The sequence below is a fragment of the Parasteatoda tepidariorum genome, chromosome 9 (assembly GCF_982258835.1).
Source record: "Parasteatoda tepidariorum strain Cologne lab strain chromosome 9, Ptep-v5.0, whole genome shotgun sequence".
NCBI lineage: Eukaryota > Metazoa > Arthropoda > Arachnida > Araneae > Theridiidae > Parasteatoda > Parasteatoda tepidariorum.
Window position 1 is genome coordinate 49,197,416 of NC_141763.1, and position 60,948 is coordinate 49,258,363.

The 60,948-nt window shown below is 29.0% G+C and overlaps 3 protein-coding genes across 9 annotated transcripts; 1 reads left to right on the plus strand and 2 right to left on the minus strand.

The window, feature by feature from the left end:
• Positions 1 to 7,605: 7,605 nt before the first annotated feature.
• On the plus strand, positions 7,606 to 9,752 carry Noc2 (Nucleolar complex protein 2). The gene has a single exon (XM_016062016.5). The coding sequence runs from the start codon at positions 7,820 to 7,822 to the stop codon at positions 9,653 to 9,655; it is 1,836 nt and encodes a 611-aa protein (XP_015917502.1). The 5' UTR covers positions 7,606 to 7,819; the 3' UTR covers positions 9,656 to 9,752.
• Positions 9,753 to 15,542: 5,790 nt separating this feature from the next.
• Positions 15,543 to 41,203, minus strand: LOC107447141 (uncharacterized). 2 transcript variants are annotated; one of them, XM_016061979.5, is made up of 8 exons: positions 40,166 to 41,203; positions 35,726 to 35,788; positions 32,676 to 32,774; positions 32,532 to 32,579; positions 29,602 to 30,366; positions 21,989 to 22,030; positions 18,142 to 18,398; positions 15,543 to 15,839 (listed from the first exon to the last, which is right to left on the minus strand). In XM_016061979.5, exons 1-8 carry the CDS (start codon positions 40,710 to 40,712, stop codon positions 15,756 to 15,758), a joined length of 1,905 nt encoding a protein of 634 aa, XP_015917465.2. In that variant the 5' UTR covers positions 40,713 to 41,203; the 3' UTR covers positions 15,543 to 15,755. The 2 variants fall into 2 exon arrangements, with proteins under 2 accessions (XP_015917465.2, XP_042906871.1); XM_043050937.3 differs by lacking the exon at positions 21,989 to 22,030.
• Positions 41,204 to 45,120: 3,917 nt separating this feature from the next.
• LOC107447126 (U1-lycotoxin-Ls1b) lies at positions 45,121 to 59,920 on the minus strand. Of its 6 annotated transcripts, none has more exons than XM_016061970.5 (4): positions 59,644 to 59,890; positions 56,180 to 56,315; positions 53,225 to 53,279; positions 45,121 to 45,374 (listed from the first exon to the last, which is right to left on the minus strand). In XM_016061970.5, the coding sequence occupies exons 2-4, from the start codon at positions 56,250 to 56,252 to the stop codon at positions 45,161 to 45,163; spliced, it is 342 nt and encodes a 113-aa protein (XP_015917456.3). In that variant the 5' UTR covers positions 56,253 to 56,315; positions 59,644 to 59,890; the 3' UTR covers positions 45,121 to 45,160. The 6 variants fall into 6 exon arrangements, with proteins under 6 accessions (XP_015917456.3, XP_087007877.1, XP_087007878.1 ...); XM_087151751.1 differs by having other exon boundaries at positions 59,684 to 59,812; XM_087151752.1 differs by having other exon boundaries at positions 59,538 to 59,684.
• Between the last annotated feature and the right edge of the window lie 1,028 nt (positions 59,921 to 60,948).

The window sequence follows — 60,948 nt, forward strand, 5'->3', positions numbered from 1 at the left end:
AATTTAAAAGTCACTCTTGTTTGTACATAGTATATTTCCTTAATCTTATAATATACGCCAAGGTCTTTATAGACTGTAAAAAAAATACGGTCAAAATAGTGTAAAATTTAACGTGTTTCTGGATCTATGGGAACACCAAAAAGATCAGTAATTTTCACCAAAGTGCTTTGGTAATGGCTTTGATATAATAAACGAAAAATATGGTTTTTTAATCTATGATAAAATTTGGTAAATGTGGCAATATTGGATAATTTTAACATGATACCTTAGAGCATGGTATAAAAACCACTTAATAGGTTAAATTAACTTTTTTTTCAGTTTTATATGTTTTCGAAATGTTGGGTAGTAAGAGCTGTAACTTTAAAAATCAGAATTTCCATAAACCGTTATCAATTGAATGGAAAAAAAGTAATAAGTAAATGAATTGAATACCATGTAGTGTAATTTTATTAGTTAAAATTATGTTTTTTATCTTCTTTTTCTTACCAGAATTGTCAATTCCTTACAAGTTGTCCTGATAAAATATAAAATTTTAAAAAAAAATCGCTATTGTTTATATTTAGTACATTTAATTAACACCATATTATGTATACATAATACCTCCAAGGTCATTAAATTGCAAAATTTTTTAAAAAAATCTAGCTTCTTTGTATTTAGTGCATTTGTTTAATTCCATCAAAAATACTTCAAATTTTTTATATCCTGTAAAACTGAAAAATTTTAGAAAAATAAATAAATAATTTATTTCTTGTCGGTTTAACATTTCATTAATATTTTAGTTCCTGATTATGATAATATAGCCAAAGAAACACATTCTAAACTTACTTACTTACTTCAGAAAATTTAAGTTTTCATGTGGACTTGGTCAGCACTAACCATATATCAAATAGATTTTAACTGCCCTCTATCTAATGTTCGATAAAGAGTTTCTTTGTCTTCCTAAAGTTAAATTTCAAACTTAACCCTTCTTTCAAAATATGAAAGTCAAGGTTAGTGCATCAAATTTCTTAACTTGGTCACAAAAGATTTATTTTCACTGAATATATATTATGTTATTAACAATAATGTTATTATAATGTAATATATAAAATAATGTAATATATTATGTAATTTGAAGAAAATAAACACTGATAATAAGGTATTCAAAAATTTTAAGGTACTTTAACTTGTGCATTTAACTTTCCTTCAAAAAGTTTAATGTTCAACTAAGAGTTTCTATGTCTTCCCAAAGTTAAATTTCAGATTTAAACGTTCTTTCAAAATTTGAAAGTCAATGTTAATGTTATTGCATAATTTGTTTTTAAATATGGTCTTAAAAAATTTAGTTTCACTGAATATATGCACTCTGTTATGATTGTGAATAAAATGAACACTGATAACAAGACGTTTTAAATATTTTCATGTACATTAACTTGCACATTTAACTAGTACTGTATATTTAACTTCCTTTCAAAAAGTTTATCTAATGTCCGATTAAGAGTTTCTTTGTCTTCCTGAAATTAAATTTCAAATTTAAACGTTCTTTCAAAATATGAAAGTCAATGCTGCTTCATCAAATTGTTTAACATGGTCGTAAAAAATATAGTTTCACTGAATATACATTCTCTTATTAATGTGAAGAAGATAAACACTGATATAATAAGATGTTTAAATATTTTCATATACTTTAACCTGTACATTTAACTTCCCTTCAAAAAGTTTACCTAATGTTCGATCAAGAGTTTATTTGTCTTCCTGGAGTTAAATTTCAAATTTAAACATTCTTTCAAAATATGAAAGTCAATGTTGTTGTATCAAATTTTTTATCATGGTCGTAAAAAATAGAGTTTCACTGAATATACATTCTCTTATTAATGTGAAGAAGATAAACACTGATATAATAAGATGTTTAAATATTTTCATATACTTTAACCTGTACATTTAACTTCCCTTCAAAAAGTTTACCTAATGTCCGATCAAGAGTTTATTCGTCTTCCTGGAGTTAAATTTCAAATTTAAACATTCTTTCAAAATATGAAAGTCAATGTTGCTTCATCAAATTGTTTAACATGGTCGTAAAAAATATAGTTTCACTGAATATACATTCTCTTATTAATGTGAAGAAGATAAACACTGATATAATAAGATGTTTAAATATTTTCATATACTTTAACCTGTACATTTAACTTCCCTTCAAAAAGTATATCTAATGTTCGATTAAGAATTTCTTTGTCTTCCTGGAGTTAAATTTCAAATTTAAACATTCTTTCAAAATATGAAAGTCAATGTTGTTGTATCAAATTTTTTAACATGGTCGTAAAAAATTAAATTTCACTGAATATACATTCTGTTATTGATGTGAAGAAAATAAACACCAATAAAACGGTTAAAAGTTTTCATGTGCTGTAACACTCAACTCATAATTAAGTAAAGAGGCTAAACGTCAAAAATTTTTAGAAAATGGAGGAAAAACGGATGTCTCTCGATGCTCGAATGACTTTTTCTTCTGAAAAAGAATTTCTGGTTCCGTGCTTATTTAGCCATAGATCAACTCTTCAAGAAATGATTGAGGTTAATCTCCTAAATAATTAGTTACGCAACCAAAACATTCTAGTATAGATCTCAAGAAGAAATGGGAAAAAAATTCATTAAGTATAAAAAGATAAATAATTTTTCCCAACTGATGGGAGAAAAACGCTCCCATTATAAAAACTAAAAATAGGTAATGAAAAAAAGAATAGCGTAAGTGATTTTCAAATTATTTCTTTTTATAAAACGTTTTCTAATACGAATTGGTTAATACTAGGGGGCTGTAGCCCCTCTTCGGTTTCGCTCATCTACCCTCCGATCGCTTCGCAATCACTTTTGATATTTGAATGATAAACAGATTGTTTAATGAAGGTAATAAAAATTATTCTATTAAAAGAACCCCAAATTTTTCGTTGCAAGAAAGCAGATTTTGTTCCATTGATTTGGGATTCGATTTTATTAGGTATCATTTTGCTCGATTACCGTTTCAACTTTTGCACAAACTTATTATTTTAAATCCTTATTAAAATTTTTAGTTGCTGAACTAGCAATAATTTTTTTTTTATTTCTAATAGATATTTAGTAAATATGCTTCGTCTAAGAGCGCATTTAGCTATGATGTAATAAGCATAATATGCAAGTAATTTTCTTAAAATTGAGTGGGATTTCAGATGATTATTTTGCATTCATTACTTTAAATGGCAATTGCGTATTTATTATTTTCAATACAATTCAATTCTATTAAACTACAGTTTTACATTTAAAAAAATTAAAATAAATATAAAATTTATTAAAATAAATGTGTACATGGGTATTTATTGCAGTACATTGTTGGAAACTTGGATAAAAAATAAACTTTGATGACTCCAAAATTTTTCCACGCCCTAGGTACATAAGCTCATCCGGATTATCTGGAATCTTGTTTCATTCATAGGAATGCTAATTCCTGAGTTAACGAGATGAGTTCCTTTCCAGTTCTCTATAACTCCTGGAAATGCATTCTGCCCTTATTTGTCTCTCGGCTGCAGTGATTGTTTTAGTTTAATTTTTCACCTTCATTTTATTTCCATTTTTTTTTTTTTTTTTTTTTTTTTGGAAATTTTGCATTTTTTTTTTTTCCTCCATTATCTTAATTTCGTCATTTAAGTCCGGTGCGTCTTAAGAATTATCGAGTGGCCGATACCAGCATTTTACATGTCTATAATATTTGATGTTGTTGTTGTAGTTCATTTACGTCGCACTAGAGCTGCACAATGGGCCATTGGCGACGGTCTGGGAAACATCACAATTTTGATCCTCTGCAGAGGGGATGGCACCCCCGCTTCGGTAGCCCAACGACCTGCACGCGAAGTCGAGCACTTTACGGTAGCACAGTTTAACGAGGACCAATACCACACACCCTCGGTCCCTGCGCAGACTGATCCAAGTGGGTCACCCACCCGCAGACTGACCGCAGCCAGTGATGCTTGACTTCGGTGATTTGCTGGGAACCGTGTCTTAACGATCAGTCCACTGCGGGACCTATAATATTTGAAGAAAATGAAGTTTTCTCATTATTAAATAGGAATAACTTATTTACAGTTTAATAATTGTTACACTGTGAGATCTTTACCATAGAATATTACCGTTCGATTATTTAATAATATCATGAAAAGGAGCACCAATTTTAGTTTTAAGTCTTAAATTTTGAATAATAATGAAAATCAAAAACATAATACTGACAAAGAATAATATTAAGAAGGGATGATAAATAATTATTACAGAAAAATACCTTGGAGGATAAATCAACAAAATACAGGTAAATGCCGTCATTACTTATAGTAATGTTATGCTGGAGCTGGGGACAACTAAATATGTTTGGTTCTTTTTCATATTTAAGACCATATAGATAGATTTTCCAACCCAATGAAAATGCGCGAAATAGCAATGTAACCCCGTCATAACACCTACTTGATTTTCTAAACACTATATCACAGCGAGAGTTTTCTAATGTTATGCGTATATGAGCCTCTAAACCAGAGGTTCCCAATTTTTTTTCTATGGAACCCTAAATAATCAACCTTCTTTTAGCGGAACCCCAACTTTACAAAATGAAGTTAGTAAGTTAATTGTAAACGTTATAATCCATCAGAAACTGTTTTCAAAATAGTATTTAATTAGAGGATTTAATTCAATTTTTCATTTTCATTACTAATCTTAAATTAGGTTTTATTTCCGACTTTTAAATTTGCAGTGCTTGTAACTTATTGGCAAAATGGGTGTTGTTTTGGATTTGATGGCATGCGCACCTTATTTGGACGTCCTCACACTTTTCAACTGTGTTCAAAAGTAATGATAAACAGTGCGCATGCGTCGTCATTGCATGCGTTGCTATGGAGACAGCTGCTCTGTTTGATAATTTTTTTAGAATTCTTTTTTTCACTTTTAATTTTGTTGTGCATTAAGTTGGTGAGCTTATTTTTTATTTTTTATTTTATAATATGAAATGTCAACACCTTAAAATCAGAAGAGCCTGAAATGTGCTATTTAATATTTGATGAGATTAAACTAAAACTATTCCTAAATGATGTTACTAAACTATAACTTTTTTATATTCTTTTTATTATTAACTTATAATTACTGTCTTGACGGGGATTTTAATAGTTGTAAGCGTCAAAAAATCAGGCTAACATAAAAAAAAAATTTTTAAAAAAAAGCAGTACAACAAGATCAAATAAATAAAAAAAAGAAGCAGACTAAAATTTTGGAACTTCTTTAATTGATTTTTTTCCAGAGGAAGTTTCTTATTTATTTTTATTTTCACCAGCAGGCATTTTTAATGTATTTACATGATAATAATTTAAAGTATTCTTATATTCGTTTTATTATCAACTTATAATTACTCTCTTGACAGTGATTTTAACATAAATAGGAATACTGACGAAGGAAAAGTATTTTATGACGACTTGAAACACGTATATAGGCAGGATTTGAAAACTAATCCGACGACAAGAGGCCAAACATCAATTGAAACAATTTTTGCAACCCATGATTTGAAATGTTTTGGCGTTTATCGGAATCATCCAGGAAAGAAAAAAAAAAAGCATTTGACCAGTGGGTAACCAGTGATCGTAATAAAGCAATCACAATTTTGTCTATGAATTTGTTTTTATTTATTTATTTTATTTTTAAATTTTGTTTTAAAAAGTGTGATAGGAAATACTTATGCAATATTTTATAAGGACTTGTTTTTTTCATAATTTGTTCAATATAATATTATTAAAAATATATTTAATGCTATTCAATTTTCTAATATTTCTCAATTCAATTTCTTCATATTTCTAATATAATATTATAAGAAATATATTGAATGGCATTATATATGATAAAATGCCATTCAAATTTCATTGGCCTTTTAACTGCAATAATTTCATAAAATAACCCAAAGAATAAATTATAAATATTATTAAATAAATTATAAATATTATAGGTTGTATCTATATATAATCAAACGTTTCTAAACTCATTAAAAGTATTGACTCGCAAAACCCATTTCACTCTTCCGCAGAACAATAGGGATCCTCGGAACACCATTTGGAAACCGCTGCTGCATTTTAAAACTTTTTTTGGGGAACATTTGCAAAAGCAACTGGCACGCTTATAGGGAACGTGCTTCGTCAAAGAAATTGTAAATTACAATTACAATTATTGTTTTATGTAAAAACAGTCTGTTAACATGCTAATCAACAAAATGGATGTTTTCCTGGATTTGAAAAAAATTCATCCTGACTTTCACTTATATATATAAATTGCTTAAAACAATTAAAGTTATTAAGATTGTGGGTTTGCTATTGCACCTGAAGAATTGCTTGAATGATTGATACATTATCAATAGACGTAGTAGGTTATATAAGGGCATGGGAGAAAAACAAATAAAAAAAAGTTGTTTCCTTAAATGAAAGCCGTTTTTAGTAGGGGGTATGGTTTCCCCGGACGGCCAGCAACGTTAAGCACCATTGATGCTTAGAATCAATGAGGTCATTAATGAGAGGCTGGGGTATTCTGTTCCACTCCTCCAGAAGAGCTCTTTCCCGTTTTGGAGAGTTTGTGGAGTGGTAGGCTGACAGCAATTCGTCTACATAGTCTTAAACATGCTCAATAGGGTTCATGTCCGGAAAACACGATAGCCAATCCATTCGTATAATTCATTCCTCCAAAAGGAAATCGTCCCGCAGTGGACTGATCGCTAAGACACGGTTTCCAGCAGATCACCGAAGTCAAGCATCACTGACTACGGTCAGTGTGCGGGCGGGTGACCAATTGGATCAGCCTGCGTAGGGACCGAGGGTGTGCGGTATTGGTCCTAGTTAAACTGTTCTACCGTAAAGTGCTCGACTTCGCGTGCAGGTCGTCGGGCTACCGAAGCGGAGGTGCCATCCCCTCTGCAGAGGATCAAAATTGTGATGGCATGTCTTCGGATCATCCTCAGGGATGTTTCCCAGACCGTCGCCAATAGCCCATTGTGCAGCTCTAGTGCGACGTAAATGAGCAACAACAACAATAAAAGGAAATCATTCACCAAGTTAGTACGATGTGGCCTGCAATTGCTGTCCATTAACATGAAGTCATCTCTAATTGCTGCATCGTAAGGAACTACAATAGGTCTCATGATCCCATCCTATTTCGGCTAGCTGTCATAGTTCCATTTCGAATGATATGGAGAACCGAATGATTGAATCATTTTGAATGATTCACGTGTTCGAATTCGGAGATGCGAACTAGAGCAAGACTTGTGCGAAATAGGTGATGATATATCTATCCACGGATTTAAGTTTAACCACAAAAAACTCGCCTATCAGGTTCTTGCTCAAATCTCTGAATTCGCACATGCTATTTTTCGCATACAGGGCAAATGATCCTTAAATGCATTTCACCAATCACTTTCTAGTTCAGATCATCAAATTCGCTTGTGTAAATAAAGTGTGAATGCTTCTTCAGCCTTGATTCTTAAAGAGGCTGTTCCTGCTTTTTACAATTCACGCACTTTTGATCACTATCGATAAAAATGGAGAATCTGATAGGTGAGTTTTTTGCCAGAGAGTATTTCTCACCAATCAGGCGGCTACTCACTCCCTCAGCGGTGAACTGCATGCAACGAGAAGCCTTCAAAAATTAATTCAATTAAATAAAGTTTATCTGACTTGAATATTTTAACTGTGACTGAATCGTTATTAGCTTGTTTGCACGTTTTTCGCAATGTAAACAAAAAAAGTATTTTCTTGCTGGTTGATTTTTATATTTATCCGTAATTTTCAAATTATTCTAGATTAAGATGTCTGGAAGCGAATCAGAATTAGAGGAGCTATCCGATCATGTTGCTTCGCTGAAAAGACTGAAATCTAAAGACCCAGAATTCTACGAATTTCTCAAAACTAACGACAAGGATCTATTGAATTTCAGAGAATCTGAAAGTGATGATCATGATTCAGAAAATAATGAGGTTAAAGAAGATGACAACGATGAAATCGAAGAAGAAGCTCTGCAGGAATCAATTTCCGTCAATAAATTAGAATACATCAAAGAAAACATTCGAGAAAATCCCTCAGTGAAACTCTGCAAGGCCTTGATTACAGCCTTTAGAACTGCTGTACACCAAGCCGATGGTTCGAATGAAAAAGCTAACATGAAGAATAGTGAACTGTTTAATGAGGTAATTAAATTGTGTCTCATCGAATTATATCCAGCTTTGTGTAGTGTTTTGAAACTTTCTAAGGAGGAATCTAAAAAGAAGAAAGATCCAACTCAATCTAAACTTTGGAAGAAAATGATGATGCCCATAAAGTCTTATCTCATTGATTTGCTGAAATTGTTTTCTATTATGAATAATTCCCATATCACAACTTTGCTATTAAAACACACTGTTCATTTAATTCCATTTTATGCTGTGTTTATTAAGTTGGCGAGAAACCTCGTGAAAAAAATGATTGTGTTATGGAGTGGCGAAGAAGAAACCGTGAGAGTTTTATCGCTGATTATAATTGTTCGATTGACAAGAACATTTTCAAAAGAGTACCTTAACCAAGTCTTAAAGGAAATGTATTTTGCTTACATTAAAAATACCAAATTTACTTCCCCAACAACTTGGCCAATGATAAATTTCATGAAGCGTTCTTTGACAGAAGTTTACAGTTTGAATGCAGAAATAGCTTATGAACATTCATTTATCTATATTCGTCAGTTATGTATACATTTACGTAATGCTATTACAACGAAGAAGAAGGAAGCTTTCCAAACTGTGTACAATTGGCAATATGTACATTGTCTTATGCATTGGTCACATTTGCTATGCAGACTCTATGAACTTGATGCTATTAAAACTCTAATTTATCCTCTTGTGCAAACCATCGTTGGCACATTAAATTTAATCCCAACCGCAAGATATATTCCATTGCGGATTCATCTTGTTAAAATTTTGATGTTTATCTCTGAATCGACTGGTACTTTTATTCCAACTTTACCGTTTATTCTTGAAATCTTGACGATAATTGACTTTAACAAGAAGTCTAATTTCAGCATTAAACCTTTAGAGTTTTCTTGCGCATTGAAGGTTACTAAGTCACAGTTAGTAGAAGCAGGTTTCAAAGATGCCAGTTTAAATGAAGTATGCAATTTGCTGATGGAATACTTGAAAATATACTCGCATACTATTGGTTTTCCTGAACTTGCTCTGCCTGCTGTTCTGCAGATTAAGAGTTTCATGAAGCTGTGCAGAGTGCCCAAGTATAACCAACAATTAAAAGCCATACTGATAAAAATTGAAGAGAATAGCTTTTTCATATCTGAAAAGCGAAGATTGGTTCATTTTCAACTTAATGATAATCAGGAGATAAAGAGATGGGAGGAGGATGTGTTGAAATCTAGCACGCCTTTGCTACGTGACCTGAAAGATAATAAACCAGCGACTGATGAAGTTCAGTCGAAAAAGAAAACTGTCGCTGATGAGGTTTCTCCAAAAAAGAGAAAAGTAACAGAAGTTTCTCAAAAAAAGAAAAAAGTAACTGATGAAGTTTCTCAAAGAAAGAAAAAATTAGTTAATGGAGTTTCTCAAAAAAAGAGAAAAGTAACTGATGAAGTTTTACATAAAAAGAAAAGAAAACTTTTGAAATAAAGTTAATTTTACTCAATTTCATTTGACAGAATGAAAGAAAAAGTACTAAGTCTTTTAATGTATGATCAAGGCTATATAAAAAATATTAACTGATAAATTTCTTTTTATTTTGGATGTCAAGTTATTATTAAATTAAGGAAAATTCTCAGTCATTTTTTTATACTGATAATTAAAATTATTTTGTTTGATATAAATCCAAATTTAAAAATATTTCCTCATATTATATATTTTCGAAATAAGGTAGTTATTTATTGAAAAAATAGTCGCTAGTAACAGAAGCGATATGATATTGCTTGATTAAAAACTTCATTCACCTCAAAAATAAATATATTTTTTAAGGTGAATGAAGTTTTTAATCAAGTAATAGTCAATTATTAGTTGATACACTCAGAATTGTTTTAACATACTTTATTATATATTGTTTTTCTATACTTTATTATTTATAAAGTTGGGGTTCAGCTGAAACAAATTTTATCATATAAAGTTCTGTATCTGGGACAATTGGTCTATGTAACCTGAAACTAAAAAAATATTTACACTATTCTTTAAAAGTTATTGTTCAAATTTAGCTAAGTAAATGTTTTATTTAGGTTAAGCAAGAAAAATATCTGTACCAATAATTTTTTAAAAGCTTACTTAATCAGTTATCTATATTTAAACTATTTGTTGAAATCTCCTTTAAAAAAGAAATTTTTTAGTCTTATGCATTAAATAATCAGTACTGAACTTTTTTTTAGCCTAAAATGTGCCTAAATTCTTTTTTTTTGGTGAAGAGAGAATTATATAGTTTGTAATTCAATGTTGAATACAATGTTTTGATTATGATTATATATAACTATGCATACAGCTGAATATATTTCCTGCCTGTTTATAACCGTTTACTTAGTTTTATCAAAAATAAATTATTTCGATAATTTAGCATTAAAGTTTTTGTTAAATTTTAATCATATACATTTAAAGTGGTTTGATAATAATTTTTTGTTTTGTGTAAGACTTAAAAGAAAGCTACTAATCTAAGTAAGTCTTATTTTGGTTTAGTCATATAAAAGTGAACCATAATATAAATTAAACAATGGTTGTAATTACATCTGGTTGGATTAAATTTCTAGATTTGAAATATTTTAGTTAAAAACATAGCACTTAGTCTCTTTAATTTTGTATTTAAATTACTTACTGTATTAATAAGAAAATTAAATTTTGGAAATAAAAAATTGCTTTTTTTAAGGCATACTAAAAGAAAATAAAATGTTTAAATAAAAATTTTGAGATCCCCACCTTACTCTAAGAAAATTGTGGCCCTGTCACAATGATATTCAATGCCTTAATCTTCAAGTTCAGTTTTGGTACTTGATTAATAGACTTCCAGTCTCTTAATAGACTGCTATGAAAGCTTCTAAAAAGGCATTAAAAAATTCTCTACTAGGTTTTTTCTTAATCATTCCTCTAAGATAGAAGTGCATAACCTGCGATCTGCTGACTGTTGGTCTGCAATCCAGAGAAGTCTCTGAATACAATGAGAGAGAGAAAATTTCTTTTTGAAAGATAAGAAAATTTTTTATGCACTTAATTTGCGCTGATTCTTAATTTGCGCTCAAATTTGAGTAACCACTTTTTTACTTGCTTTTTTTTGCCGATATCATAAATCTTATCATTTTTTTTTATCATTTCTTCTTATTTTTGTATTAATGACTACTGATTTCATTTGGTTTTTAAAATCCTGATACCATATTATGACGTGCAAGCTATAAATCGCGCATTTAATTATTTTTTTATGCGAGTTTTAAACAGTGCATTTAACTTATCACTTTTTGCTGCGCTTTGTATCAATTTTATCAAGTTATCAACTTCTATTATAGAGTACTAACTATAAACTTCTTTTTAGGCAGTTATTGCTCAACATTCTCATGTGGTTTTAGAAATTAAGATTTTTACCGTAACATGCAAATTTTAAATAATTTCTTATTGACACACTTTATTCATGTTGATTTTATTGTAATTTTAAACAAGATACTCCCCCCCCCCCAATTTTTGCGATACTTTTCACTATGATTTTGACAATCCCGTTTTTTTTTTGTTTTAGCTACGATATTACAACACACGAGTTTCTAGTCGCACATTTAAATAATCACTTTTTCACATAATTTTGTGCCCATTTCATTGTAAATCCAATTTATTTTCCACCATTTTTTTTCTTCAGTTAGCACCATGCATTTTTACAAGGTATTTAGAATCCTGATATTTTTTAATGCAATTTTATTGCAACATGAGAAGTGGAGGAAAACAAGAATTTTTAAGCTGCCCACTGTTTGTAATTTAGTTTTTGATTTTTTGTAGCTGCAATGGTTTTTATAGGAGAAAAAAAAAATTTTTTTTCTTTTTTAAAATTCATAAAACCTCTAATAATTCCAGAAATAAAAATAATATTTGATGTATATTAAATAAGTATTGAATCTTTTTTTTTTTTTACTATAATGGTTTTATTTGGATTTCTGTTTAAACTGTAAATTTTCTTCAAAATATTAAATTGCAATTTATATTACTCATTTAAAAATTTATTTTTTTATACTTTTCATTCTGAAAGCCTTGCAGTTTTTTTTTTTTTTTGCAAGAATTTATTTTAAAATGAACTTCTGTATTAATTGATATGATTAAAAAAAAAAACATTTCTTTTCCCAATATGTATATTGATAAATCAATTTTGGTAAAATAGAGAAAAAATATATATTCTGTAAATATATTACCAATTTTACTGATAAAAAATTTATTCCTTTTAACACTGCAATTTTTAATAAAAATTATCATATTTGCCATCAACAATAACATGTCTGAATGAGCGTGCAGCCCTTCATTAATCAACCTGCTGTGCAAGTGGACCTTCACTCATAAAGGTTGTGCACCCCCTACCTAAGTGATCTCTATTCTGGGAATTTTAAATGAAAAATGTTATGCAATAGGTTTTTAAATGGCTTTTATAGTGTTTTTTTCTTTGGGTGCTAAGTTTAGGTTTTTTTTTTTTTTTTTTAGACCTAAAAAATTCCTGAAGAACTGGAAAATAAAATAATATTCTTAGTTTTAAAAAAATTTACTACTATTCCAATTATTTTTTGTAAAATTTCGACATTTCAGTTTGAATTTTAATATCTTCATTAGGCAATTTTCACATAGAATTAATATTTCGAATTCCACATATCTTGTTTTTCTGATGAAAAATTGCTGTGAATAGACTAAAATTGGCTGGGAATTATGTTAAAATTTTCTGGGAATAACTGGAAAAGTCAAAAAAAAAAATTTTTCTGAAGTTTTAGTTTAAATTGAACCTTGTGATGGTAAATAATTTTATTAAATTAAAATTCTGACATATCCATAACAAAAAGCAAGAAAGATTTATGCTTATATATTAAAGTTTTACATATGTACCACTTTTTAGTCCAATGGGACTGAAATCGGTCTTGAAAAAATTCAGGACTGAATTCTATCCCTCAATTTATATCTCGCTTTCCAAAATAAATTTTCTAAAAAAGAATTTTTAAATTACAAATATTTTCTGTTAAAAATAAATCTATGAAAATTACTTTTTAATTATCCTTAATAAATATGTCATGGTCATATTTGGATGTCAAGGTGTATTTAAAAAGATTCTAATCTTTTTTTGTTATCTAATCTTATTTTGTTATGCTATTAATTGTTAATGATTGGGGCCTCGTACTTCATATACATTCATGTAGGAGTTAGTGGAACAAGGGAGGGAAAAAAAGACAATAGTTTCATAACCTAACTTAACATTTAATAGAAAAAGAGGAAATAAGTTTAACAGCAATATCATGACCGGTGAGAGCTGCCTACACGCAGGGTTGCCGGATCAGGAAAGAAAGCTTAAGTAGATTGTTCTATGGAAAAGAGTTAGTTATTAATTTATTCAGGACTTTTACCGCCTGGACTTGATAGCACCGTGGATACCGGGGCTTTCCTTTCTGGCGTCTTTCAATGAGGAAGTAGATGATGCAATTCGCCCAACATTCTGACAGTACATTCATAATAGATGATGAATATCTAATATAAATTGATTGAAAAAGTTAGTGCCCTATTTGAAACATAATGAAATACAAAATAAAATTTTTGTAACTGTCTTCCAACATTTTTAATTTCCTTTTGTAAAAAAATTGCATGTTGGTTGATCAAATTAAATGGTGAAAATCATTTTCTGCGGAATGACTTTTTTCACATTAAAATTAATCTGTCGAGATATTTTTAATAGTGGAAAAATTATTTCAACAAAATATTTAAGTTACACATTTGCCCATTCAATCCATATTTTACAAAGTCTTGTTAAATATCTATTTTACTTTTGTTTTTGACTTTTAATTTATTTTTTTAAATGATAGAGTTTCATTCGGCATGTTTCAAAAGGTGGAATATAAGTCACATTATTAAATTATAAGAAATATCAGTAGATAATTTTTAAAACCTTTATCGATTTTTTCTGAAACTCGTAAAAAATTTAGCCAGTTCAATTTTAAGTAAGTTAACGTAAGACAGAATATTTCTCTGCTTCCAGATTTTTAGAATATACTTATAATAGCTTATGAAAACTAATTGGGCTAATGATGGAAAATTCTCTTAAAACAATTGTTTTAAGAGAATTTTGAAGCATTATGCAGAAGCAAAAAAAAAAATTTAAAAACAGACAAATGTATAAAGCTGAATTATCTTTCAGAAAATACTAAAAAATTTTTAGTTATATTGATAATTGTAGAATTTAGTGAGGGAAAAATAAATCAAATTTCCCCATTTTAATTAGGTGTCAACATTGTTTTTTACATTGTATTTTAGGTACAACATTGTATTTAGATTTGGGAAGCGAAGCAAAAAGGTTTTCTTTTTTGCAATTTTTCCCCTTGATAATAAAAAAAATTCAAGAATGACGTGCCTCGTATAGCATTTCAAATTGATAATGTATAAAGTAATTTTGAAAGCGCAGAAATTTGTAATTTGCTTTAGAAAATTTTCTTTTTTAAGGAACACTATGTTTTAAAATTTAATAAAATATGACTAAGTGAGGATTTTGCTACAATTCAGATTTCTAACAAAATTAATAAATCATTGCTGTAATGGTATAATTTTTTTTATATTTGGTTTGAAATAAAATATTATTGCAAAAATAAAAATTTTAAGACTTCATATAATCATGATGAAATAACTAGTTTCTGATCAAGAACTCTTTTTCTTGATTATATTAGCTACAATAACAAAAATTTTATGCACAATTTTAAATATATTCAATACTGAGTGGCTCATTCTATTTCTTTTTTAAATTAAAAATTTATTTAATTATGTAAAAAAATTAATTCAAAATTATAGTTATTTTAACCATTTTTAAAAAGAGATTATCGAGTATTTTTTAAATTTAAAAAGTTATTTATAAAAGCATGTTCAAAAAAACATTAACAAGATTAATATTATTGAACACAACTAATTTATAAAGATAGGTAAAGAATTAAGAAAACTTTAATAAATTCACATATGTAAATTACTGAATGGCCTCTAATAAATTTTTATTAAAATTTGTTACTTGTTTAATATTTCTTTAATTAAATGATTAAAAAAAAATCAAATAATTTTGAAATGTAAATACAATGAGTATTGAAACTAAAAATTTTTGTCAGAAGTATAATTGAATTTTTTAATTAATTTTTTTTTAAAATCAAATCATTAAGAGATAGATGAATTAAAGTTTTTTGGAATGAGAAATCTAAATAACAAAAGATTCAAAATATTGAAAGCCCCTCACTTCATTAAGGGCTTTTAAAAATTAAAAATAAGCATTTTTGAAAAACTCTGCACCTTGTGGACATAAAAATTATTTTTTACTTTAATAATGAGAATTTCATTTATTTACATTCAGTAACAATTTTATTGACAAAAATCATTACACAATAGAACCAATTTATCTTAATTCTGTAACAGTTAATAAATAATAGTTTGAACTACATCCTTTTGTGCTAACATCAATATCCATTCAACTATTCAAAACAAGGAAGAACACACAACAGTATTTTTTATATACAAAAAGTTAAATAAACGAATGGAGTGAAAATCTGAGTTATTTGGTTTCAAGCTTTTTGTATCCAAGTCCATGTGACCTGCGTCTCCTTTCATGCCGACCTTCAACAATCAATGCAATGATCTGAAAAAGATGATGTTGAATGAATCCAGTGTTAAAATAATAAACGAAACACAGTAAGTTAACCTTTTAAGTAGCTTATAAGCAAGGTTGGCAAAAAAAAAAACCCATTTTTTCGGGGGGAAAACCATGGTTTAAACCATGCCTATAAGGTTAAGTATTTTTAGAGCATTACAAAAATGTTTCATAATATTTAATATTTTAAGACATTTAACCCACTGACAGATCTGCACATAAACCGCCAGTGGGCAGACAACAGTGACCTAGGGGTGGTATGCAAAAACTAAGCCACATTAACAAAATAGGAATAATGAAGTACAGACTAATTTTATTTTTGTTGGATCTAAGAGGAATAACATAGGAACATCACATTTGATAGATGTGCAAAGGATTTGCAGTAATGATAGATGTTAAAAGTAATGTACCTTGTTTAGGATGTGATAAAAATATAATTATTCTCTCATTTTTAGTCTATTAAAAAAAGTTTTTAAAATTGTTACTAAATTTATTATTTTCTTTTCAGTTTTGTGTTAATTCAGTTGTTTATTTCAGAGAGTGATAAAAATTTAGATTGTCCACTATGTTCTTTTGGTATTAATATAAAATTCCGCTTGTAATAATCAGGAAAAAATTGAAACTTGAATTATCATTTACAGAGCTCTAATTAAAATGTAACCACTCTTGCTATCCTTACTGAGTGCCTAGCCAAGTAATTCAACAAAAAATAAGCTCTCAAAAAATATGTTTTGACAATTAACGGTTTTATCCTGTTTTAACAGTCATGTCAACAAAAAAAAAACTTTTGACACTTGTCAAAAATCATGAAATTTTGAATCATGTAAAACGAATGGCGTTTTCATACGCTACGGGCTGACAATACGTCAAAATAGATTAGGATTGAATTAATTGTGAAAACATTGAATAGAACAATGAGAACTGTCTTTTTGCATAATTCGAAGCGAAAATAAACATAGTAAAGGAAAAATCTCATTTCAAAAAAGGGAAAATTAGGTAAGCACGTTTTAAAAACACTTAACGAAAAAAGCACCTTTATGGGCTTTTAAAAAACGAAAATAGAAAACAAGCACCTTTAAGCACTTTTTAAAAACCCTATGCACCCTGCCTTATATAGTTTTTTTTTTTTTTTTTTTTACAAATACATGAAAAACAGTCTTAGTAGATCCTGGTCTTCTTATTTCTAAAAAAGTAAAAACATTTTTTCTATCATGATTTATATGAATATTTGTCTAAATTTGATTATCATAAAAATACATTTGCAGTTCAAGTCAGGAGAAAAAACTATAGTGGTGGCCAACCTTTTGCATATTATGTAGCAATTTTTGTGACAGGTTAACTCAGATATGTCATATAACTCTAACTTCAAAAATAGCAGAAGTAAAATATGTTAAAGGGAGATATTGAAACCTATAATATATAAAAAGCAAAAATATTGGATTCACAAATTATTAATAAGAGCCAAATATCATTTAAAAAGTCAACTAGTTCGGGATTTTCTCCTCACACTATTTATTGCACAAGACAGTGTTTATTTTCTATTTTTGAATAGCCTAAGTCCCACAGTCAAAAATTTACTAAAATAGAAGGGAAATTTTTTTTAAAAAAATACACCTCTCTAACTAACTCTAACTCAGTGGTGCGACAGCCCATAGAGGGCCAAGGCCTACTGTGCCCATCTCAGTTATCTTGACCTTGGGCTCTGGGGTGCAGGAGCAGATGTTCCGGTTAGGTGGTCAGCTAAACGCGGAACCCCCAGTGTTTAGTCAAGGCTGAGTCAACCTTGCCTGGCCCGAGGATTGAACCCAGGACCTGTGAGACAGGAGCGCGAAGCGCTACCACTCAGCCACCGGGCGACTAAAAATACACATACCATGTTATAAACTCAAGCCTTTCAACTATAATAATTTTCATAATATGCTCAAATAAATTTACAGAACTATTTTAAAATCTAATTTTTCACTATAGGAATGTACACAAACCATTTCAATAATTAGTTATGCAATATAAAATCATTGAACAAAATATACAATTCCTCATAAGTCTATCTAAAGAACTTTTCCGCCACAAGGTCTGGCGTTGTCTGCTGTTATGGAAACAATAAAGAACATATTTTAGAGAGGGTTTTTTTTTTTTTTATACTACGCTCCCCAACCTGAGTCAAAACTTGTCTCAGGTATTTATCCAACACTCCTACCTGAACAGTCACCAACAGTGCTCCAGACGACTAGAAAGTGAAGTTCTTAAGATAGAGTATATGAGTATTATTCCTACAGATTTTTATTCCTACCTTTTGCTTATTGTGGAATAAAAGATACCCAGCCATAAGAATCAGTACTAATGAGAGGAAATAAAAGAAGAAATGACTATCTTCCTGTTCAGGAAAAGTTGAAAGAATATCCCCAGATCCTCGGACGAAGTTTCTTGAAGGGAAATCATCATATTTGGGTGGTGGTTCATTCTCGGCTACAGCAGGCTTCGATATCTTTCCACCATCAGGCTCGTCTTGCTTTTTATTTTTTGAAGAATCATAAAATCCATCTTCATCTATAGAATTTATTAGAGAGTGAGGGTTTTAAAAAATTTTATAAGATTTACAAGAACGAATAATCAGAAATAAAACACCATGAGAAAATGACAAGAGTTATCAATTGAATTTACATACGAATTTTCGACATTCCGATTTATACAGTTTGAACAAAGTTTTATTTCATTAAGTATTTAGCAAGGAAAAGAATTTATTAGAGAGTGAGGGTTTTAAAAAATTTTATAAGATTTACAAGAACGAATAATCAGAAATAAAACACCATGAGAAAACGACAAGAGTTATCAATTGAATTTACATACGAATTTTCGACATTCCGATTTATACAGTTTGAACAAAGTTTTATTTCATTAAGTATTTAGCAAAGAATAAAAATAACAAATAAGTTTATGTAATTCTTTATCAGCTAGGAATGTAGACACATTTGGGTAAGAATTGAAATAAGTAACATGAAATTCTCTAAATTAGTATATGGCATAAAGTTAGAACATGAAAATTAAAACCAAAACTTCCTCTGAATAACATTATTTTAAAATGCAATAGATCTGTTACATAGTAGTACAGTAGAGAACCGATTATCCGGAACGATCGGGACTATCGCTATTCCGGATAACTGATTTTTCCGGTTTTCTGAATCGCTACAAAAAGCCGTTTTTTTAGTGTTAAACCCAACTAAAAAAAAATATTTATTTGGAAATAATCTTAAAAATAAGAAAAAACGATGAGGTAATACACTAATGATTATTTCTGAAATGATGGTAAGGTAAACATCTTTCAAAAAAGAAAGAAAAATCCTAAAATCCTATGAGGAAAAAAAATTTTTTTTTAAAAATTGCGGGAAAATTTATCGAATTTCGTTCCGGTTTTTTGGTTTTCCGGTTTTCTGATTTCCGGATAACGGGTTCTGTACTGTATTTTATGCTCTAGGTATATTTGTATATAATGTCTTCCAATGTAAAGTAATTTAAAAAACATCTCAATGTAATTTTTTTCATAAAAATATTTTAAGAAAGAGCACCCCCCCCCCATTTTTACCAACTAGTAAGTGATTAATTAGAAGTACTGATGATTTTTGCACCCATACCCTTTTTTTAACTGGTCCTAATTGGTTCATTCTTTTTAATAGATTCCTAATTGATCAAGACACTTGGCCACCCACAGCAGCACTTTGTCTTCTAAGATTCAACAATTTAGTTTACTCATAATTACAGTTGTTACAATCTTGACACTTATATTCAATTCATAAAGCCTCACATTAAAGCACTAAAAAAAGCACATTAACAAGTTCAGATAAGCAATGAAATTAGTTACTTTAATACAAATCTTAATTTTTAAATTTAGAGTGGTTTAATTGTCACTCACTTCCTGTTCATGCCTCCTTTCATTTTAATAATAAAGAAAATATATTATATATATTCTTTCTTTTTTTATTTTTTTTTACAGTTTTAACCATATTAAAGCAACCAAAATGTGATCTTTTAACATCTTAAATGTATAGCCCCTATATATAATTTCTAATATACTCCTCTTTAACAATATCCTTATCTAGATTATTGATGTAATGTGATTTTACATTATTGAGATTACATTATTGGTTGTATTCAAGAATTACAAAAAGTACAGTCATTTAAAGAGATTTGATAATGAATTTAAATGAAGATATATCAGATTCATCAAACATAATGAATCCAGTAGGTATTGTTAATTTTTTTTCCTTCAATAAAATCTTAAAATTTAAAAAAAAAAAATTTTTTTTTGCCTAGAATGATTTAACGAGTCACTCATTTCTTTTTAAAGAGTTGCACATATTTATCCGCTTTTATTTTGATCAGGAAATCTAAGGAGTTTCTTATTATCAATTAAGGAAAAATTAAATACAAAAAGTATATTTCACTATTAACGACAAATTGAAAGACCAAATATTTTACAATTCCAAATTGACCAAATGAAATAAATTATAGTGTTTTTTTATTGTTTAATATATTTTTAATTCAAGTACAGCATAAATGATTTTAATTATTTTAAACAGAGAAAGAATTTCAGGTATGAAAAAAAAATTAAGATTTAGCTAATTACTATTAAAAATAACATTTATTTTTCAAATTTACTTTCTATTATAGTTATTTCAAGTTCTCTTATTCTAGATGCAATTACTTAGTTAAATTATTAAGTAAAAAAAGGTGAATAAAAAAAAATCAATTTTGATAGGAATTTGAGAACTTTCCAATTTTAGGAATTTTTTTAAAATGTGCAAAAATTAGAGGAACTTTTGATAAATTCAAGACCATCAAAAAGTGTAAAAATACAATATTCTACAAGTAACAGTAGAGTTGATAGCTATATTATTGTGAACATTGTACTATACTCTGTTCAGCGAGAACTGAGAGAAAAAGTAAACAAAGCAACCCGACACATAGCAACACATTTGTCTGATTAGCACCATGGTTGTGACAATTAGCGCTAGCCTAGCTAGCAGTCAATATTAAACGAGTCACCAACTCAGCACAGAATCTGTTGGGGGTTAAATCTTTATGTTTGCTTACACTAACCACTGGATTACATTGTAGAAATAACATTTAGTCATTTGCTTGATGAAAGTCAAAAAGTGAAGTAAAGCAACTCTAAAATTAATCTTAATTTGAATATTTAAATTTGAATTTTGAGTAAAAACTACTCCTTAAAAAATCCCTCTACCTAATTTGTAGCATGCTATAATGCTATTAAGAGGACACTATACTGCGGGAGAAACGTTTTGTGGCAAATTCTGTTTCAAATCATTGGTATTTTAAAAGGTTAAGGTAAACCTAGAGTGAGCAATGAAGTTTCATATGCTGATAATTTTTCAACAAGTCCAAACAAGTTATTGTAGGATTATGTTCCCACTCTGCAATGCTGAGTTGTCCTGCTATAAATTTTTTCTTTTTTTTGCAATTTGGTACTTTTTTAAAAAACAATGTCAGCATTTAAAACATGGTTTGCTCTAAGTCAACCTGAACTTAACTTTTTGAATATTTTAAATCACTTAAGAAAGAAAATTTGCAATGAATGGTTGCATTCTCTTAACACTTTTTGGAAAATCAAATTTTTATTAAAAATTTAGGTCAAGCAGGACATTAGCAAGTGAGACCTTAGACAGAAGATTCTAAGAGAAAACGACATATTTTAGCTCTATATTGGTTAAAGAATAGAGGTTGCTAAATGTTTAAAAGCAATTAGTTTTACATTTCTAGAGGTTTCTAACATTTGTTGAATTATTATTGCCAGACTGGCTGCACTGCATGCAAATGATTAAGAATCATAATGTCTTTTTAAAGGCAGTTATTTATACTATAAATTATATCAAGAATTCACATTATTATGAATGTAAAATCTGACTATCTTCTTAAAAAGCTACAGAAAATAATTATAAATATTAAATCTCAGAATTTTTTTCACAATAAATATTAATTTGTGATTCTAGTTAGAAAATAAAAAACGTAAATAAATATAAAATAAACATAAATAAAACTAATTATTACATAATTTAAATTCAAAGAAGGAAGTTAAAGCATGCTTCAAGGAAATAAACAAAAAAAAGCATGCAATAACATACCATATTCTAGTTTGGAGTATTCTCCCTCACTTTCCATATCATCTGATAAAATAAATAAATTTTTTCTTTTTAAAAAATTTATTAAAAAATTGCAAAAATAGCAAATCATAAATGCAAAAAATAATAAAATAATTTTTTTTTCATAAGATTGTTTCGATATTTTTTATTTTAGTTTTAAACTCCACAAAAGCATGTATGCAACTACTACATGGATAATTTATTTTAAATATTCAGAAAATATTTGTTTTAGTGTCTAGGTTGCTTCATTTGAAAAGAGCTAGACTCATAATTTTTTAATCAGCAGGAATGTGGCTGCTGGAAGAAAAAATTGCCCGAAATTTTTATCCTTAATGTGTAAATATTATTATTAGATTCCTTTTTTTTTTCTTCACTTAAACACAAAAGTAACATTCATAAAATTTAAAGGGAGAAAAAAAAATTAACCAATTTTTTTCTTATCAACACATACAAGAGTATTATATATAGATATACATATATTGAAAAAAATTACATATTCATCCTTTTTTGTACACCTCCGTCATGGCATCAAAGAATAAAACAAAAAGAAGGATTTTAAAAATCATGAAATCCACAGCTAGAAAAAGACTGATGAGAAAACAGCATATATTTACGACGAAACCACACGAATTGGATGAGCCAAAAAGGGGTTAATTAAATGTACCTATTGAGTGTCATGTTGCTATAAATATTTTATAAAAATTATCAAGATTTTAAAAAAATGAGCAAAAATCAATATTGATAGCTGCCAAAATTTTTTTGAAAAAATAAAGTACAATTAGAAATAGTAAATACAATTTGAATTTCCTGCAACAAAATATCGGAATTTTAAAAAATTCATGTGAAAATCAATAACAATGACTTGAAATGACAACAATAATTGAAGTGATATACAGTTTTGGGGCTAATCGATAGCATTAAAAAGTATTTACTTATATGTGAGATTCAAATTTTTCATTTCTTAATAATATGGTATGAAAATATAGGTATTAAAAAAACCACAGATATCAGCTGCAATAACTGTGAAAAAAGTGGTATTGTCCACTCAGAAAGTGACTAATAAATGCACGGATTGAATTTTGAGTGTCATTTTAATAATGTATAAAAAATATAGGGAGTTAAGAAAAAGAACATTGAGAAAATTCGTGGCAATAATAGCCAATAAAACAATCAAAACACCGTACGAACTTACGATGACATCGTCGACACAAATCCAGCTCACCAAAAAGTGATTTCTTAAATGAGCGATTGAAAATTTTCAAGTCCTAATGATATTGGAATTTTAAAAACCAAGAGAAAATCAACTGCATAAACTTAATAAAAATAGATCGAAACATGGATTTACACTGGTATAGTTAGAAATCTGAACTTGAGACAAAATTGTTACTCATTAAACTATAAGCTATAAATAATACCTAATAAATAAGAATAAATAATAAGAAAAAAACACAATTTTTCTAGCATATGATCTTATAAATACCTACCATTTCAGAATTACTTTTTTAATTATCAATTTTATTTTTTTGTGTTTGCCTCAGTTGTTCATTAATTCTAGCTCAAGTTATTAAGGTTTTTTTTCAGTCTTGTGTTGTCGATGTTTATCCGAAATAGCGTTTTTCACTAATAAATCTGGGGGGGGGGGTCCCTATCCTGTGTAAATAGTAACTTGGGAAGAAAAAAATAAGGTTGCTTATAATGGTGAAATAAATGTGGCATAAAGGAGTTTTTGCATAAGTTATGCAATAATCTAAATTTTAGATTAGCAGAACTCAGAGAAAATTTCATCACAATATAAATTATTTATTCATGGAAGTTTGTGAATCTCGTGAATTAGCAGAAGAATCACATGTCTGATTTAATGAGCTGCATAATAATGGAAAACTCATAGAAGTAAGAATAATGATTAAAAATAGAAACAATAATTAAATCAAATCTTAACATTTAAACTATCTTTTTACATACCTATTTTCTTTTTTTCCTTTTAATGACACTAAGTCTAACAAAGCATGCTTTTGAAAATATACTTGTTTCAATAACTGAAATTCCAAGTAGGAGTAAAATGATAAAAAGTTTAAAATTTGCATTTTATTTAATTTTTGTAAAAAAATATATAAATCTATCACAGTCAAATAACCTATCAACAAAGCATTTTATTGCCAAGCCCTAATAAAAGATTGGTATTTTGTCTTGAAGAAACCCACTTCTCATAAGAGTTAAATTATAAAAATAGATTTCACAATGCTTATTTACATAAAATATTGAAGGACTACAGTTATTTTAATTTCTTAAAATAATGTTAAAAGTTTAATGTTTACAAACTATCTGTTTATGATCAACTTATATCATGAGTAGGACTGGGCTATAAATCGATATATCGCGACATGTCGATTTAACGCCTATATCGGCAAACCGATACAGCAACTTTCATTCCAAGCGATGCATCAGAAATCTGATTTAAGCCGTCGAGTGAAGAAGACGATATAACGATATAGCGATACACGCAAGGACTTTCTCTTACGTTCCGATGCCAACTCGCGCTGTGGAAGACGATATTGTTTCGTTATGTTAAGACGGCCTTGACTGATGGTAGAATCAGAATCACTTATGAGACCTTATATCGTTATATCACATGTTCGTTTTGGCACCTTCGCGATTTGAAATCGTTTTTTGTAGATTATTTTCAATGGGATTAACTGCGTGATCGCCGTCGTAACCTTGTTCTGAACGCAATCTATTATTGAAAAGAATTTATAAAGAAAAGTTTCTTCATTAATTAGGTAAGTTTTTTATTTATTTTCTGACAAAACTTTTTTTATATTTTTAAATGTGAAAATTATCGGAAATCTAATTTAAGGCATCCATAAGGAATTAAATTACAAAGTAAATAAATTTGTTAGGTTATTTTTTTACTTTCTTTTAATTTATTAAAATCCTTTCGGATAAAACTTCTAATAATTTAATGGGCTTCTATTACTGATTTTAAATTTATAAATCTTGAGTTGTTTTTATTTTTAGAAATAAAGTTAAAACAAAACTTATTTTTTGGACATAAGTCAATAAACTTTATTTGTTCAAAAGAATTTGAAAAGTTTGCGAATTTTATTCATTTCTTTTTTTTTTTTTTTTTTATCAATTACTACTTCGTTTTATTAGAGAGTAAAATCATTATTTTTTTTTAATTTTCGTTTTATATTATTAGTTAATTAGCTAAATATATTACCGAATATCACAATTCTTTTGTTTTTATTTTTAAGAATTTAACTAAGAAACTTTGCCTTACTTTGTTTTTCGTTCATAATTCGGTCATTATTTAATTTAATTTAATTATTTATATGAAATAATAATAAAAATAGTGTTTAAGAAGCATTTTTTTTTCTAAAATTTATTTAGCTCTTTGTTTTAAGCATACAAATAATTTTTTAACGAACTTATTTTTTAAATTTTGTTCCTATGCTGTTAGGTAAATATATTGATAAATTTCACTTTTATTTATTTTTTTATTTTTAAACTAAGAAATCTTTTGTTATTTGCGTGATCATTTTTAGAAAATATAACAAAACTTGTGTTTACTTCTTCATTAGGAATTTGAACATTACGATCGAACTTAATAATTCTGTAATTGATTACGCATAATAGTACAAGCAAATATTGATTTGTTAAAAAAAGTTTCTTTTTTTTAAAAAAATAAATATTTTTAACACTTTGTTTTAAATATATAATGAATTTCTTAACAAACTTTTTTTTTAATTTTTTAAATTTTCTTTCAATAATTTCAGCTAGATATCTTTATAAAATTCCCTTTTTATTTTTAAACTGAGAAATCTTTCAGAGAACGAAAATTTTAAGAAATTATTACAAATCTTATGTTTACTTTTTAGTTTAAAATTCGAACATTTTTAATTTTAAACTTCGGCTTTTAGTCAATCTAACTTTTATTTTAGTTAAAATATATTTTGAAATTTTAAAATCAGCTTTTGTTTAATAACAATATTTTTTTTCATTAAGGGTGTTTTAGGGGTTAACTTAAATTAAGACTGCTTATACCTTATAAACGATAAAGAAGTGCAAATATTTCATTCTGTATCTACACACATTTTTTAAATAAATATTTTAAGTAAGATTTGCACATCTTAGTCAATTTATTTAATATCTTTCTTCAGCAAAACATATATATTTTCAAATTTATAAATTGATTTAAATCAATATGCGTATGAAGTCTTGATAGAAATCTGACTTTCTGTGCCTTAAAGTAAATGAAATTCAAAAATACTATATCGCGATACATTGCTATATTGCGATGCAAAACTGACGATATATCACGATGTATAATTTCTAATATCGCGCAGTCCTAATCATGAGTTAGTTTAAGCTGCTGGTGAACTTTCTTCCAACATCATAAAAAACTGGCAAAAACTATTAATTTTAGTTCAAACTGAGACATCTAAGGAACAGAACATAGAAATTGAAGAATAAATTTCAAACTTCTTTTTATTATGAAATGTTATATAATAGGAATATTTTTTTTACTTCGATGTTAGCTTAATGCTCTATATTTAATAATGAAATAGCTAAAAAATAATTTACTTCTTTAATTATAGCTCTACATAGTAATTTTAGCACTAAAAAAATTTCTTATAAATTTTATTTCTAAAAAAGAACAATGATAGGGTGAAATAACAATATAACAGACATATCATACAATCAAAAAAATTACCAAAATAGCAAAACTTAGCAGATTGAAAGATATATATGCGTTTTCACGCAAGTTTCTGCCTTTACAGTGTCATTTATATTTCAAATAAACAAAAAAAAAACTATCACAACTTTTTAAATAAATTGTTTTGAATGTATTACTGTAAGAAAACAATCAAATAAAATTGATAAGTTATGCTTGATACTTAATCTATATGAATTCAATGTACATAAAATGCATCAAAATTTTTGGTATAAATTTAATAATTTGATTTTATAGCCTTCTTTTAAAAAAGCTTTATTTCATACATACTTTCCCACACCTGATCCTACAGAACATTTTTTAACTTTTTCCACTCAAATAGCAAAAGTATATAAAAATACAAACATCAAATTTCTAATTATCTTAATCAAATCTAAAATTACAATTCAGGGTGCGTAGCCAAATCTTTGAATCAAAAATAAGCACTTTTTAAAAACTTTACAAAAATTTTCAAGCACTCAAAAAATTCATATTCAATCAATGATATTATTGAAAAGCAAAAACTTTTTATAAACAGTTTTAGCGTTAAAAAAACCCCCCAAAAACAATCAGTACTTTCCCACATCACCGAGTGAATTCAACTTGACCCTGAACTCAGAACAAAAGTACCCTTACCCCCTACGTCAAAAAAAGTATTAGAAGTAAATTAAATAAACAAGAACAAAATGAAAAAGAAAAAGATTTCATATGGATCTGACATTCTCTATCTGAATTGGAGCACTCTGGTTTCGGTTTCAAGTATGCGCGCATGCGCAAGTCATAACGTGGGTACGACATGAAGTCCGCATGAATGATTACGTAGCAAACTCTCCATTTTTCGTGAAATGCATGCGATCCACCAGATATCGCTGAAGGGAGAGAAAAAATTATTCGAAAAAAAGCACTTTTTAAAAACGCCAGCTGAAAAAAGCACCTTTAAAAGCTTTTAAAAACGAAATCCCCAAAAAAGCACCTTTAAGTATTTTTTACAAACGCTACGCACCCTGCAATTAACAGATTTACAGATATGCTAAAAAGATATCCTCTTCCAAACTTTCATCTTACAACAGATTTAAAACATTAAGGAGTCTAGATGCTAGATGGTTTTAATTTTATCAAGAAAGCATCAATGCACATTTTTTCCCCTCACAAATCTAAACTTATAACCAGTAATCTAACACACACAAATCTAAACAATTAAACCACTTATACTTACTTTAACTTATCTAAAATTTAACTTAAGATTCTGATTTTTTTACTGGAATTTAATATAAGTTACAGACATTTAACATAAGCACAGACAATTTAAACAAATTTTTTAGAACAATTCAAAGAAATTTTATATAATTTAATTCTCCATGGTGATAAAATTTGAAGAAAAATAAAGACACGATGATGTCTTATAAGCACGATAACATGCTCATAAGACGTTGTCACGTTTACAACTTGAAACAATTTTAATTATACTTTTTTTAAAACTATGCAAGCTCAAAAAAATAGAAATATAAAATGTATTTTCTAAATTTAAAAAAAAAATTTTTTTTTGTTGACAAAATCAATCTGTCTGTCTATTTATAATAGAGACATAAACACACACAGGATGATAATAATTAAAGTTATGATTTCAAAAATCGATAATTTTAAAACTACTCATCAGAATGATCAGATATTTTAGCAGAACAATCATGAGAGAAAGAAATTTTGTTTGGCGAAGGAAAAAATAGCTCCAAAATATCCCAATAGATGGCGCAGTCAGAGTTCACATTGTCTGGAGAACTGCATATAACTCAGCTATAAAATTGCAGAGCACCAGCTCTTTGCCTGAATTTGCTTTCATCATGACTATTAGAAAGTTTTGGACATACAAATCCATAAAATCGGGTCCAATACCCAGAAACGGTCTGCGAAAAATGATTGCTAAATCAGAAGAGATTGGTTAATTTGACGTGAAACCAGATAAAGGATGGAATCCACTGGAAGATGTGGCTATGGACAAACAATGATGCTGGAATCAGTAGTTCATGGAGAATCGGCTGAATGCTGAACATGCCGATGAGCACGATTGTTCTGCTAAAATATCAGGCCAAGTAGTCTGTCAAGTAGTTTTAAAATTAACCATTTTTGAAATCGTAACTTTAATTATAATTACCCTGTATTTAGTAATTTTGAAGTGCTAGCATGAATTTAAGCAACTTGCTACACTCATACCAATTACCAAATTTTAACTTAATAGGTTCATTAGAAGTCTAGAAATCTTGCATGCAAGATGAGAAATTGAATTGAGAAAAAAAGATTTAAAGATAAAACTTTGAACTAATAACTTTACACAAAATACTTGAGTTTGCAGATGATTCAAATTCAAAAAACATGTGTGCCTTTTTCTGTTTTCAGTGAGTAGGTTTCAGTATTTTTACTGTAACTTAAGAAGTTTTTTTAGTATCATCTTATAGCTGGTGTCAAATTGCACAAAATAAAACAGGTCATAACATACCTAGTTTTTTTTTTTTCGTCAAGAAATTCAACATATTTTAGGAAAAATCCTATAGAGCCCTTAAACTATATTTTTAATCTGATTAAACAGAAAAGCACCAAAAACTTCATGGCTTTATTTAAAAGAGCTCATTGCTTCAATAACTAAATGTCTGAATTATAACTTTAATGATGCAAAAAAATTTAATGTTTAATTATTCATGATGCAGATATGATAGTTTTAAAATCGCTTATTGAATGGAAAAACTACAAATTCTCATGAATTTAAATCAAGGAATTAATTTTATTTATTCTTTCAAATGTCTGCCTCATAATCTTAATGATTCAGAAAGTAGAATATATATCTTCGAGTAAAAATACGATGAATTAAAATAATTAAATATATACTTACTGTAAAGATCTGGATCTTTATCTGCTGGTTCTGGTATACCATTTCCATCTTCCATCTTTTCCAAATCAGCAACAGTGGTAACTGAAAAAGCATCTTCTTTGCCGATAGTTGGAATTAATTTGTCATCATCTTTTGAAAGAGGAATTTCAGGCTTTATTGAAATTTTAGCTTCATTGGCTCCAACTGATACTTTAGATGGAGTGGATGGAGAAACAACAACTTGATTTTTGTTTAATTCATCATTTATTACTGGAGCAACTGGTTTAGGAGTATTCAAAGTAATGTTGCTATTAATTGTGGTATCCACTGGCATAACCTTCATTAGATTTTCTTTAGGAGATTCTGGAAGCAAATTATTTTGAGCAGTGGTGATATCTTTCTTTGGCTCGGTTTTGTTACTGTCTTCAGGAACTAGTACTGCTGGGTTATTCTTAACAACTGTTGTTTTAGAATGAGGTAATTCTGAATTCTTTGGTGGTCCTGCATCAATGTCATTCTCATTGACAAGCTGATTATCGATATTTTTTGCAGGGTTCTCTATTTTTGTTCCTACTGCTTCTTCTTTTGCTTTAGGAGTTTCATTTTCCTTTTGGGCAGGCTCTTTTTGTTCATCTAATTTTATGCCTTGGTCTTGTCCTAGACTTAAAACATTGCCTTTCTTTTCTTCCATTGTTGGTTCTTCAGGTATTTCATTTTCCTCATTATTAGTTTGCTTATCTTTACTACTTTTCAAACTCTGGTCATCAAGATCATTTTTAACATTATCTAAAAACAAATAAATAAGATTAAAATCTGCTGTGTGCATGTTTAAAGAAATAAAAATAACTAATATAATCCAGATAATTTTAAGAAGTTTATATTAAAAATAATATGTTAAAGGAAACCATACATAGTAAATCGCGTGTATTGTGTTTAATTTTTAAATGCACACATTTTTAACAGCTGAAGTCTGCTATACTATGAAAGAATAGATTTTTTTTTCCAGGAAAGATTTTTTTTCTCCAAACCTACAGGGAAAACCACCTGCATTTAACGACCTCCTCCTCTATTTACGACCACTTTTGAGAGGTAAGGAATTTTTTCCATAAACTTTGTGTTGAAGAAAACCTTCCAGAGAGACCATCAAAACCTCTCCCAGTGACCGGGCAACAATACGCATCAAATGTGGAATAAGTTAATTAAGGATACACAAAAAAATATCAAAACAAAAATTATTAACAAGTAGATTAAAATAAATTCAAAATCTTTGCGTGAAACCTCTTATTTAGAGAGCTCTTTTCAATGATTTCGGAAAGATATCTACAGCCTCATGTCAGAGTGCACTAAAGACTATGCTTTCAATGATGTACTTTTAGAGTTGAAACAAATGAGCTTTAAAACTATTTTATTTTTATGAGATGTTTTTTTTTAAAAAAAAAAAACCCAAAATGGTTTTTTCCCCGTTTAAACCGGATTTTTTTTAAAAAAGAATATGGTGTGCTATATATTTATTACCATAATGCAGCATTAAATTAAACAAAAATATATAAATGAATTCTGCATTCTTTTTGTCAGAAATGCTTTTTAATACAAAAAGAATTTCTTGAAAATATTACAAAAATGGATAAAATAAAAATACTATATAAATTTGTTACACTATTTAACTAATAATTACACTATTACTAATAATTACAATACTAACTAATAATTACACTATTAACTAATTTTTAAAATATAACAAAAAATGGATTTGAAAATGCTGTTTTTTATTTTAGGCATTTTTAGAGCATAGTGCTCACGTCAATTTATTTTTATGGATATTTTTGTAGGAAAACTATGACATGTAAACACTTCAAAATTATATACCGTATATTCCGGCGTATAACACGCACTTTTAATACAAAAAGTAACATTGGAATTTTCGGGTGCGCGGTATACGCCGAATATAAAAAATTACAGATTAAAAGAATTTAAATATAGAAAAATACTTTTATTTTAAAGAAATGACATACCTTTACCTATATACTTTATTGATTTTCGTTATTACGTAAATAGTTCATTATGTTCGTCTTCCGTTATTTCTTCAGGCACGTCATCACAATCTGTTTCGTCTTTATTATCTGTGTTACTCTCATCCACAAATAAACAGTCATCTTCTGATCCGTCCAGATTATTTGAAATGCTGCATTTTTTGAATGATTTTCTAACCATCTCAGGCTTAATTTCATCCCATACTTTTAATATCCATTCGCACACTGTTTCCAAACTTGCATGACGCATATGTCCTCCTTTTGTAAAGGTTTTCTTGCCCTCCAACATCCAAATGTTCCACTGTTTTTTTTTAATTGGCTTTAAATGGTTTGCTTAAGCAGACGTCCAATGGCTGAACTAATGGTGTCAATCCGCCCGGAATAACTGCCATATCAGTGTTACATACTTTCAAAAACTTTTTTGTATTATCTGTAAGGTGGGACCAAAACATGTCCCACACTAAAAGGCTTTCTAGTTTTCTATAGATACTAGACGAGATATTGCACATGTACAATCCAAATTTTCGTGTGCGTTATACGAAGAGTATATCTCAGAATTTAAAGAAAGTTATTGGAAATTACGGATGCGTGTTATACGCCGGGGCGCGTTTTGCGCCGGAATATACGGTATTTCTAATTATTTAAAGAAATGCAGATTCCTATCAGTATTTTAACTTAAAAATCGAAAACTTTTATGAGGAAATTTAATATTTTTTTAATTTGATTCTATTCAAAGTAAAATTATTAATATAAATAATTTTAAAAAAAAACTTTAAAATAAACAATTGAAAAATAAAACTGTGGTTTAAACAAGTCAACCTCCTGCCATTTTCATCAACAATTCGTTACTAAATACATAAGAAAACAAGTTGCTAAAAGAAAGAAATATTAATTGACTATACAAAAATATTATATCCTTACCATCATTAACAATTTGTAGATCTCCATCTATTTTATTGTCCAAATTTTCTAAAACAAAATATTTCTGTACTTAAAAACACATTCATTAAAAAACATTTATATGTGGATAGTTTGCAAATATAACTGGTAATTTTTATCTCGTACCTTCAACAGGAGCATCATCAGGGTTTAATGGTTCCTGCTTTTTATCAATTTCAGAATCTTTGTTGTTAGGCTTTAATGTTTTGGCAATACTTGCTTTTCCTTAAAAAGAAGAATATCAAAAATTAATCACAAAACATTTTAAAATTTTACAAATTGGCACTTAATCAAAAATTAGCTTCAAAAGTTTAATAAAGAATAGAAGCAGAAATATCTCTTTTAAGCTGAAAACCAGCTATAAAAAATTAATTTTTTTAAGAATAGCTAAAAGGGCAATACTTCAAGTGTTAATTATAAAATATTATATACATATATAAAATATAAAAGGAAGTAAACAACCTGAATGACTTATGATGAATGAATGAAAATCTTATCTATTGACCAGATTTAATAAGACTTAATAATAATGGTTTGAAGGCAAGACAATTTTAATTATAAAATTTGTTAATACAAAAATAATTCTATGTAAAAAATAATTTTTAACAGATATTTATTATTTTACTAAATAGTAATCCAAAAAAATTACTAAATAGTAATCCAAAAATTGAATTGCAAGGTAAATCAATTTTTATATCATCTTAAAGGATGAAATTTTAAATGACCAAATAAACATTTGAAAGAAATTGTTCCAATACTTCTCAAAAAATAAAATTTTAAATATAAGATAATTCCGAACTATACCACCGAATTAGTTCAAGTTTTATCATTTAAAAATAGTTAATTTTAAAATGCATTTATATATTAACATATATTTAAAAGTTTCTTCTAATGATTAAAAAAATAATAAATTTTTTATTATAATTTTAGATAAATAATTATATCCATCATTATTAAAACTTGTGCCTTATGAAATTGTCTTAAGATTGATTTAAAATCGTGTGTAAATACTTTTAGATTGACTTAAAAAGTTCTTGAGATAGAGAAAACTGTGCAAAAAATGAAATTAAGATTAAGAAGCCTTAACTTTTGGCTGTTCTCTTGTCTAAACTATTGAGACTATTTTATGCACTGTAAATAAAAACCATATTTTTATGCACAGTAAATTAAAAGATAAATATCTTTTAGATTGAAAAAAGAAGTAGGTTTATTCAGGGAAAGTATGTGAGTGTATCTGGTTTCTTAACTTTAAGTTAGATTTGCCCTAATTATTCAGGATACTTAAATTTAGGCCTTCAAACCATCCTATGACTTGAAAATCTGGTCATTAGATCAAAAGCTACTCAGGGTGCTCATTTTTTTAGCATTGTACATATATTTCATCCTTTAATTCAGACAAATTAATAATTTTTTATAGTAAAAAATAATTAAATTATTATTAATTGATATAAAAGCTCAATTTATTGCAAATAAGAGGCATATAAATAATACACCTTTGATTCAAAATATTAGAATAATTAAAAAATTTATATTTAAATTTATTATTTTATAAATTTTTTTTCACTTAATTAACATTGAATTACAAATTTAACAAATCCAGTTTACATATTCCACAGTATTTTAAAACATTAAAAAAAATCAAAATAAAGCATTAATTAGTTTGACAATTTACTTCAGGAAAATAGAAAGCATTAGAATAAAATTTCATGTGGTCCAAAATATTAGAATATTTCATTATAAGTACTAAGATTCAATTATAATTGGAGAAAAAAAAAATAATATTCTGCAACATTACCTTTAGCTTTGATCCCTGCATTTAAACGATCTTACATAAAATAAGCAAACTTCTTTTTTGTCTACACTAGCCGAAGTAGAACATTAGCTCAAGGAGACCACTTCACCATGAACACCATTAGCTCAAATTTGTTTGTAAGAGCAACTTCTTGGAGTTTTAGGATGATTTTACTTTCGAAAAAAATTTATTTTTGCCTTGTAGATCAAAGCAAAATAAGATCAAGCTGGAGCAATGTAAAATTACAGTGCTACTGTGAATAGTTAATTCCCCAGCTCTTAAACTAATTGCTAATTTATAGGGGGGTAATAAAGAAAAAACTGAAAGAAGTTACCCCTACAAAAAAATCTGAGCTAGTGGGGAGCATAATTTTTTTTTTTTTTTTTACTTAAGTGGACAAAAAAGCTTGCTTATTTTATGCAAGATCATCTGTATGCAGTGATCAAAGCTAAAGCTTCAAAATATTAAGAAACTTTTTCCATTCATTGATTTTTAGTGTATATAATAAAATATTCTAAAATTTTGGACCACATTAAATTTTATTATAATATTTAAATTTTTTTGTTAAAAATAAATTGTCAAATTGATTTATGTTTTACTTTGATTTTTCTAATGCTCAAAAATACTGTGAAATATATATAGATTCGATTTGTTAAATACGTAATTTAATTTAAGTGAAAATTAAAAAACAGAAAATATCAATAAGTAATCAATAAGAGGCTTTTTAATGTCAAATTTTTTAATTATTCTCATATTTTAAATCAGAGGTGTATTACTTAATACAAATTTATCATAGGTTATCCTTACAAAGCTGTAAATTTTGTTAAGATGAGCACCTTAATTTAACCACTGCTAGCAGAAGCAGATCCACAGACATTGCTGTAGTATTATATTGTGAAACTCTTATGTTATTATTTGACTATTATTAATGATTATCTATTGATTTTTAATTCACTATTAAAATATTTAATTAGCATTATAAAATTGCAGTTAGATAGGACATGCAATTTTAATATAATATATATTTATAAGCAAACAAAATTTATAAAATATAGCACAATCACAACCAACATTTTCACAATTAACTAAGAAATTAAAAAATTTATTTTTCATTTTTCACGAACAAGACTGCTTAGTAGTCAACCTACCCTATATACTTTTATATAGCATAAAGTAACAAAAAAATAGAGAGACACTGCATAACATTCAAGTGAAATGATTTACTTTAAAAAAATTTAAATTATTTTTTAAATAAAATATTAATAAGGAAGTTTATTTTCTTGTTTTGTAAAAAATAAATCAAATAATTAACAAGGCAAGTTATGTAATTTAACAAGGCAATATTTTTAATTCAATATCAACGAAACTGAAACTTTATATTTACCACCATCAGCATTGTTTTCTTGATTGAGTGAGTTTCGTTGGATCGTCTGTACAAGTGGAATTCCTGAAGAAGAAAAAATCCCAATTATAATTTGAAATAAATTAAAATATTATTAAAATTGAAAATTAAAATTTTATTCTACATTACTAAGTAAACATTTTTATTTAACATTTTTTTTCTTTTTGGTTATTTCAGACCAATAATGATTTTTAATTATAACAAGTTTTGCATACAATGGATATTGTAAGCAAAACTTGTACAAGTGGAATTTCTGTACTTGTGGAATTACTTGTCTGTACAAGTGGAATTCCTGAAGAAGAAAAAATCCCAATTATAATTTGAAATAAATTAAAATATTATTAAAATTAAAATTTTATTCTACATTACTAAGTAAACATTTTTATTTAGCATTTTTTTCTTTTTGGTTATTTTAGACCAATAATGATTTTTAATTATAACAAGTTTTGCATACAATGGATATTTCAAATCTTGAACAAAATTTTAAAAAGTTTTTAAATATACAGTATATGATGTCGGAATTTCCTTGCTAATATGAGTAACTAACCACTACACTTCATCTTTAAGAATTATCAATCAGTTTAACTATTTCGGAAGGGTGGTCTGCACTGCCTGTCCTTTGATCCCTATAAATGCACCCTCTTTGCTCTTAAAAGTCACCCATCCCTTACAAACACTGCCATTTTATTCATATTCCATTTTTAAATAAAATAATTCACTGTTTAAATAAGTTACACACTGGTAAAATTATCTGTGTTCATAGGTTTAATTCTGATTACAATTACTAATATTTACATTGTTAGGATTATTCCCAACTCATTAAATATTTATAAGTATCTCTCTTTTTAAGAAAATTTTTAATGTTTTTTTAAAAATTATTTTTTAAATTACTAACCTTTTTTTTTAAAAAAAAAATGCAACCTTTTGTGTTTATTTTCACATAATTTTCAGTTTAAATTACATAAAAATCTTTCAAGTTGTTAATCAATTAAAAAATATTTTAGTTTATTTCTGTTTGAAAAAATTTAAGCCCAGAGTTTATCTATTAGCATGCCTTTAATTATTTTTATTAACTAAAAATAATTAAATTATTCTCTTTTTCAGATAATGAGTGAAAATTATTTTTCGAAATATACACATTAGATAGTATAAGAAGGCACTTTAAAAATTGTTGAAGATCAAATTTAGTAATTACATAATATGATACACATTTTGATACACTTTTATGGTTTCGAAAGGGTGTCTTTTCAAAACTTATGCCTTTTTTCTAAAAGGTAGCACCGTATAGGTAGAACTTTGATTATTTCATAATGTAAATTTGTAAGATTCAATTTCCAAACCCTTATTGAACACAGTTAAAGCTTGTTGAGTGTTACTTAGCACTATCTTGCCACTATTTTTTCAATCACCTAATTTTTCAGGAGGAAACATTAAGGTCACTAAACAAAGGGGCAGGGCCGTCTTAATAGCATGCAAGGCCCCTGGGCAAAGAAATGTTTCGGACAGTTATAGCATGTCATACTGCTTAAAATCAAACTAAAAAACTTCACATACATAAAATAAAGCACTTTTAACACATGCAATAATTTGAACAAATTTAAATACATTTTGATTTAAATGTATTTAAATTTGTTTTTAGTAAACCCAAAAAAACTGAATTCACTTAAAAATTTCATTGTAACTTAGAAAAATAGATTTCAGTTGCCTTTTTAGGTTTCCCCGGCGATAAACTATTCAAATTATTGTTGTTTGCGAGATAATCAATCACTATTTGTAGAAAGAAAAACAAAATAGATCCTTTATACGATATAATATATTTATTTTGAAAATATATATAAGGTAATTTTGCTTAGTCTTAGTTTTTTTAATACAATTTATAAAAAGTAAGATTCTCAAGGGCCCCCTGAGTGCATGAGGCCCTCGGGCACTGCCCGGGTATGCCCATGCGTAAAGACGGTACTGCAAAGGGGTGACTACCAGGGGCGGATCCAGAAATTTTTACTGGGGAGGGTCATAGTCACTAATTTAAAAAAAAAAAAAAAAATTGAGGTTTTAAATGCTAGTCTTCTCATTTATTTTTTTCATAATGAACAATAGAACAAGACATAAATAATTCAAGTATTCAAAGCAGGGTTGGCAAGTTTCTGACACATGACGGTTTTTACTGTCATGTCAAAAAACCCTCTGTCAAAAATGTCAAAAACACATAGTTCTGGTAAAACTGTATTTTTATTTGAGTTTAACTGCTTATAATTAAAATTAATTCCTTTTTGGGCAATAAAATTAGAAAAAAAGCTGTTAAAAGATATTTAAGAACAGATTCTTGCATTTTCCCAACACAATTAATCAAAACATGCTATTTGAAGTAAAATATTAGGAAACTAAACTAAATTTTCAACATTTCCAAGCATCATTTTGTTTGCCATATAACAGTACTGAAGAATGTCAAGTCATTCTTAGCTTAGAGTTTGTTAGTAGTTACAAGTTTTGAAAGTTTTGTTTAGCTTATTTTTAATATTTAAGAAATGCCAAATTTGAATTTATTAATATCTTGAATTTATCTTGAATTTATTAATAGTTCCAAGGTTTTTTGTTTGTTTATTAATTTCTAACAATTAAGAAGTGCAAAATTTTGAATCCTTTGCAATTCAAGCTATAATGATAAAAGAAAGTATCACTATTTTCAATAAGTATATTACAACATTTCGATATGAATGTATATCCTTCTATAAAAATACATGTATATAGTTGCAAAATCAATAGTCAATCATTTACAACTATCATTTACAACATTCATTTATAAAGGAATCATTCAACATTCATTCAAAATCAATCATTTACAACATTCATTTATAAAGGCAATTATGTGAAAATAATATATTGTCCGATATATGCCATAAATTAAAGAAAACGGTAGGTTTTTGACAGTTTTTACCGGTAAAAACACGGTTTTTACCACTGTCATGTCAAAAACCAGTTTTTGACGGCAAAAACCCAACCCTGATTCAAAGTCTTTAAATAATAAATGTTATGCATTTTTAACTTTGGTTAAACCTGTTGAAGCGCACTTTAATATTATTAATGTTACAATGAAACTATGACGAATTTCGTTTTAATCTTTTTTATTATGATTTTTGAAACAGTGAAGAACATAATTAGATGGAGGGGGAAAAAATCGCTTTTCCGACCTACCTAGGTGTAAGGGTTGGCTTTTTGCAGGCAGAAGCTGGTTTTTGCCATGCCAGTGGCAGAAACTAAAAAAACTTTATATATTAGTTCTAGTAATTGCTTAATGACATTTTGTTTAAGTAAACTGAAAACTTTAACTCCATGTAACTAACTTTTTAATTCATTGTTTGTAAATATATATTATTTTGCTTATATTAAATATAAAGAGTGCAGTATGTCAAATATTTATATAAAATGAAGAATAAAGTAATGTAATAATAAATGTAAATACTAGATTTTAGTTTATTTATATTAAATTCTGAAATTCAGTTATTATTATAATTTAACTCTTAACATAACTGAATAGAGCTATTTTCAAATATTTTTTTTCTTTTCAAGACATAATTTGCATGGCAACAATCCAATTATTATAACAGTAACAGTTTTAATCTCTTGTGGATGGCAATGCCTGCGAGTTCTGCTGGACTTGAGAGAATCTTCTCAAATTTCTCGCTGGTGCATAGCAAATTGAGAAATTGTTTAGGTTTAGAAACTGCCTCAAAACTTGTCTTTTGTTATATATTACTGCAGAGTACAAACAATGTAATACTTGATTTTGAATGGTGATAATTTCGTAAATAAATTGTACTTTGTTTAACATTTAATTGTTTTTTCTATGAATTAATCCATTATATGTCAATCTCAGTTCTTACTTTTATGTCATTTTCTGAATTTCTGCCACAAATGCGGCAGAAAAGGGTTTTTGCCATGCCGGTTTTAACCGGTTTCTATCAGTGGTTTTAACCACCTTGGCAGAAACTTGACAACCATGCTAGGTGTATATTTAAATAATTTTTAAAATATTTTATTTCTTTTGTAAACTATTAAGAAAATATTATTTTTATTTTTTTTTTCAATTTGGCGTGGGGGGTCGTGACACCTTTGATTGCCCTTCATTTGCTTTCTGTGCAAAAAAAAAATTCTCAAATATTTTTTTAAGATATAAATAAAAAGTAATCCAGTGCTAAAATAAGTTTCAAATGTGTGATGTATGTGAGTACAGATAACATTTTGTATCGTGAAGAAACTTTTTTCAGACTTTTACAGTAATTTATTTGTATTAGCAAAATTACACTTTAATTACCTATATGTTAAGTCAATTCATAAAATTAAACTTTATGAATATTAATATAAGCTTTTTTAAAATAAGGTTTTTTGCAACCCTGATTTATGGTAAATAGATCAAATACTCACCTTCTATTCGTTTCAGTAGCTGAAAGCTCCACAATAACATTCTGCAAGCAGGTAAGAAATCATCTTCACACATCATTTGACAAATGAACTTATCTGTAAGATGTTGCAGCAGGCCTTTCTCTTCAAGTGTGTGCTCAAGTTGCAAAGAATTGATATCCTTACAAACATTATCTGAGAATTCAATTTTTATTTCAGGAAATTCAACATCTTTGTTTGATTGGCAGGTTATGTTTCTTAAAGCATCATAAATTTCATTGCACAACGTAATAGCCTCCAGAGAACGTTTCATAGCTTCAGGAGCTTTACAAATTTTTAAGAGTTCAGAAAAATATTGAAAAGTGTCAAGTGAGTTTTCTAGTGGAAGAACAATCCCCTTAGGGAAAACGCAATTATCTCTAGTAACATTTTTTAAAAATGCATCATACGATATATTAGATATAGTAGAGTTCACTGGGGCGCAAAAAGCAGATCGAAAGAGTAAGACCACAAAAAGTGATTTAAATATGAGAACAAAGAATGTGCTCTGAAAAGTCTTTATATTCATCATGTTAGAAGCACCTTATCAATTCAAAAATCGCAACGTATTAATTTCTAATCCAATACACGACGGATTACGACGAAGTTCAATCCCTACAAATGTACATAACACTATACTTCATAGCAGAAACTTCGACACATCGATTCAATTAAAACAATAATTCAATTTGAATATAATTATACAGTATAAGTAACGGCAATGAGTAAATGGAACAAATTAGAAATAATCTAATAATTAGGTAAAGAGATTCTCTTCCAATAATCTTCTTGCACAATATCTTATGTCAAGAAACCAAACACAAAACATACAATAATAAAATTTGATATCTTTTCAGTTCATAATCACTTATAAGACTGAACTACATCAAGTAATTATTTTTAATAACAGGCATTCTTACTGCATCATATTTTCCTAAACGTAAGTGCAAAATCTTAAGGACCATTCCCTTGGTATGAGATTCACGCATCTCCGATCACCGTGAAGGAAGATGGATGGTTGACTAAATCTAAACAATAACAAGCTTCCTAAAAAAAAACGGAAAAAGCTTAGAAAACATCCGTTGTATCCCTCTGATTTCAGCATCCTTACTTAAAAACGATGAGTGACGAGACTATGTGTTTACAGGCTTAATATTCTAGGAAGTTTTATTACTTTAATTTGTGTTTAAATTTACGCTTAATTTTACCATTCATAAGAGATTCCTGGAATTTATAAATCCGAACTAGTTGGACGGTTAAAACAAAAATTGAAGAAAATTAATATTACAACATAAATAATAATAAAGTGTAAGGTGTGCTTTGAGTGTTATTTCTTATTTGGCTATACTTGAGTAAAATATCACCGTTAGTCATTTTTTTGGTTGCGGAGTCTTCCAACATGTACATGTTGTTTGTTTCGTTAAAATTTAAATTTAACGAACGCGTGATCTGATATTGTAAACACAATAATATTTGATAGCGTCTTTTTTCAAGCTTAGGTTTAAAAATCAATCGAAAGTAATAACATGGAAATCTTACGGCAAATTTTAATCCCTCTCGCTATCCGGTATTATTATATGTGTAGTGTTTACAATATAACGACTTCTTTCATTTTAAATATAAGCGAAACAAACAACAAAGGAATTCGGAAGACTCTGCAAACATAAAAAATGGAGATATTTTTCACAAATATAGCCAAATAAAGGAAAGCATACAAAAATAGTCAAACCTTACATTTTATTTATGCTCTAATTTTCTTAAATTTGTATTAGGCTCCCAACTAGCTAGAATTTGTAAATTATAGAAAATTTTTATGAATGATAAATTAAGCGTATGGATGGGTGATTGTGTAAAGCTAAGGGTGTTGGCGCTAGTGATTAAATTGCTCTCGCAAGACTTCCGGGTTACTGCTTCTGATATATTTTTACGCCGCAGATTGAAAAAACGTGACATCATATTATTGCATCATATCTTTTGCAGTATTGCACATGTACCGAGTTCTTTCTTTCAGCCTTTAAACTTCAGCATTATCATATTAATATTATAATCATTAGAATATTTTCTAATTAGGCTAACTTAAAAAGATATTTTTGGCGACATTTTATTCAAATGTAGCCAAATAAGGGATAAAATACAAAACATGGCAAGCCATAAGAATTATTCACAATGAGATATTAATTTTCCAAAATTTTTTTTGGCTTTACAACCTCTGGAATCAATACATTTCTGAAAACTCTTATGAATGGTACAATTATGTTTAGATTTGAACCCAAATTACAATAACAAAACTGCATAGAATATTAGGCTTGTTCACACATCGCCTCGTAGTCATAACATAAGCGGAGGGATACACCGGAAATTTTCTAAATTTCTACCGGTTTAAGGACGCTTGTTATTGTTTAGGCCACCCATCCATAATATTTAAAATTATAAATAAATAAATAAATGAATCTGCACAAAAGAAAAGAGAAAGTAGATTTTTTAATAGGAATCGGTTTATAATCTTATTTTATTTTTCAATAAACACCTAGCAAACCCATTAAGTGGCTCGTACAAGAATGACAAAGTGATGGGGACAACCTTTAGATTATATTCATTTTAAATATTTCAATTCTCCGGGATTAATCGATAGATTTCATTCAAATTTAGTATTTTGCCATGCAAAATTACATTTTATAGATGTAAAAATTTGTATACCATACAATTCAAAATGCTTCTGACCCCTATTAAATAAAATAAGAAAAAAAATTGAAAGTTTATTTTTTGAATGAAATTATGTTTGAGTTAACAAATTTTATAATTGTGTGCAAAAGTTTTTCAAATCACTTAATAAACCATTTGCTTAGATCAAATTCACTTAAATTGCTGGAGATATGCCGAAATGCGCGAAAAGTAAATTATCATTAAAGGCCTGGTTTCTTAGGACAGGACGCCGTCAGCTGGAAATCAGCGCTAACCTCTGATTGGTCCATTTGTGAGTTTGATAGTATACGTCATCGAACGCTCATCTTGAACTACAATTACCGTCCAACTCAACTGCAGTTGGATTACAACGTGACGTTAACCACAGAGGCAATGGCGGACAACATCTAACAGCACATTCAAATCAGTCAAGATTTTGATTTTGACATTAAACATAGCTTCTTCATTAAACATAGCACTCTTCATTTAGCTCAGCTATAATGTGTTTTTTCTTGGACAAAGTCATTATTTGTTCTCTAAAACGCTGGTCGACAATAACAAAATCAATACAAATTCAAAATAAATATTTGTTTACGTTATTAACGCATGCGTAATGAGAGATAATGTCTGCGTTGGACCGACTGCTCACGCTAAGCTAACAAAAAAGTATTTTTTTGGCGTCAGATCTACGTCAACTTTCCGCTGACGCCCAGATAAGGCGCTAGTTCTAAGAAACCAGACCTTGAGCTAACAAACCAGTATTTTGTTGGCGTCAGTGTGACGTTGACGTCCCGCTGACGCCCAGATAAGGCGCTTGTCCTAAGAAACCAGACCTTAAGGGATTCAAGCTTTCGACCGTTCTCCCGACTAAAATATTGCGACCACATTTCACATATTGCGGCTACTTTCGGTTGCGAATGGAATTAAGGTGCGTAATTATTGGCTCTCTGCTCATCACGTGTTTATTTTTCGTTAACTTTCATGCGTCAATTTTTGCAAGATTGTGATATCAGAAGGTTGCTTTCAACCCTCCTGTATTTATTTAATTTTTATGTCTCATATATATGCAGTCTTGTGTGGTTGTTACAAAGTAGAGTTTATAAACAATGTTCAAAGTTAAAAAACAGAGGATACAAATTGGGGAAGAACAACGCAAAGATACATTCAGGGTTACAGTGGGATTTGAATTCGCTACTTCCACGTAGCAGAATGTTCGAGGAAACTGTGAGACCAGTCAACCAGGGACACAATAGACCCCTTCAAGAAATAATGCCGAAAAATGAACAATATAAAGCAATAATCACAACAAACGATTCGTTTATATGATCATATGCGAATGCAAGTGTGAAAAAAACTGCGATTTGTAATGGTAAAACAGAAAAATGAATCTTAAACTTTCTGTTAGACCTTTGTACGTTTTTTAGCGATTTCTCTTTATCAGTGTATACAAACATTGACCAATATATTAAGCATTGGATCTGGGGAGGTAAAAGTACTCTTTATAGAATTTTTATTCTTATATATTTTCAATTAATTTTAATTGACACGTATCCAAGTCGAATTTTCTATTTTAAATTTCATATTAAATGAACAATATGACCATCGTGTATGTGCTCTATAAGTATACGTTTATGCGCGGAGAGAATTTTTTTACAAATCTTACAAAAATATTTCACATCTCAAGAAAACTAAAGTAATTTGTTCAATTCTACTCCTTGTTTTTTCTAATATTTAATTTTTACTGATGAACTTAATTTGCTACTGGTGTAACCTATGATGTGAAGGTTTTAATTGATATTTTGCTGAATTTCAATAAACTAGCTTTGAAGTTTCTATGTTATTAAATGGAAATATGGAATTTATGCCTTTTCATTTGTTTTTGGTCAGAATGCTCCCAAATAACGAATTTTATAATTCATATAATACTTAACTAAACTGTTCGCGTTACAGCATTCGCACTCTTGGTGTTTTAATTTGCTACAAAAGGAAACGTTTTCTTAGGTTGATATTTAACTTTTTTAATTTAAATGCGCTAAGAACTCCAAAAAAAAAAAAAAAAAAAAAAGGAAGAAGAACTCGAAATATTATCAATTTTTACCATCCTTTACTGGGATCAGCTAAATATTTAATCTTGGTAAATTAAAAACTAATTAAGAATAAAATAACACCACAGCCCCGAGTAATTTCATCTCTTCCCAAAATATTACTTAGACTCTTCTACTAAACTCATCAAATGTTTTAATTCAAAATAAGAAATATTTATACGATCTGGCAAATATTTTATTCAACTACATTTATTCAGCTTCCAATGAAGAAATTCCACATGTTAAAACCAAATTCTAGAGCTTTTTGGTAAGGTGGTTTTAGACATTTGCATCTTGAGCTCTGATTCTCTTCTTCGTCATGGTATTCATAGCAGTGACACGAAAGCTGTAAGAAACGGCCGTAGCAGCAGTTGTTCCGATCATTGGTACATTCATAGTGTTTTTTGATGCATTCGTCTTTTGAATCTCTGCAAAAATAATACTTTCTGTTCATTGTTAGAAAAAAAAAGAAATTCCTTACTTATCAAGTAACGTTTTTTCACACTTGAAATATTTTCTGTGGACATTCGTGTGAACTCTTAAAATATATTTGAAGAGAATCGACCATTCTCTCTGTTTAAATTTCAATAATCAAATTATAATATTTTTTATGAACTTTCTGAAATGTAGAAAAATAGCATCACAATTTATAATACATTATCACAAACTCTGTGTTTATATTTGTGATTGCAATGCTCGAATTCGTCCTCTAGGGAGGGAAAAGACCTTTTACATGCCTTGACTCTCCCCCTTTCCCACCTCCTCCTCCTTTCAGTTGTAAATGGAATCTACTAGGATATTTTCCCCTTATATAATATTTTTTGCATTTAAATTGTCAAAAATATATTCCAAAACTTCGATGACGCTTTCTTTTAGAACTATGTTTAGTTTTAATTTATTTAAAAATAAGGACGAAAATTAACTTACTTCCTTCTCCTATGACTATCCACTCGCTAATAGGGAAAACATACGAAGCGTTGTCATAGGTAGGAGTCATTTTTAATTATTAAATGCCAATTTAATTCATCAAATAGCAAGTTCTGTATTTGCTCTTAAGAAACGGGCCTGTTTTTTTTCTGTTTAAAAGACCAGTATTAATACACAAAATGCATGTGGAAATAAAATTCAACAGGCCATAATTTCGTTATTTTTTTATTGATCGACTTTTATTTCCATTCAAAAACCAAGTTTCTTGAGATAATGAACAGATGTCTCAATTACTTCCTTTTCCCAGGGCTTCTGGCAAGTGCAAAATTCTGTCTCTCCAGGAATAACACCTTCGTTCGGTTCTGGGTACATGCATGTACATTCGAGCTTGAACATACTTCTACAGCAACTATGCCTCTTATTGGTGCACTCATGAAATTGAAGAGTACAATTGGGATCACTTTTTTCCTGTGGTTCATGGCTGAAAGAAGTATTATGTAGTAGAAATCATAAAAGAATTTTGTGGAGGATTTTGTTACGAAAAAAAATTCTGAAAATGGTTTTCAGGCTTTGTTTTTTATTTTCTATGTTAGCCAAAGTCATACGAAATTTTGGATTAACAAAACGAAACGAAAATTTTATTTTGATTTTAAAATGCAAAAAGGATATGAAATTTGTTGCTGGAGAAATAAAATTCTACAGATGAGCATATATCTCTGAAATATACTTTTTTCGAAAGCTCGTCGTGGTAATCACAGCATATTTAATGGAATACTACAGTGGAAATAAAATAAATAACTTCAACGTTTCAAAATGTTGAGAAAGAATGTGATGCATGAAATTTGGAAAGAGACATTTTTGAAATCTTGAATGGATAAACCCACAACCGTATAAATTGCGATTCGAATAAAATGAAACGGCAAAATTAACAAAGCCTGTGTCTATAATATAAATAACTTAATGAATTGTATTATTTTGTACCTATTAAAAATATATATACATTCCATTTAAATTTTAAAAAAATAGTTTTTGTTTAATTGAAGCTTTGAAACAGCACTAATGCGGGAACAAAATGAATCACTTACACAAGCTTATAATTAAATTTCTTCTGTCTGGTGCGGGAAATTTTGAAACTAATTTTGGCTATATTCTTACATTGATTTCAAAAGAGATTTCATTTATCTGTATACCTTAGGAAGTTCACATCGCAGCCTAAAATACTAAATATTTAAAATTCTCAGTTCAGCAAACGAAAAAAAAATTTATTTCATTTTAAATTTATGGGTCATTCTCACAAAAAGGTGATTTTCTAGGTCCCTGAGTAATAAATATTAGGAAATACAGCAGATTTCTTAATTTTTTCTTTATCCTTTTTCGTGAAGTTCTTAACTAACAAATCATATGCATTTCTGCTAAATGTATTTAATATTTCATTCTTATTTTTTAATAAACATCACTTCAAAATCCCCTCCGTGGACGTCCCTACGTCTGTGGCACAAAATAATTTTTAATGCCTGTTAAACAATTTAAATGTTATTTTAATGATTTTTGTAGTTTTACCTAGTTAAATGTTTATAGTAACTTTTTATTTAATATTTTTGAAAAAAAAAATTATTTTTATAAAATAAATGACTAGTAAACTTTGTCCATCAAAAATGATGTCTCCCTCCGTGGACAATTAATATAGTTCTGTAAATATGCAATAAAGGGCAGCATATGCGAAATCCCTATAAGACAGCTGCTGGGAGGGGTAACCATTCCATTTTCTAATGTTAAATATCAGTTGTTTTTGTTCTCTTTGGTGTCAGTTTTGGATTGTTGTGTTCAACTGGGGCTACGCAAAGTTCTCACCGTATACTCCGTGGACATCATAAAGAAGGTAAGAGAAAATTATTTTATTTTTGATAGATGAATTTCAGATTGCAAAAATAGTATATTTAACAAAAAGAACTGCCCCATTTTTCTAACTTTAAAATTAAAAATCAGAAAAATTCAAGAACTAGCTTTTGTCCCCTCCGTGGACATAACAAGTTCACGGAGGAGAAGACACAGTCAATGTAAGAGACAATGTGTTAGATAACCATAATACAATTTTAATAATTAAAAAACTATTTTCTTTTAATTGATATTTTTTAAAATGGAACAAATGTGTTAATTTGTTTATATTTTTAAAGAAAATCAATTAAGTTTAACTTTCTCTTATCGGAGAAGTAAATATTGGCAATTTTTCTAAATAATTTCAATGATGTTTAACATTTTTTTTCTCTTCAAATTTTAGGAAAAAAATTGCAAAACCAAAATTTAAGAAAAGAAAGCAATCAAATGTTCAAATGCAAAAGAGAAGGGAACAGAAAAAACTTAGCGTGAGACAAGCTAGACAGAAATTAAAAGAAAACCCTATATTGTTTGAAGAAAGTAAAAGAAAGAAAGAAAAAAAAAAGTGCAGGAAACTTTAAAATTTGTATCAGAAAAAGATTTAACAGAAAAATCGTGATTAAATGTACTTGAATTTCTAGAAATTGATGCAGCTAGTCGTTTGTGCCCAGGGAAAAAGAAACAATAACAAGAAGAAAAGAGAAAAAACAAAAACGTTATTTGGATGACAGTATGTTTAACTTGCATGAAATGGTCACAAAAGAGTACCCTCAACACTCAACTTTCATGTGGAGTCTGAATTTTTATTTCAATAGTCCTTACATTTTAATTTATTAATATTCAGTAAGAGTTACTTAAGAAATTGTACACCTAGGTTAAAAATGGATGTTTCCTTTCATAGCAGCATGATTAATCGGAAGTAGCTCTATCTCTAATAATGAAATATTTTATTATTTACTTATTAATGTTAAACTCATATCAGTTGTGCCCAATAATTAATGAATTAGTCTTCATTGACATTTTATATTTTATAACATAAAATGTCTCCTCCGTTGACTATTACATCTCCTCCGTGGACAAGGCAGAATTTAAAATATTTTAAATCTTGTAAAAAATAAAATAGAAAACTTGACCATTATTATAAGGACATATAACAAAAATAAATAAAGGCATTTATGTAATTTTTATCACTTTTTTAATTACTTTAATTTAAGAAATTTTTTTAGTCTATTTATACCTTTTCAGTGAGAATGACCCTTTTATAGATTGTTCGTAAAGAAATGTCACTTTATATAATTTGTAACTCATATGTCCCGTGGGATTGGTAAAGAGGCTGGTAATCTTAGGGATGCTTTGTCACTCACTTGCCTTCAATCACCTGAGGAGTAAAGACAAGCATTCGTTTTTGGTTGTAATGCCAGTCACCACTTTTGAATTTCATGTTGGTTGGATATGAAATTTAGCAAGACATTTTTCCGTGATAAAGATGACCTTTGCTGCTAGTTGTTTGTCGGTAGACCAAATCTATCAGGTGGACATTAAATTCTTTAAAGATCGCGAAGAAGCCAGTGATGAATTTCGTATTGGAAGTCAATTAATGTCCACGACCAATAACAATATGACGCGTGTGACATTTGGGAATTCATTTAATGACATTGAACATTCCAATATATACCGCAGTGACACCGCAGTCAATTGAAAACTTCTCCATAACAACAAATTACTTCGTTTTCAGAGTGTTACTGCTCTGTTTTCTGTTCCAATTTCATGCTTGTCGTGTTAATCTGTTACCCATTTTCCTTGCCACTCCGCTTTTGTGACCCAATTTTTAGAAAGTACTAGCGGTTTTTCGTAACTTTACAGTTAAGTACTTAAGTACGTAGCCCCCTCTGATTTCTTTTGTTTCGGCATTTGAAAACTTCAGTACAAAAACATCCTTTCGGAACAATTGATTTAGTAAAGAGGCTTGCACAAAGGACTTAAACGGCCATTCTTACTGCTTGCGATTTCTGCACTTGCGAATGCTATCAAGAGAAAAAGACATGATTGACGAGTTTTCCGTCGGAGAATGTATTTTACCAATGAGGTTCTTATACTCCATCTACAGTGATCGGAAGAGCGTAAATCACATGAAGGGCATGACATTCTGGTGATGCCCTGTTTTCACTCTATGGATACCCCAGAAAATATTGAACAACCACGCATGCGTAAGCTGACTGCTCCATTTTTCGACAAAACCAGTTTGAGTGTTATGAAACGAGTTTAGCTACACAATAAATTCAGTGACATTGCTTGCCGGACACACACGGGCCTTTTTGGCCGAGCGGTATCACCCGCCAAACGCTGTATGAAGAGCGGAGGTGGTGGGTTCAAATCCCACAGTAACCCTGAAGATATTCGTACTGATGTCCTTCTCTGAAATGTTCTATCTATCCTTCTACTTGACAAAAGCTTATAAGCCTAAATTGAGCACATAAGCCTGTAAACGTACGTAATTTTAATGAAACAATAATAACGCCCGATACACCTTGTATTTGGTGTTATCATTTAAAATATTGGAATTATTTTCTTTATGATTCTATATTGGTCCTCGTTAAACTGTTCTACCGTAAAGAGCTCGACTTCGCGTGCAGGTCGTCGGGCTACCGAAGCGGGGGTGCCATATCCTCTGTATAGGATCAAAATTGTGATGGCATGTCTTCGGATCATCCTAAGGGATGTTTCCCAAACCGTCGCCAATAGCCCATTGTGCAGCTCTAGTGTGACGTAAAGGAAGAACAACAACAACAACTTTATCTTTCTAATTTTAGAGTATTATCAAAACTATGCTGAATTCACAAAAAAGAAGTTGATGCATTTCGAAGACCTGCGGTGGATTTAAAAAAAGGAGCTCACAGAAAAAATGTTTTGTTATTAGCTTACTGAAATACATTCCAAAATAAATTATAAATACAGTCAACAAGCAAAACTTTTTTTTTTTTTGCGGAACTGCGAAAATAGCATTTGTCATAATTTAACCATTCTGGATCTGTCTTAGTAAAGCTGATACGAGAAAATTATTCGCGTGTTTAATTAAAGCTTTAGCTCTTCAATTGCAAACAGCTAATTAAAATATGTGTTGCAAATATGTTATCAGCAGCTAACTATATGATTCCTTATAGCATATAAAAGTTAAAGTAAATTAAAAAGGTAAATTTGATGAATACATGATGAAATTTTCAGATGATTGAATTCAAAATGCGTTTTGTATTCGCACGCCTTTTTCACTGTTATTTCTTAACTTCAGAAACGACGCGAACAATTTTTAGAACTAGAACAACAAACAGGTGTTCTTTGAACACAGACGGTGTTCTAAAGTTACCATCCTTATTCCTTACCATAAATGAAATCAAAAAGGCATACACATTAGAAGTTGCAAATTAATATTTATGCAAGGAAAAGGCAAAACCGCTATTGAAAGTGCTAACTATTGAATCGCTGGTGAGGAAGCGAGATGAAAATATAAACTTTGAAGTGTTTTGAATAATCTCTTTTTAATTGTTCTCTTTTAATCTTTCCTTCCTAGTTTATGCTTCCTCAGGACGTCCTCCTATGCATCCTCATTAACGTTTTTCCTATATTAAGTAACATTTTTTATGACGATTTCCTAATGAGTTAAAGCTTTTTGTTTCATGGGCGGATTCTGAACATACAAATATTTCTTGCCTTGGTGGCTATAAAAAATTTATAGCACCTTAGTTTTCAAGTTAGTTTAGAGAGTTAGCTTCATTATTTAATATTTCAGCGTTTATTTTTTGGCTCTCTTGAATGCCACATTACTTATTTTATAGCACTAAATTCTATCTAATTTCTAGCCCATTAAGAAGGTATATGCTTCTTTCTTTTAACAATCTTTTCCTTTTTTTCAAAATTAAAATTTTTTTTAAAAATTATAATTTTTTTAAGGCAATCAAGAATATTGAAGTAATAGCTAAAATTATTCTAACGAGTAAAATCTATTGATTCCTTATTGCTTGATGTAATCGATGGTTGCATAAGTTTATTTTTTTAATCGAAGCAAGCCAACATTTAATTTATATTTCTTGAGATTCCAAACTTCTTGAAAATATACATGTCTTCGTTTTCACATATATGATCGATTATCAGTGAGATCGTCGTTATTATATAAAATTTCATCAGTGACTTAAGGTATTTGTTTGTTTTTGTTCATTTACGTCGCACTAGAGCTGCACAATGGGCTATTGGCGACGGTCTGGGAAACATCCCTGAGGATGATCCGAAGACATGCCATCACAATTTTGATCCTCCGCAGAGGGGATGGCACCCCCGCTTCGGTAGCCCGACGACCTGCACGCGAAGTCGAGCACTTTACGGTAGAACAGTTTAACGAGGACGAATACCGCTCACCCTCGGTCCCTACGCAGACTGATCCAAGTGGTCACCCACCCGCACACTGACCGCAGTCAGTGATGCTTGACTTCGGTGATCTGCTGGGAACCATGTCTTAACGATCAGTCCACTGCGGGACCAGTGACTTAAGGTAGGACTTACTCAGGCAATTACTCACAAAGTAATCGAGAAGAAACTGATAGTATTCATATTGATTAAAAATGGCAACTATACTCAAGAGTAAAAGTTGAGGAATTAGCACCTTTTTGTCGATAACCTAAGAAGTAATGAACCAAATCAAATGAGTTTTTTTTTTTGGGGGGGGGGAATGCATGGAGGTAAAACAAAAACGATGTTAGCAGAAAGGATATTTCCGATCATAAGTTCATGGACATCACATCTAGATAGTACAAAATATTAAGCAACAAAATGACTTTTACAGATTTTAGAAGATATTTTTCAGAATGACACTTATAGATGGCAATTATGTGAGGTATGACCTCCAGAGGGATATAGACGTATCTCAATGAACTCTAGATAGCCGCACAGACCTGCAAATCTTTCAGGGAGTTGCTGTTGATCAATAGTCAGTACTTACAGGTTATGGTTAAGGAATACCTCAAAATAGAAGTTATTCAGAGGTTGGAGTGACTATCCAAATCTCTAGTTCTGTTTTCCACCTAGCATGTGTGCAATAATGCGCTTGACGCTTTGAAACCTTAGGCTAAGATAGGCCTTAATGCAAGAATGGGGATTTACAGTATCAAGAAAATTTCTTTCTCCAAATGTGTTTTTATTTCCCCGCAAATAGCATGAAAGTTCGTTATGAAACCAATATTGCCTCTAGGAGAAGTTATAACCCGTATTAATTTCTCCACTGCATCACTATCTTACTGTGATGCTCGTTAATTCCTGATCTTGAGAGCGTGTCTTTTTCCTTTTAGTCATAATTTTGATGCACCTTCATATTAAAATTCACTACATGATTTGGTTCATTATATCTTAAGGTCATTACGCTGTTTTAATTCCTTAACTTTTGAAAAGTGTATGTAAATGTTAAATAGGAATGTTCAAAATAAGAACGTACGTGGCTTTTATATTTTCTGCATTTACTATTTTCAAAAATTCTTCAGCAGCTGGATCTATAAAATTGAAAAAAATAAAAAAGTTAATTGAATTGATCACTGTTAAACAAGAAAGTAAAATATTGCACACACATGGGAAAAATAATTTCTAAATTTTAACGCGAAATGGAGAATTGAGTGAATTTAATTATTCTGAGTGACATTTAAGTGAATTTGAGCAAACTAGCGTAGAAGCTGACGACAGGAAATAAAGATCATACTTTGACTTTTCTATTTTTGGTTTACAAGTTTCAATTGACAAAATCTATAATTCTGAAAGTCAATTAATCTGTTTGCTTCATAAAGTTCGCATTTTAACCATTTGAGGTAGTATTTAGTTTATGCTGGTCGGAATTAAATTCGAAATAACATGCAGAGTAAGGATGATAACAAGAATTATTTTTTAAGATGGAAAAAAAATATCATTTTAATTTGTAAAATATTATTTTACACTTTATATATCTGTACACCCTATCGACTATAGTGAAAAGTAAAGTATTCTCGTGAAAGCCTGCTGTAAGCCAAGGAGGTCTTGGTACCACAATTTGGAGACCAACCGCATGACTATGATCAGCGTTACGCACAGGCAGCATTAATTTTCCAGACGAACTGGTACCCATCGATATGAAGCTGAGTGGGTTTTAATCTGCCATCGTGGATCGAACCTCACTCCTTTGCAAAGACAGCTCAACCACTGAGCTACCGCGGCTCGAAAAATATTGTTTTAATGCTATAATTTCAGTTTTTAGTGGCGAAAAACAAACGGTACAAAAAACAGTAAAGAATTGTTGATGGCTGTGAGTAGACAAAACTAACGCATAGTAACTTGCTGGGAAAAGAAAGACTTTCTAAAGTTAATCATGGACTGTTGGTTGCCAAATGCAGTTGAAACCTTCTTTTACACAAAAAAAGAAGGAAAAAAAAACTCAAAGATCTTTTCGTTGTTTTTTTACCGCTGAGAACTTTGAAATTTAATGACTTTATAAAATAAATTAATGTTGTAGAATTAGTAAAGATTAAAATAAGATCTTCCCCCGAAATTTATAAAATTTAAAAAACTATTTTTTAGAACTTTCTTCGAATAAGCTCTTAAAGTTCTAAATCTTTCCAAAGACATTTTTATTTTAGTCCCTAAGAAAATCCATAGAATTCAAGGTTCCTTACCATCTTCACTTTTTCCTTTAGAAACTCGATATATTTTTTATATTTATTTAAAAAATTAACTTTAGACAAAAAAAAATCTGATTTCCTCTATTTCAGAATATGAATTGAGAAAAAAAAGAGAATATTATTATTACTAATTACTACCATGGGGATAAACTTTTCGTGTCAAATTTTGCAAGGTATCTTGAAGCTAAAAGTTTTGAGAAAAGTGAGTTTAGACACACTACCATAAAATATCAAATGTTAAAAAAAAATCGTCACAATATTAAAATGCAAACAAATTATTGCAATATAACTTCCCTATTGCATAATGCTCCCATTATTTGTTGGCTTTTCGATATTTTGAAAAATGAATTTGAGAAGAAAAAAAAAATCAGAATTTGGAACTTCATGGTTTACCCAAAGTTTACCTGAACCATTTTTTTTCTATAATTTAAATATAAAATTACTAATGTAGGTGAAAGAGTATTTGCCGTGAAAGATTTCTTCCGTGAGCCCTTTTAAGCCTTCTAATTATTTAGGTTCATTATTATGTATAAACAATGGAGATACAATCACATACGACGCAGTCAGAATGAAAATATTGAAATGGGATAGAGATGACAATTAGGCACAACATTTTGAGACAATAATGCACAATTACACAAAGAGATACTGAAAATATTACTAAAAAAATACTGAATTCAGTAAAAATGCTAAAAAAATCATTACATAATGTAGTCCACTATAGGTATATTTCAGGAAAAAAATTATTATTTACTTAAAATTACCCCTCTTCTTCCTCTTAAAACTTTGTTTGTTTTGTGTAGTTTTTTAAAGAAATAATTTATAGATACCGAGAAAACTTTTTTATTTCCTCTACATATGAGAGAAAATTCGATGTTATCCAAAAGAAAAAGTAAGTAAAATATTCGAAATAATAAATCTTTTTAACATCGTTTCAAATAGAAAACTTTGAGGGAAACATCCTCAGCTTGAATAATTTATTATATATTGAATGTTTACTAAATGTGGATACATCCTATGAGAAGGATAACATTTTACATCAAACTAAAATTATTTTCACTCCTACTTCCCCTAAGAACATGGTTTATTTTGCGCATCGTTCTTTAAAAGTTTTATTTAAGATATCAGGAAATTTTTCTGAATTCCACTATATCAGAAAAGAATTAGTTAAAAAGAATTTATTAATTTGAATTTGTTATATAGCTATAAAAAATTCAAATTAATAAATTCTTTTTTTACATGGTGGATAATGGGAAGTTTTATTTGAATCATCGTTGGTTCGTTACAATACTACATGAAGCAGAAGAACTCGGTCATCGGAATTGTTACATTTTTATTGATTGTAAATCACGTGATATGAGGTCCTAGCATTCGCTAGAGGTCCTATATCTCACTTTGGTTAGAGGGTTATGAGAGATGGGTAATATTCTCTGACTGGTTGAAAGCCAAAATGCACCGAAAGAAAACTAAACTTAAATTAACTTTCTCGTAAACGTCACATAGAGTCTTCAATAAGGTAGTTTTATCTGATGAATCATAGGCAGGCATTCTTCTTTCCTGCCTAAATTGATCTCAACTAGTAAATTAATCGAACTTAAATTAGATATAGGAACTCGCAATGTTTAATAATGACATTAGATTTTTTTTTTAAAATATAGTAAGAAAACTTTTTATCTTTCCCAATTTCTAATGCACAGTTATATGAAAAGTAAATTGAATTGTTATAGATGGATCCTTTTTTCACTTACCTAGATTTTTGCATTCAACAAAGTTCAAAAAAACAAGTGCTATTACGAAACAGAATGAAATTACTTTTTCCATCCTTGCCAAAATCAACAGTAATCGTGTAGTAAATTATTTTCTCCTTGGTAAAATTTTTAATGACTGAAAAATAAAAAATAATTAAAATAATTACGCAAGTAAGTAATCGCAATTGATTAATGCAATAAAATAAACAAATTTCTATACGTAAATGTTTCGAATTAATATACTTAATGTTATTTTTATTTTAGAAAAATTTTGCAACTTAGTATTTGTGTTTTTTTCCACAGCTACGAGTATAAAGCGTCATAAATAAATAAACGGATGATCCTAAATAACTTTTAATCGAATGATCGGATCTTTATGTTCTAAGACTCAATCATAATAATTCGAGAGGGTGATTTCAAATATACTAATTAATTAGTGCAGACGATATTTTTAGTTAAGAATTTGTACTTTATCTGAATAAACGTGCCATTTTTTGACGAATTTGTATTTCTGACCTTCAAAATATAGGGGGATAGAGCCGTAATCTGGGAAATAAGGTTTTAATAGTTTGATTAGGAGAGTGGTCTAAAGTTTGGCCACCCTAATATTAATTTTACGTTTTGCGTGTTTCATTATATAGCTCTAGAACTTCTTAAGTGGGTCGAAATTTTCTTCACACTATTATAAAAGTAATTCATCTAAAGTTAATTTTATGCAAAATATAGCTAATAAAAATATTATTTTTTAATATTTTATTTAATAATAGTCAGCAAAAATTATGAATTGTAAAGTAAACGATTATTTTTGCATAATTTTAACGAACGTAATTTACAAAATTTGGTTCAAAGTGGTCGAATAGTTACTGAGAAATCAAATTTTGAAAATGTGACTTTTTTAAATTTGGATTTCACTGGAACTATTTGACCGATTTCGCTCACATTTTGTATTTTGCCATTTAAAATTGCGTTCTTTAAAATGATGTAGTAAAAAATTGTATACATTACAATTCAAAATGTTCGACTATTTTGAAATAAAATAATGATAAAAAAATAAATATTCACTCAAAGTTATATTTTGCACCGAATTATCTTTAGATAAACGAATTTTATAATAGTGAGCAAAAATTTTTCAATTCGCTTAAAAAGTTCTTGAAATGTGGTGAAATACGCAAAAAGTCAAATTAACATTAAAAGGTCCAAACTTGGGACTGCTTTCCTGACTGAACTAATGGGACCATATTTCCCAGATTACAGCCACTCCCTATATTTTGAGAGTCACAAAATCAAACCAGTCAAAAAAAGGTATGTTTATTTAGAGAAAATACGTTTTCATGTCTGATTTCATACCTCTGCATCAATTAATTAGCCATTTGAAGTCACCAATTTAAACCTTTAATTTAAACCTTTAATATTAATATTCCGATCATTAGATCAAAAGTTATTCAGGGTGGTCAATTTTTTATTTTGCGCACTGTACATATTATTTAATATAGCCATGCTGTATCATTTTATGAAAATATAGAAAATAATTGCATGTAAAAAAAAAAATGAATCTGTGTAAGCACGACGCTTACAATAAATTTTTTCTTCGAAGCTATAGAGCACTTTGGGTTTGACAACATTGTTTATTTAGGTGTTTATAAGGTATACATAGAGCTTTTAATTAAAAACAGGTGAACATTTTCATAAAAAAATTTTTGTTAGTAATTTTCGTGCTTAACGTAATGAAATGCGTGATCCAGTAGATAATTATGTTTACTCACATGTTAGAGTACTCACATGTTTACTCACATGTTAGAGTAGTTTTTTTTAGACCGAATATTAATAAACTGACTATTAATTTTTATGGTTCTTATGCTCCTCAACTACGCTAATTAATCATTGCTAATTATTAATTAAGCAAAAAATTGGAAAAAAAATCGTATTTTCTTTAAAAAAAAGTATACAATTCCTACTCCAGACATAGATTTTCGACAATCAGAATACGAGGGTTAACTGCAGTCTAGAAAACAAGGTTCTAATAGTTTAGTCAAGAGAGCAGTCGAAAGTTTGGCCTTAAATATATATTTCCGTTTCGCCATATTTTGAAATTTTTTAAACGAATTTCAAACTTTTTCAACAAAATCATAAAACTCGATTATGATAAAACTCGAAAACGTAAAAAAATGCATTTAATTTTTTTTATATTATTTAATTCAATAATGTTCGTAAAAATTTTAAATTAATTGAATGAAATCATTTTGAACAGTATACTTTTAAATAACAAAGTTTTATATTTCATAACCGTTGTTGAACAGCCGACCCAATTTTGAGTTTACAGCTACCAATGTTCAACTCCGCAGCCTTGCAATTTTGAACCCAATCCAGCGGAATTCCTAGATCAAGTATCGGGAAAATTTTGCCTTCTTGGAGGGCTATTTGATGAAACTAAACCTCATTTTCGTTACGTGGAGAGGAAAACCACGAAAACCACACACGGTTAGTGTGACGGCAAGGGGTCTCTAACTCATGATCCGTCTATCACAGATGATATTTTACGCAGCACTGACTGGTCGGTTAAAAACGGGTGCAGAATTCGTATGGATCAGTCATCGCTGGGATTCGAGCACGGGTCACCTCAGTGGAAGGGGAGCGCTCTATCACCTGAGCCACCACGGTTCGAATACAAAATCGCTCAAATAGTTCTAATAAAAAAAATCTTATTTTTCTAAAATTTTTATTACTCAGTAACTACTTGGCCGATTTCCTTAAACTTTTGTGTACTAACATGAAAATAACATTATAATTTTACTAATTGAAAAGATTAAAAGAACATTAAAACTTGGATATCTTACAACTTAATAACTTGTTAAAAAAGTATTTAACTAAGTTTTTAAAATCGTTAGGCGAAACTTAAATGTTAGTTTAAAAATGACGTTTTTAAGTTGTCACTTGTAAATAACTAGTCGCCTCCGGCAACTAGCTGGTTCGTCTTTTTAAATGAGTATAATTTCAAGTACATTTCGATATTTATAATCAATTATACAGTCAAAAACCAAAACAATATATAAATATAAATTCATCTTACTCAAATGAGAGTGCCTCTTACATGTTCACAATTTTAGAACAGTACAAAAATGCTAACAATTTAAACAAAACAACTATACTAATTAATTCAACTGTGCTTTTAATGGGTAGTAAAACAAATTAGCAACCTTATTATTGTTGGCCTCGAAACATATCTTTTTTATTAAGGAATTTTGTATACTTTATCAAAACCAAAATTTCAAGCTATTTTTTGGATAAATTATTACAATGACCAAACTTTATCGGTAATTATTTATAATAACAGGTAAATGTGATAAATTCTGTTATTTACTTTATTCAACATACTTGGTTATCATTAACGATAACAATAATTATTATAATGTATTAAGTGATCAATTACATTGACTGTAACACAACAATACTAATAGTATACTTACATCTAAATGTTACAGATAAAAGAACTGGCGGGAAGCTTACTGAATATTGTAGAAATTTCGTAGGAAGTATGAGGACAAAGGAAATTTATTCGATATAATTAACTTTCATTTCTCATTTTTGGACATGCAAGTTGACATTTATAAGAAAATGCACCTGCGTTAAAAAAGAACAGATATTTTTATCATGTCAAATACCTTCTTTCGGTAATGAAATATCAAAGACGATGGGGATTATATTGGAGGAAACGTAGACGATCAGACAATAGCATGATTTATCGAGTTTCTGGGACCCTCCCAAACAATAAATACTTTATTTGACATACATGATGTAACAGGTGTTGTTAATATAAGAAGAATGCATATAAGATCTGATCAAGATTTTTGAATCACCTGCCGAAAAGCAACAGGTTTGAAAAATTGCGAAATTGGCATTTATGTAGATATACTATAATTGCAATTATGTTGCTATATTATAATCTCTGTAGATACCACGACATGGTAGTTCGACATTTTAATACAGCAAACATCCCCCCTCCCTAACGCAGGCACTGAACTTTTACGTTCTACGCCTGGCAAGATGCCGTAAATGTTACTCATTTAACGTTACCCAGTGGGCACCTGTGAGACTAAGGTACGGAGGTGAGCAACATTACCCACGCCACACTGCCACAGATACCCGTTTTATGAGGTGGGCCACCTTCACACATCACACAATAGAGAACAACACAGAGAGAAAAACATCCATGCCCTGAGCGGGATTCGAACCCGCAGCCAGCACGCTAACCACTCGACCATCGGCCGGCAATACAGCAAACATAGACTGAGAACATTTTAATACAGCAAACATCATGATCAGTAGATGCAACGTCAACGATCAGATAACACAATCCTACAAGAACTATTATTTATTTTAGTTTCTAGGATTTTAGAACTGAAAATACCGTTAGAAATTTCTTTGGAAAAATGGTTAAATAATAATTTATTTAACCCTTCTTTGTAAGATTTTTTCCTTCTTTTTTGTAAAATAAATCAGGGTGATACAATTCATGCTCTATATTAAAGGAAAAATGTTTTAAAAAAACCATAGTATAAAAATATAAAATATTTAAAAAAATAAAGCATTTGGGAAATATATATCATCATGCAAATTTACATTTTAAGCTAAGTACAAAAAAAAAAAATGTATCTATGTATCATTTTTATTCCTAACAATAATTAAAATAAAAACAATAATTATCCTCCTCCTGCAATACTGTTATAATTTCATCTGCATCGCGGTATTCTTCGTCAGAGTTTTCGTCATCA

Excerpts from the sequence above, each read along its gene's own strand:
- Noc2 (XM_016062016.5), top strand. The coding sequence starts at position 7,820 with ATGTCTGGAAGCGAATCAGAATTAGAGGAGCTATCCGATCATGTTGCT.
- LOC107447141 (XM_016061979.5), bottom strand. The coding sequence starts at position 40,712 with ATGATGAATATAAAGACTTTTCAGAGCACATTCTTTGTTCTCATATTT. Across the intron at positions 32,775-35,725 it reads AGAAAACAATGCTGATGGTG|GAAAAGCAAGTATTGCCAAA; the intron begins GTAAATATAAAG and ends CTTCTTTTTAAG. Across the intron at positions 32,580-32,675 it reads TGATGATGCTCCTGTTGAAG|AAAATTTGGACAATAAAATA; the intron begins GTACGAGATAAA and ends ATTTTGTTTTAG.
- LOC107447126 (XM_016061964.5), bottom strand. The coding sequence starts at position 56,252 with ATGGAAAAAGTAATTTCATTCTGTTTCGTAATAGCACTTGTTTTTTTG. Across the intron at positions 53,280-56,179 it reads TGTTGAATGCAAAAATCTAG|ATCCAGCTGCTGAAGAATTT; the intron begins GTAAGTGAAAAA and ends TCAATTTTATAG. Across the intron at positions 46,355-53,224 it reads GCAGAAAATATAAAAGCCAC|CCATGAACCACAGGAAAAAA; the intron begins GTACGTTCTTAT and ends TACTTCTTTCAG.